At 44.4% G+C, this 72089-nt stretch overlaps 2 protein-coding genes across 9 annotated transcripts; one reads left to right on the top strand and one right to left on the bottom strand.

Annotated features, from left to right (window-relative positions):
• Positions 1-32584: 32584 nt before the first annotated feature.
• Positions 32585-54510, top strand: LOC139418592 (pleckstrin homology-like domain, family B, member 2a). Of its 8 annotated transcripts, none has more exons than XM_071168180.1 (17): positions 32616-32701; positions 35580-35688; positions 36529-37565; positions 38207-38548; positions 42790-42930; positions 43214-43351; positions 43835-43963; positions 46212-46478; positions 46559-46648; positions 46847-46981; positions 47155-47254; positions 47918-48116; positions 49272-49362; positions 49446-49592; positions 51825-52044; positions 52264-52349; positions 52475-54510. In XM_071168180.1, the coding sequence occupies exons 1-17, from the start codon at positions 32684-32686 to the stop codon at positions 52613-52615; spliced, it is 3390 nt and encodes a 1129-aa protein (XP_071024281.1). In that variant the 5' UTR covers positions 32616-32683; the 3' UTR covers positions 52616-54510. The 8 variants fall into 8 exon arrangements, with proteins under 8 accessions (XP_071024286.1, XP_071024281.1, XP_071024283.1 ...); XM_071168182.1 differs by having other exon boundaries at positions 47921-48116; XM_071168181.1 differs by having other exon boundaries at positions 42793-42930.
• Positions 54511-61101: 6591 nt separating this feature from the next.
• Positions 61102-65855, bottom strand: LOC139418594 (uncharacterized). Its single transcript, XM_071168188.1, has one exon. It carries the CDS (start codon positions 65689-65691, stop codon positions 62224-62226), a length of 3468 nt encoding a protein of 1155 aa, XP_071024289.1. The 5' UTR covers positions 65692-65855; the 3' UTR covers positions 61102-62223.
• Between the last annotated feature and the right edge of the window lie 6234 nt (positions 65856-72089).

A 72089-nucleotide genomic window follows, 5' to 3' on the forward strand; every position in this document is an offset into this window, starting at 1 on the left:
CCTATTTCGGATGACGCCAACAAACAAAAAACAATAACCCATACAAAACGACCATGACGCTTAAGTGCTACAAACAAAGACAACCTCCCACACAGAGAGGAGGGAAAAGGGCTACCTAAGTATGGTTCCCAATCAGAGACAACGATAGACAGCTGTCCCTGATTGAGAACCATACCCGGCCAAAACATAGAAATACAAAATCATAGAAAAACAAAAACATGGAACGCCCACCCCAAATCACACCCTGACCAAACCAAATAGAGACATTAAAAGGCTCTAAGGTCAGGGTGTGACATTTTTACTATTTTCTACATTGTAGAATAATAGTGAAGACATCAAAACTATGAAATAACACATATGGAATCATGTAGTAACCAAAAAAGTGTTAAACAAATCAAAATATATTTTATATTGTAGACCAGGGGTTCTTAAACCTTTGCATCCTGGGACCCGAATGAGAAATTCTGTGTTTACTGGGTACATTTCATTGCCCTTATACCTCAAACAAATGCAATATAGACAAATAACAATTAAATGAAATACCCTATTCATATTTATTTTTCCCCATTAAAAACACACATATCTGTCTAGGTTGGAACTGTTGCTGTTAAAATACAATAAACCATTTTGAACTGAACTGGAATAAACTGATTGATCGTCTAACACAGATGTAGACCAGAAAACACATACATGCACACAGTCCTAATGAGAGGTGTGTGACCGGTTGAAATGTTCAACAAGCAGGTCTATTCTGGGCTCAGTTTTTGACAGTGCAATCCTGAAGTCATGCTCAGCATTGAGTTTGTGTCTGTACTTGTTTTTTTTAAGTATGCCAGAGTTGAGAACCCTAACTCACATAGGTATGTGGTGCCAAACTGGATCAGAACATCTACTGCTTTCTCAGACAGGCAGGAGACAGCTTCCTGCTGTAGATGAGCAACCCAGAACTGTGTGAGTGTTTGCCTCAAAAAGCATCTCACTTCAATCAGTTTATTCCAGTTCAGAATAAAACATATTACTTGTATTTTAATTAACAGCAACAGTTCAACAATAATTTCTACAGCAAGATGCACAGTAGACCTGATCATGTTTCATCTTCATATGTACTGTTACTTATGGTTGCACTATCAGTAGCTAGCTAGCTTGCTTTGGCTAATGTTAGCTAGCTGGCTATTAGCTGTGTACAAGGGGATTGTTTGAAAGAGAAACTCACATCGACTACTACAAGAGATAGTAAGAATTAACACTAAACAGAGCAAACTAGAATGGTATTTGGCCTTAAGCAGAGAGTTCACAGTGGCAAAATACCTGACCACTATGACTGACAAAAAACATAAGGAAAGCCTCGACTATGTACAGACTCAGTGAGCATAGCCTTGCTGTTGAGAAAGGCCGCCGAAGGCAGACCTGGCTCTCAAGAGAGGACAGGCTATGTGCACACTGCCCACAAAATGAGGTGGAAACTGAGCTGCACTTCCTAACCTCTTGCCAAATGTATGACCATATTAGAGACACATATTTCCCTCAGATTACACAGATCCACAAAGAATTTGTTTATTTCACTTATGTTTATTATATATTTCACTTGCTTTGGCAATGTAAACATACGTTTCCCATGCCAATAAATCCCCTTAAATTGAATAGTACTCCCTTATTTCTGCTTATGTTATAAAATGACAACAATGCCTTGCTAGCTGACTTACTCTTCCACTGTCGAAGCACTGCTTCCTGAAGCATTCTGCCCTGTTCTGAAAGAACTCTCTGGGTTTACCACCATACTGTGGATGTTTGGTTAGGACATGTCATTTTAATTTGTTCCGTTTTGAGAGGCTCATTACTAAGTACTTCCCCGCACAAAACACATTGTGGTTGCTCCTCGTTATTTAAAAGTTTGTATTAATCCGTTCACCTATTCTTCGCCTCACAAAGACACAGAGGTTGGAACCAAAAATCTAAAATTTGGAATCATCAGACTAAAGGACAGATTTCTACCGGTCTAATGTCCATTGCTTGTGTTTCTTGGCCCAAGCAAGTCTCTTCTTATTAATATGTGTCCTTTGGTATAGTGATTTCTTTGCAGCAATTTGCACATGAAGGTCTGATTCACGTAGTCTCCTCTGAACAGTTGATGTTGAGATGTGTCTGTTACTTGAACTCTGTGAAACATTTATTTGGGCTGCAATTTCTGAAGCTGGTAACTAATGACCATATCCTCTGAAGCAGAGGTAACTCTGGGTCTTTCTTTCCTGTGGCGGTCCTCACTAGCACCAGTTTCATCATAGCTCTTGATGGCTTCTTTAAATTTTCCGTATTGGCTGACCTTCATGTCTTAATTAAAGTAATGAAGATGGTGCCGGAGTGGATGGCTGCCATTGTATGGGTTTTTAATTAATAACACTATTTTGTTTGTTTTTTGTACATAATGTTGCTGCTATCATCTCTTATGACCAAAAAGAGCTTCTGGACATCAGAACAGCGATTACTCACCTCAAACTGGACGAATAATTTTTCTTTAATGAGTCGGACGAGAGGGATTTACTCCAGACACCCGACTAGGCCCTCATCCCCGCCATTTGCAGGAGAAAGAGACAGAGGTATCACAGAAGGAGATCGGGGTGCCTTGTAAGGATATGGCCACGAGTGGCTAATCTGCCTTTGCCATCGGTACTATTGGCCAACGTACAATCACTGGATAATAAAGTGTTCGAACTACAAGCACGTATATTCTACCAACGGGACATTAAAAACTGTAATATCTTATGTTTCACCGAGAAGTGCCTGAACGACGACATGAATAACATACAGCTGTTATACACTGTATCAGTAGGATAGAACAGCAGCCTCTGGTAAGACAAGGGGTGGCGGTCTATGTATATTTGTAAACAACAGCTGGTGCACGATATCTAAGGAAGCCTCACCTGAGGTAGAGTATCTCATGATAAGCTGTAGACCACTCTATCTACCTAAAGAGTTTTCATCTATATTCTTCATAGCTGTCTATTTACCACCACAAACCAATGCTGGCACTAAGACCGCACTCAATGAATGAGCTGTATACGGCCATAAGCAAAGAGAGAAACGCTCATCCAGAGGGGAAAAAACTATAGACCCCCTTCACTCCACACACGGAGATGCGTACAAAGCTCTCCCTCGTCCTCCATTTAGCAAATCTGACCATAATTCTATTCTCCTGATTCCTGCTTACACGCAAAAACTAAAGCAGGAACTGAGTAGAGTTGCCGTATTCAAGAAGAGGGACTCTAACCTGGAAGCTTGTAATAAATCCCGCTATGCCCTCGGATGAACCATCAAACAGGCAAAGCGTCAATACAGGACTACAATTGAATTGCACTACACCGGCTCCAATGCTCGTTGGATGTGGTAGGGCTTGAAAACTATTACAGACTGCAGAGGGAAGCACAGCCGCGAGCTGCTCAGTGACACAAGCCTACTAGATTAGATAAATTACTTCTACGCTTGCCGATGTGAGTAACATCTTTAAACCTGTCAACATTCACAAGGCCGCAGGGCCAGACTGATTACCAGGATGTGTACTCCAAGCATGCGCTGGCCAATTGGCAACTGTCTTCACTGACATTTTCAACCGCTCCCTGTCTGAGTCTGTAATACCAACATGTTTCAAGCAGACCACCATAGTCCCTGTGCCCAAGAACACGAAGGTAACCTGCCTAAATGACTACTGACCCGTAGCACTCATGTCTGTAGTCATGAAGTGTTTGAAGGGCTGGTCACTCCAATTTGCATACCGCCCCAAAAGATCCACAGATGATGCAATCTCTATTGCACTCCACACTGCCATTTCACACCTGGACAAAAGGAACACCTATGTGAGAATGCTATTCATTGACTACATCTCGGCCTCCAACACCATAGTGCCCTCAAAGCTTATCACTAAGCTAAGGACCCTGGGACTAAACACCTCCCTCTGCAACTGGATCCTGGACTTCCTGACGGGCCGCCCCCAGGGGGTAAGGGTGGGTAACAACACATCAGTCATGCTGATCCTCAACACGGGGGCCCCTCAGGCGTGCATGCTCAGTCCCCTCCTGTACTCCCTGTTCACTCATGACTGCAAGCCAGGCACAACTCCAACACCATCATTAAGTTTGCCGATGACACAAGTGGTAGGCCTGAACACCGACAATGATGAGACAGCCTATAGGGAGGAGGTCAGAGACCTGGCCGTGTGGTGCCAGGACAACAACCTCTCCCTCAACGTGGTCAAGACAAATGAGATGATTGTGGACTACAGGAAAAAGAGGACCAGGCACGCCCCCCATTCTCATCGAAGGGGCTGCAGTGGAGCAGGTTGAGAGCTTCAAGTTCCTTGGTGTCCACATCACCAACAAGCTAACAAGGTCCAAGCACACCAAGACAGTCGTGAAGAGGGCACGACAAAACCTATTCCCCCTCAGGAGACTGAAAAGATTTGTCATGGGTCCTCAGATCCTCAAAAGTTTCAGCTGCACCATCGAGAGCATCCTTACTGTTTGCATCACTGCCTGGTATGGCAACTGCTCGGCCTCTGACTGCAACGCCCTACAGAGGATAGTGTGTACAGCCCAGTACATCATTGGGGCCAAGAATCTTGCCATCCAGGACCTCTATACCAGGCAGTGTCAGAGGAAGGCCCTACAAATTGTCAAAGACTCCAGCCACCCTAGTCATAGACTGTTCTCTCTGCTTCTGCACGGTAAGCAGTACCGGAGCGACAAGTCTAGGTCCAAGAGGCTTCTAAACAGCTTCTCCCCTCAAGCCATAAGACTCGCTGACTAATTACCCCCCACACATTGACTCTGTATCGGTACCCCCTGTATATAGCCTCGCTATTGTTATTTTACTGCTGCTCTTTTATTTATTTATTTATTTGTATTTTTCTTAAACTGCATTGTTGGCTTGTAAGTAAGCATTTAACCTGTTATATTTGGAGCATGTTACAAATGGAATTAGATTTGATTTGATTTAATGATGGACTATTGTTTCTCTTTGCTTATTTGAGCTGTTCTTGTCATAATATGGACTTGGTCTATCTTCTGTTCACCACCCCTACATTGTCACAACACAAATGATTAGCTCAAACGCATTAAGAAGGAAAGAAATTCCACAAATTAACTTTTAAGAAGGCACACCTGTTAATTGAAATTTATTCCAGGTGACTACCTCATGAAGCTGGTTGAGAGAATGCCAAGAGTGTGCAAAGTTGTCATCAAGGCAAAGGGTGGCTACTTTGAAGAATCTCAAATATAAAATATATTTGTATTTTTTTTAGCACTTTTTTGGTTTTTACATGATTCCATACGTGTTATTTCATAGTTTTGATGTCTTCACTATTATTCTACAAAGTAGAAAATAGTAAATATAAAGAAAAACCCTTGAATGAGTAAGTGTGTCCAAAATGTTGACTGGTACTGTACATGTAAACAGTTGAGGTCAAAGTTCAGGGTAACACTAGTAAAATCTAGGATGGCAACAAATTTAAGTGGTTAAATCATGTTCTTTATACTAGCTTAATTTATATCTGACTTAATGAAACAGAATTACAAAGGGGAAAGTAGGTTAAATAAGAGCTTGCACCTCATGGATAATTTATAGGCTGTAGACATTTCAAACAAATCTAAAATACAAATCTGTAGACAAATATATTTTTGGGAAGCTCACACACACATTTCCTCTTGAGTCCTGCCACTCCTCACAGAGAGGAGTAGAATAAGATGCAGGCGGCAGAGGACTTGACTGAGGAGGTGGAGATGTCTGACACCTCCTTTTTGCCAAACTTGTACCAGCCCTGTTTGATGGCGTTCTTACAGAAGGCTATGTCGTGACCACCATCCAGACCCTCATTGTAATTAGAGGTTGTACATCTTGAGCCTCTGTTTTGGGCCAATAACATACTGGGTCAGGTCCGAGTTCTCCTGAGTAAAGTCAACATTAGTCTGGAGCTTCTACCCTTGTCCGCCAATGTAGGATCATTCTATTAAGTACACCGCTATGGTTGGAACTTTTCAGATCTCCAATTTCCTCATGGCGTCTCTGCGAGCTTTGCAGTGACTGCAGAACTCCTTGTCGGGATTATCTAGCTTCTCCTCTCTACTGTACAGCTTCAGACAGTTCCACAGGGAGCACTCTTAAATGAAAGAACACATCCGCCACTTCATAACAAGTTATTATGCTGAGTATATGCACTGCTGTAAGATTTGAAAAACATTTAGATGTTTTAACGATTCCTCGTTTTTGTCATTTGAAAGCTTCTGTATTGCCCTCGTATACAGCATATTACAATTTCCAGGGTGCATTTCTCAGTTAGTTTAGCTAGATGGCTATCAAGCCCAGATTAATTTTAGCCTAAATATATTGCTTGTGTCGTAAGTTATAAATCAATTTCACATTAATTTTGGGTTGTAAATATATTATAATGCTTGCAAGAGTGTCGTGCTGAATATATGTTCATATATGTTTGTCACCAATCAACTGCAGTACACAAAAAAATAAATAGACGCTAACTAGAAATGATATAACACAGAGTTACTGTATCTAGTTAGCATGCTAGCTAGCCTGATTGCTACATCCGAAATAATAGTGCTTGCAACAATAATAGCCAAGTGTCATGTAATCATCTTAAACAACAGTCCAAACAATATGTAGGCCTGTTAGAAGAGCAAAATATTTATTATGAAATGTACAGGCAAATCATTACAGAATCCTAGTCTCTCTGCACGTATCATTGGTGCTAACACTAGCAATGCTAGCTGGCTAAGTAGCTAAGACTGCTGCATCTGAAATTTTATTTTACCTTTATTTAACTAGGCAAGTCAGTTAAGAACAAATTCTTATTTTCAATGACGGCCTAGGAACAGTGGGTTAACTGCCTGTTCAGGGGCAGAACGACAGATTTGTACCTTGTCAGCTCGGGGATTTGAACAGTTACTAGTCCAACGCTCTAACCACTAAGTGTTTTCAACGATAACAGACAAAAAAAACACAGCCTCAGCAACTGTCCAAGCAACCATTCAACAACACTGGAGGTATATTGTAACTAATAAAATGTATGAAGATAACAAGTAATGCAATATGAAAATATAGGCTATTTGGAAAGGAATCTGACTTGAAAACGTTGCAGAGACGAAATGTCCAGTTTTGCTCATCATTAAACAGCCATTATACATGAAATCATAGAATTACACAAAAACTGTGTAGGACATCATGGCTCTCTCAGCTGGGTTCTCAGTACGTTGCGCAGACAGGAATAAAGTACTCTCCGGGAAAAAGAAATGCAGAGGTGTAAGTTTTCGTGATTAACGTACAGGAACTCAAATCATTTTGTTCACCCGACCATCACAATCAAATGCAGACCGCATTTCCTCCCGAGACAGAACCTGACATCTTGCTCCCCGTATAAGCTAAACAGCTTCTTTGCCCGCTTCGAGGAAAACACACAGTGCCGCTGATGTAGGCCATCACCGCTCCCGTGGACTATGAGCTCTTGTTCTCCACGAGACATTTAAGTGTATTAAGGGGGGAAAGATACCTAGTCAGTTTTATGACTGAATGCATTCAACTGAACTCAGCCCACTGAATCAGAGAGGTGCGAGGGGTTGCCATATTCGACATCCATGGTGCCTGGTGGGTTAACTGCCTTTCTCATGTGCAGAATGACAGATTTTTAGCTTCTCAGCTCGGGGATTCAATCCAGCAAACTTTCGGTTACTGGCCCAACCACTACTAGGCTACCTGCCGCCCCCTCAGAGCATGCACAGACTAGCTGGCTGGAGTGTTTACGGACATATTCAATCTCTCCATATCCCAGTCTATTGTCCCCACTTGCTTCACAATGTTCACCATTGTTCCTGTACCCAAGAAAGTGAAGGTAACTGAGCTAAATGACTATTGCCCTTCTTTCACCATGAAGTGCTTCAAGAGGCTAGTTAAATATCATAGCACCTTCACCTTACCCGACACCCTAGACCGACTGCAATTTGCATACTGCCCCAATAGATCCACGGATTATGCGATTGCCATCGCACTGTACACTGCCCTAACCCATCTGGACAAAAGGAATACCTATGTAAGAATGCTGTTCATTGACTACAGCTCAGCCTTCAACTCCATAGTACCCTCCAAACTCATCATTAATCTCGGGGCCCTGGGTCTGAACACCGCCCTGTGCAACTGGGTCCTGGACTTCCTGATGGATTGACCCCCCAGGTGGGGAAGTTAGGCAACAACACCTCCACTACGCTGATCCTCAACACATGGGCCACACATGCGTGCTCAGCTCCTTCCTGTACTCACCCATGACTGCGTGGCCACGCATGTCTTCAACTCAATCATCAAGTTTGCAGACGACACAACAGTGGTAGGCCTGATTACCAACAATGACAAGACAGCCTACAGGGAGGAGGTGAGGGCCCTGGTGGAGTGGTGCCAGGAAAATGACCTGTCTATCAACGTCAACGAAATGAAGGAGCTGATCATGGACTTCAGGAGACAGCAGAGGGAGCATGCCCACATCCACATTGACAAAGCCACAGTGGAGAAGGTGAAAAGCTTCACGTTCCTCTGCGTACACATAACTGACCATCTGAAATGGTCCACCCACACAGACAGTGTGGTGAAGAAGGCACAACATCGCCTCTTCAACCTCAGGAGGCTGAAGAAAATTGGCTTGGCCCCTAAGACCCTCACCAACTTTTACAGATGCACCATTGAGAGCAGCCTGTCAGGCTGTATCACTGCCTGGTACGGAAACTTCACCGTCCAAGGCTGTCCGGAGGGTGGTACGGTCTGCCAATGCATTACCAGGGCCACACTGCCTGCCCTCCAGGATACTGTCATGACGTTGGCCTTTCTCCCCTCCCTCTCTTGAATCTACTGAAGGACTCTTGAATAGCCTTTGTTAAACATAGAGAGTTTGGGAACATCAAATGGTGGGGGGAAAGGAACCATATTTCGGTAATCCAACCAGTGGAAAATATGTGTTGGTACTTAATGAATATGATGTCAGTTCAGTTGTCATCTGAGACATTATGACTGATGACAGGACGACATAAACTGTATCTGGGAAAGTCTACACATTCTAGTTATCAGATTCACATGGAATTGTTGTGCAATTTAAATGTTTAAATATGAAACTATTTGAGAAAAGATTAAATGCAATTTTAGCTCCCAAATGAGAGAATTGGGTTTTCATAAGGTTAGAGCTCTGCTCAATCACTGGCCCGCCCCTGTGAAGAGACATGGGTTATAAACTGTGAAACACACCATTCTCTCCCTCCACTATATAAGCCCTTGACCAAAATGTAACCTCCTGTTCAGGTTAAGGTTCAATGTCAGAAGGATTCAGATAATAACTACAGAACGAAGCCAAACTCAGCGTGAGCTTTGGTTGCGAATGGTATGAACTTTGAACTCTTATTCACTACAGAAGGGATACCTCCTAGCCGTTGAGTTAGCAGCGGCCCCTGTAAACGTGGGCTAGGAAAGGACGGATGACGTATCCAGTCTAACACACAACGACGATACTACAACGTATCCAATTTACCACCCGAGACATTCTTCCGAGGCCAGGAAGATCTCTGATGGCCAACACGGCCAGCATCTACGACCAACCTACCGAAGCGCAGCTCAGAGTAAATATGTATTGCATTTTCCTTTTCCAAATGGGCGGTAATTTAGAATGCATAAGATACTGTATTTACGATAGCATGGCTTCTCCCTTTGTTCCTCAGTTTTCCCGCTCTTTCACTCAAACTCAACCCCCTTTCCTTTGTGTAACCAGCATTCATGTTGGCTCCGTCCACCAGGGACGTTTTCTGTATGACATAATTTGCATTCTGTGTATATGTAATTCTGTGTGATTAGTTAGGTATTTAGTAAATAAATAATTAAACCCAAATGTTGTATTGCTGATTCAACTTGTAGCCGGGGTTCGTGAAGAATTTACAACTTTCAGATGAGACTGAAATAAGGTGACGAGTAATATTGACTCCTATTGATGTAAAATATTACTAGGTCTTTAAGAGTTTATTCGGAAGATAACAGCTCTATAAACACTCTTTCGTGGTGCCACGAATTTCTAGTTAATTACATTTACATGATTAGCTCAATCAGGTAATATTAATTACAAAGAAAGGATTTCATAGAATAGCATGTCATATCACTTAATCCGGCATAGCCAAAGACACGACAATACCTACAGCATCCAGTTTCACAGGATGGCCAAAATGATCATCAACGACCTCAGCCACCCGAGCCACGGCCTGTTCACCACACTATCATCCAGAGGGCGAGGTCAGTGCACGTGCATCAAAGCTGGGACCAAGACACTGAAAAACAGCTTCTATCTCAAGGCCATCGGACTGTTAAATAGTCACCACTAGCCTGCCTCATCCCAGTACCCTGCCCTGAACTTTAGTCACTGTCACTAGCCGGCTACCACCCGGTTACTCTATCATGCACCTTAGAAGCTGCTGCCCTATGTACAGTGCCTTGCAAAAGTATTCGGCCCCCTTGAACTTTGCGACCTTTTGCCACATTTCAGGCTTCAAACATAAAGATATAAAACTGTTTTTTTTTTGTGAAGAATCAACAACAAGTGGGACACAATCATGAAGTGGAACGACATTTATTGGATATTTCAAACTTTTTTAACAAATCAAAAACTGAAAAATTGGCCGTGCAAAATTATTCAGCCCCTTTACTTTCAGTGCAGCAAACTCTCTCCAGAAGTTCAGTGAGGATCTCTGAATGATCCAATGTTGACCTAAATGACTAATGATGATAAATACAATCCATCTGTGTGTAATCAAGTCTCCGTATAAATGCACCTGCACTGTGATAGTCTCAGAGGTCCGTTAAAAGCGCAGAGAGCATCATGAAGAACAAGGAACACACCAGGCAGGTCCGAGATACTGTTGTGAAGAGGTTTAAAGCCGGATTTGGATACAAAAAGATTTCCCAAGCTTTAAACATCCCAAGGAGCACTGTGCAAGCGATTAATATTGAAATGGAAGGAGTATCAGACCACTGCAAATCTACCAAGACCTGGCCGTCCCTCTAAACTTTCAGCTCATACAAGGAGAAGACTGATCAGAGATGCAGCCAAGAGGCCCATGATCACTCTGGATGAACTGCAGAGATCTACAGCTGAGGTGGGAGACTCTGTCCATAGGACAACAATCAGTCGTATATTGCACAAATCTGGCCTTTATGGAAGAGTGGCAAGAAGAAAGCCATTTCTTAAAGATATCCATAAAAAGTGTTGTTTAAAGTTTGCCACAAGCCACCTGGGAGACACACCAAACATGTGGAAGAAGGTGCTCTGGTCAGATGAAACCAAAATTGAACTTTTTGGCAACAATGCAAAACGTTATGTTTGGCGTAAAAGCAACACAGCTGAACACACCATCCCCACTGTCAAACATGGTGGTGGCAGCATCATGGTTTGGGCCTGCTTTTCTTCAGCAGGGACAGGGAAGATGGTTAAAATTGATGGGAAGATGGATGGAGCCAAATACAGGACCATTCTGGAAGAAAACCTGATGGAGTCTGCAAAAGACCTAAGACTGGGACGGAGATTTGTCTTCCAACAAGACAATGATCCAAAACATAAAGCAAAATCTACAATGGAATGGTTCAAAAATAAACATATCCAGGTGTTAGAATGGCCAAGTCAAAGTCCAGACCTGAATCCAATCGAGAATCTGTGGAAAGAACTGAAAACTGCTGTTCACAAATGCTCTCCATCCAACCTCACTGAGCTCAAGCTGTTTTGCAAGGAGGAATGGGAAAAAATGTCAGTCTCTCGATGTGCAAAACTGATAGAGACATACCCCAAGCGACTTACAGCTGTAATCGCAGCAAAAGGTGGCGCTACAAAGTATTAACTTAAGGGGGCTGAATAATTTTGCACGCCCAATCTTTCAGTTTTTGATTTGTTAAAAAAGTTTGAAATGTCCAATAAATGTCGTTCCACTTCATGATTGTGTCCCACTTGTTGTTGATTCTTCACAAAAAAATACAGTTTTATATCTTTATATCTTTATGTTTGAAGCCTGAAATGTGGCAAAAGGTCGCAAAGTTCAAGGGGGCCGAATACTTTCGCAAGGCACTGTACATAGTCATGGAACACTGGTCACTTGAATAATGTTTACATACGGTTTACATACGGTTTTACCCACTTCATATGTATATACTGTATTATAGTCAAGGCCTATCCTATTTAACTATTGCTGTACATAAACTATTCTTCAGACATACTACATATTCTATCCATATACTGTTCATATTGTCTATACATCCCATGACATATAAAGTGCATTTGGAAAGTTTTTCAGACCCCTTCCCTTTTGCCACATTTTGTTACATGTTACATGCCAAGTGTCACATCTGGAGGAAACCAGGCACCATCCCTACAGTGAAGCATGGTGGTGGCAGCATCATGCTTAGGGTATGTTTTTCAGTGGCAGGGACTGAAAGACTAGTCAGGTTTGAGGGGAAGATGAATGGAGCAAAGTATAGAGAGATCCTTGATGAAAACCTGCTCCAGAGAGCTCAGGACCTCAGACTGGGGCGAAGGTTCACCTTCCAACAGGACAACGACCCTAAGCACACATTCAAGACAATGCAGGACTGTCTTTGCTACAAGTCTCTGAATGTCCTTGAGTGGCCCAGCCAGGGCCCGGACTTGAACCCGATAAAACATCTATGGAGAGACCCGAAAATAGCTGTTCAGCGACGCTCCCCATCCAACCTGACAAAGCTTGAGAGGATCTACAGAGAAGAATGGGAGAAACTCCCCAAATACAGGTGTGCCAAGCTTGTAGCATCATATCCAAAGAAGACTCAAGGCTGTAATTGATGCCAAGGGTGCTTCAAGAAAATACTGAGTAAAGGGTCTGAATACTTAAAAACTTCTAAAAACCAGTTTTTTCTTTGTCATTATGGGGTATTGTGTGTAGATTGATGAGAGGGGAAAACAAAGACGATACGCTCATGTATCACTGAAAAAGTGTTATGAGTGAGTGCACCACAAACATCTTTCCAGGATGTTGATGCATCCTCTTCCCAATGAAGCCTCTTCCAACACCACGGGTAAGGAAATTGTATTCATCTGCAAAAGTGATGTTTTGCTTTGATGTCAAGTCATATTGTTGCTACCTCAGCAATGCTGTTTAATCAGGCTTTTGAGATGCCACACCTGTCAGGGATGTAAACAAATTTGTGCACAAAATTTGAGAGAAATAAGCTTTTTGTACGTATGGAACATTTCTGCAATTTTTTAATTTTACCACATGAAACATGGGACCAACACTTTACATGTTGCATGTATACTTTTGTTTCTGTTTCTTTATGGTGCCTTTTTTAAATCGGTTGTTTTTTTATAACATTGACTTTAAAATGGGCATATTTCTGGTTGTTTTGACCCACAGATTTGGCTTGGCTAGGTAGCAGCTGGCTAAGTGTTTTTGTTCCAGTGATGCATCTGGACACTAACAGCCTTTTTGTTTCACCTGGCTTCTGGTTCTTATGAAAACATCAATTGAAGAGGTTCTCAATGGTTACTAGTCATGGGACCGTGTTCACCAGAAACAAGTTCTTGTAAACTGTTTGCCACTAGTGGAAATACATATTGTTGCCACAGGTTTGCCACAGATTAATATAGAATGTCGAGAGAATTGTTTGCCAGAAGATAAAACTCTGGCGAACTGTTTGCCACGAGCGACAATAAATATTATTGTTGCCAAAGGTTTGTCGCAAATTCACCGCAAATGGCAAACATTTGAAAACTTCTGGGAACATTTTGTAGCGCACTATTGAGTTTGCAGCTAGTTTCACACAAACTTGTGGGAAGTTTTCAGCAACAAATTCATTGTTGTAAGTGCTGGAATAACTTCTAATATACCGTATGTGGAGGGTGTAATGCTTTACCAATTGCCTCAATCTATAGATCAGGAGCTGACTCTTGAACAATGGACATTATGCTAAATATAGTGATATAGTGACTGTTCTGTCGGTCCCTTCCTGAGCTCATGATGAACTAACAGACATTTAGCCAACTAGAAAGACTCTGGTCCATTCCCGGAGCCTAAACACAGTAAGGGTGTTTCGACCTGCGATAACAGAGCTGAGTGAACACACAATCTGTTTCTGCTTAGGTGGGTTTTTAACAGAGTGGCTAAGGGGTGCATAATCCAAGAGATTTAGTGTCTAAGGGGGAGACATCCTACAAGTCACAGACAGGAATGTAACTTCTTTGCAAATGTTTTCTTTTGTCAACCGCACCACAGACACTGGCCCTGGGCGGCCGTTCCGTCAATGTTATTTACTGACCCAGGGAAACGTCTCTGTTCAGCGTGGTGTCAGCCAGGGTGATCTGGAGATGTTGTATAAAGACCAGGCTCAGCTTTTGGTATAGAGGCCACTATTTTCACACTGTGACAGTGTTGCACATGCCATTCCTCACATGGATGAAAAGGGTCTCGCAATACAGCATCAAGCACCCTAATGACCTGATGTGCTCCCAGGTACAGGAATCACTTTCGTACTGTGATCCACTGTCTGATTGTCGTATTCTAACTTCTCGTAGTTTTCTGATTATCTGTGGACTTAGGTTGTAGTCCCTCCCAAACCGCACTGGAGTTTGTATTCGTATTTACAAAGGATTCCCATTAGCTGCTCTTCCTGGGGTCCAGCAACATTAAGGCAGTTAAACACAATTACAAAGTTATGGAGTAATATGACGGTATAACCAAGGACCTTTCTCTCCTGAAACACTCGCATTCCTTTTTTCCAGCATATTCTCCGTCCGTCCTGACTCTGTTCATCAATGTCTAGCAGAGTCTGTTCATCAATGTCTAGCAGAGTCTGTTCATCAATGTCTAGCAGAGTCTGTTCATCAATGTCTAGCAGAGTCTGTTCATCAATGTCTAGCAGAGTCTGTTCATCAATGTCTAGCAGAGTCTGTTCATCAGTGTCTAGCAGAGTCTGTTCATCAATGTCTAGCAGTGTCTGTTCATCAATGTCTAGCAGCTCCACCCATGTGTGTGTGTTTTTTAAATTTATTTTTTAGAGCTTGGGTCACAGCAGAACTCCAGGACTCTACCTCACTCTCTCTTTCCGAACAGAGGCCATCACTGGACCTGATTGAGACTGGAGGAGACCTGAAGGTGCAGACGACCGCCTCCCATGGCCTTCCTGGGCAGTGGCTGGCTCAGTGTGGCCATCACCCTTATACCCCTAAATTAAGGGATGTCCTATATACACATACACACACAAATAAATAACCCAGATGCATTTACATAAATAAAGGCCAGTTGATATCTAAAGAAGACACACAAAGTTCTGTACACTTCCTCTTACCTCCCCAAGGAATCTACTGAATTGCAAGTGGCCCGGTGTGAGTGTCTCTCTTGGCTGCTACACTCTTAGAAAAAAGGGTTCCTAAAGGGTTCTTCGGCTGTCCCCATAGGATAACCTTTTTTAGTTCCATGTAAAAGCCTCTGTGGAAAGGTACTACATGGAACCCAAAAGGGTTCTACCTGGAAGCAAAAAGGGTTATTCAAAATGGATTGCCATAATATCAGCGCATAGTTTTGTGCCTTTTAAATGTAAAACCAGTGTTATATTTAGACGGCCAAGAACAGTACAGAATCCTACTCTATTTATGAAAGATAATGTGTTACTGTTTCTATAGAATAGAATAGGGTTCTATAGAGATACCACTGCTGTAGCTTTCAAAGACCAGACTTTTCTGTCTATCAACACACACACACACACACACACACACACACACACACACACACACACACACACACACGTTAAGTGGTCCAGATTAAAGCATACAGCAGTAGAAATAGTTTAGGCTGATCTGAACCACTCTGGCCTTGTCTCGGGATATAATCTCCTGTAGTTAGAGGAAGGAAAACAAACTGTGAGAATGAATAGTTTCCTGTCCATGGTTACCCATCAGGCCAGGCTGTTGACATAGGCCCGCCCTATTGTGATTGGGCGAGGCTTTTGGTGGAGTGAGACATCACATACGCTGTGACTCAGACTCTGCCTAGGAGTATTACTGAAGCTGATCATACACCCACTCCTCTATTTCCTCCCCTCCTCTGATCCTTCTCACTGGGATCTCGCTAGCCTGCGTGGGGACAGGTAAATATTTACAGTAGTAGGGGGAGACAGATAGAAATACAGATGGTACAGATAATACAGATAGTAGCGATAGAGATTTCTATGCACGCCGTTCCTAGGCACACAAATATAGTAAGCAGGGTGTCTGCCTGAACTCTTTATGCCTGTATTCGCTCCCCTCCTCCACAGTGCAGTGTATGAAATAACATTCCATACCGACTTGTTCACCACTCAACTACTACTCATCGTCTCTGCGTCATTGGTTGGACAGATAAAAACCAGGTTGGACTGTGTGTTGGATTGTGTTGCACTGGTATGTGTTGATTAAAGCGTTGGTGTGTTCAATACTGTATACTGTCACACACTAATACTGAGTGTGTGCGCCTGTGTGATGCTAATACTGTATGCATTAGTGTGTGTGTGTGAGTGTGTGTGTGTGTGTGTGTGTGTGTGTGTGTGTGTGTGTGTGTGTGTGTGTGTGTGTGTGTGTGTGTGTGTGTGTTGAGAGATTTTTAACAGACTCCAGAGCAGTGTCTGGAAGTAATCAGCTGGTCTGGGCTGTGCTCCAGAGCCCCCTCCACATGATGAAACAGGAGTTGTGAGTGTAATGGAGAGCAAAGCCTGAAGGGTTTCAGTGGGGTGAGACCCCTTCCATCCGCTAGTCTCCAAAACCTGACCGTAGGCAACAGTAGCTACACTGTCAAGCTTTTCCCTGTAAATTCAGAGCTACGAGCTTAATACTGTAACTGTGTGTTACTGTAAAATATACTACAGCATCACTTGGGTACATTTACAGCAGAGGCGTGCCTCTGAGGCGGTGAAACACACAACGGGACAGTTTGGAGAAGAGAGCTCCCAGGAGAGAGAAGTCAGTGCAGCATCAGGTGTTCATCATGGGGCTCTGTAACAATCCTCCTCAGTTCTGATTGGTCAGCTCTTCTCACCCCTAGGACAAGCATAGACAGTTAAAGAGACAAGGGACATATCAAGCTGGTGTGCATGTGTGTGTGTGTGCGTGCATGCGTGCATGCGTACGTACGTGCGAAGCTTTCATTCAGACTCGGTGAGAGCTATGGAAAGAATGGGGCAATGTAGGTATTGAGAACAGCTGGCTTCTTCTAGGCCACCTTGTCATCTGTACACACATATACCCATTATCAACACAACAAAAAAATAAACGTCCTCTCACTGTCAACTGCGTTTATTTTCAGCAAACGTAACATTTAAATATTTAAATGAACATACCTAGATTCAACAACTGAGACATAAACTTAACAAGTTCCACAGACATGTGACTAACAGAAATGGAATAATGTGTCCCTGAATAAAGGGGGAGTAAAAATCCAAAGTAACAGTCTGTATCTGGTGTGGCCACCAGCTGCATTAAGTATTGCAGTGCATCTCCTCCTCATGGACTGCAACAGATTTGCCAGTTCTTGCTGTGAGATGTTACCCCACTCTTCCACTAAGGCACCTGCAAGTTCCCAGATGTTTCTGGGGGGAATGGCCCTAGCCCTCACCCTCCAATCCAACAGGTCCCAGACGTGCTCAATGGGCTTGAGGTCTGAGCTCTTCGCTGGCCATGGCAGAACACTGACATTCCTGTCTTGCAGGAAATCATGCACAGAACGAGCAGTATGGCTGGTGGCATTGTCATGCTGGGGTCTCATGTCAGGATGAGCCTGCGGGAAGGGTACCACATGAGGGAGGAGGATGCCTTCCCTGTAACGAACAGCGTTGAGATTGCCTGCAAGCTCAGTCTTATGATGCTGTGACACACCGCCCCAGACCATGATGGACACTCCACCTCCAAATCAGTCCCGCTCCAGAGTGCATGCCTCGGTGTAACGCTCATTCCCTTGACGATAAACGTAAATCCGACCATCACCCCTGGTCGGATTTCTTTTGCTGTTTTTCAGAGTCCGTAGGAAGGCCTCTTTAGTGTCCTTAGTTTTCATAACTGTGACCTTGATTGCCTACCGTCTGTAAGCTGTTAAGTTTCTTAACGACCGTTCCACAGGTGCATTGTTCATTCATTGTTTATGGTTCTTTGAAAAAGCATGGGAAACAATGTTTAAATCCTTTACAATGAAGAACTGTGAAGTTATTTGGATTACGAATTATCTTTGAAAGACAGGGTCCTGAAAAAGGGCTGTTTCTTTTTTTGCTGAGTTTAGTTTATGATTTGAATTTAGGCATTGAACAAATACAGTGCCATCGGAAGGTATTCAGACTCCTAGACTTTTTCCACATTTTGATGAGTTATAGCCTTATTCTAAAATTGATTTTTTTTAAATTCCTCATTAATCTACACACAATGAATGCACCATAATGACAAAAAAACAAGTGAAATATCACATTTACATAAGTATTCAGACCCTTTACTCAGTACTTTGTTGAAGCACCTTTGACAGCCTCCAGTCTCCTTGGGTATAACGCTACAAGCTTGACACACCTGTATTTGAGAAGTTTCTCCCATTCTTCTCTGCATATCATCTCAAGCTCTGTTAGGTTGGATGGGGGGAGTTGCTGCACAGTTATTTTCAGGTCTCTCTTGATCGGGTTCAAGTCCAGACTCTGGCTGGGCCACACAAGGACATTTGTCCTGAAGCCACTCCTGCGTTGTCTTGGCTGTGTGCTTAGGGTAATTGTCCTGTTGGAAGGTGAACCTTCTCCCCGGTCTGAGATCCTGAGCGCTCTGGAGCAGGTTTTCATCATGGATCTCTCTGTACTTTGCCTTGTTCATATTTGCCTCGATCCTGACTAGTCTCCCAGTCTCTGCCACTGAAGAACGTCCCTATAGCATGATACTGCCACCACCATGCTACACCGTAGCGATGGTGCCAGGTTCCTTCAGACCTTGATGCTTGGCATTTAGGCCAAATAATTAAATCTTGGTTTCATCAGACCAGAGAATCCTGTCTTAGTCTTTAGGTGGCTTTTGGCAAACTCCAAGCTGGCTGTCATGCCTTTTACTTAGGAGTGGCTTCCGTCTGGCTACTCTACCATAAAGGTCTGATTGGTGGAGTGCTGCAGAGATGGTTGTACTTCTGGAAGGTTCTCCCATCTTCACAGAGGAACTCTGGAGCTCTGTCAGAGTTGCCATATGGTTCTTGGCCATATGGTTCTTGGTTCTTGGTCACCTCCTTGACCAAGGCCCTGCTAGAGACATCCCGGATCCAGCCCTCATCACTGACTTCCACCACCGACACCCCGGTCAACCAGGTATGTGCCCAGGTAGGTCGCCAGGTGGCACCCCTAGAGGGGGGCGGGGGGTATTGTCACACCCTGATCTGTTTCACCTGTCCTTGTGATTGTCTCCACCCCCTCCAGGTGTCGCTTATTATCCCCAGTGTATATATCCCTGTGTTTCCTGTCTCTCTATGCCAGTTTGTCTTGTTTGCCAAGTCAACCAGCGTTTTTCCTTGCTCTTATTTTTCCCCCAGTCTCTCTTGGTTCTAGTCCTCCTGGTTCGACCCTTGCCTGTCCTGACTCTGAACCCGCCTGCCTGACCACTCTGCCTGTTCTGTCTTCAAACCTGTCTATCCCCTTGTACTGTTTGGGCTCAGATCTGGTTACTGAACCTCTGCCTGGCCTGACCTCGAGACTGCCCTTCGTCTGGTACTGTTTTGGACTCTGACCCAATTTATGAACTCTCGCCTGTCCCTGACTTACCTTTTGCCTACCCCTTGGATTAATAAATATCAGCGCTCAACCATCTACTTCCTGTGTCTGCATTTGGGTCTCGCCTTGTGTCCTTATATCTACAGTATAAATGCTTTAAAAAACCTTTACTGTATTTGCCTGTGCATTCTGTGTTTTACTGTTACAGAAAAGTTTTAAAGTGTAGGGTCTGGTTTCAATTATGAACTCTTTTGGCAAGGGTATAAGGGAACATTTTTTCCAGGGTGAGTCCTCTTCAGACAGACAACCCTCCTAACAAATCATGAGGCAGACATCCCAGAACGTAACGAATCGAAACCAAAGTTTGCAGGAAAAACCTTTGCAGTGGTTTTAGTGAAATAAAAATAACCTCTGTGATCTCTAGCTACTATTTAGTATTTTTTTCAAACAGATAAGGTAGGGATGTGGGCAGTGGCGTAAGTCCTCTATGCCAAAAGACTCCGTCATTGAAACCTGACCCCTGTCACTGTTGCCCTGGGTCGGGTTTTCAAGACTCGCCTTCCACTGCCTAACTTTCACTTGTACAAATACACCCCAAACACACACACACTATCCTATGGTCCACACTCTGAGAGATGAAAGTCTGTGAATGTGTTAATTTGTCTCTGCATTGGTCAGTTCTCCTTTGTATCAGTTTACAGTTTTTCCCAATTGTTAACACACATTTGCTGAAACTACATCTCAGGTACTCCAAAACAGTTATCCAATTTCCCCAACCCCCACAAACATCTTGCAAAATGAAACACAGCAACCAAAATCATGTACCCCCTGCTCAAAATGAAACTCTGCATACAAATTGGACACACACGTCACATGAATCTAACATAGTGACAACCGAGATCACACTAACGTGTCATATTCAAAACGCTACTATCAGAACCTATTTCAGTGTAAAGACAAAGATGTTTTAAATTACATTGTATACTGTTTGTGTGTACTCAAACAAGAAAGGAACACAAACACAATATGTTTTATTTTATATATTTCAGCATGACTCAATAGATGTCATACTGTAAGCACACATACAGTAAATATATTTTCAATATACAAAGGGAAAAAAATAGGCCTATTTGTACTACTGTACTGTATGTTAGATCAATTTAACAGAATAGATATAGAACCTGTAAAAATACAATCAAATCAAAAACAAATACTCCATTGCGAAAACAAAATCAGCCAGGCGATATTCTCCTTGGCAAGACAGCAGGGGAAATATCTTCTGGCATGACGCATCCACCCCTGACAGGACTCTGCTGGAATGTCACCACAGGCCTCCTCCATTGCCTGGAAGGGCAGTACGTTCAAGGGGTTTGCGATCATAAACCTTCCACCGCTTTGCTGAAAACAACTCCTCAATGGGATTGAGAAATGGGTAATAATGGTGGGAGATAGAACATTGTAAACATGGGATGGTCATGGAACCAGCTGCTGACCTGAGCAGCCCAATAGAAACATTGTCCCGAATTAGAAGATACATTTGCTGCTCAGGATCACCTGGCCCTCTCTGCTCTGGCTGAAAAAGATTGTCTTGTAAGGTGTTCAGGAAATGAACACGATGGGCAGTGTTGTATGGTTTAAGGGTGGACAGTGGATGACCCTATTGTGGCTCATAGCTGCTCATATGGTGACATTTCCCCCGCGCTGACCAGGTACCTCAATTGTGGCGTGTTAACCAATGATATTCCTGGCTCTCCTCCTAGTCTTCGCTAAATTGAAATCCAACCTCATCTATGAATATTTTTTTTATTTCATCTTTATTTAACCAGGTAGGCCAGTTGAGAACAAGTTCTCATTTACAACTGCGACCTGGCCAAGATAGAGCAAAGCAGTGCGACACAAACAACACAGAGTTGTTTACAGAGTTGTTTATACACATGGTATAAACTAAACAAACGTACAGTCAATAACACAATAGAAAAGTATATATACAGTGTGTGCAAATGTAGTAAGATTAGGGAGGTAAGGCAATAAATAGGCCATAGTGGCGAAATAATTACAATTTAGCAATTAAACACTGGAGTGATAGATGTGCAGAAGATTAATGTGCAAGTGGAGATACTGGGGTGCAAAGGAGCAAGAAAATAAATAACAGTATGGGGATGAGGTAGTTGGGTGGGCTATTTACAGATGGGCTGTGTACAGGTATAAAGATCGGTAAGCTGCTCTGACAGCTGATGCTTAATGTTAGTGAGGTAGATATGAGTTTCCAGCTTCAGTGATTTTTGCAATTCGTTCCAGTCATTGATAGCAGAGAACTGGAAGGAAAGGCGGCCAGTCATTTGGCTTTGGGGATGACCAGTGAAATATACCTGCCAGTCAGCTGAGATAGCAAAGACTTCTAGACGACCTGGAGCCAGTGGGTTTTACGATGAATATGTAGCGAGGGCCAGCTAACGAGAGCATAAAGGTCGCAGTGGAGAGTAGTATATGGGGCTTTGGTGACAAAACAGATGGCACTGTGATAGCCTCCAACAAATTGGATGTAGTCTATTTTGTAAATGACATCGCCAAAGATTGGTAGGATAGTCAGTTTTATGAGGGTATGTTTGGCAGTTTGAGTGAAGGACGCTTTGTTGAGAAATACGTAGCCAAATCTAGATTTAATTTTGGATTGGAGTGTCTAACCAGACACTTAGGTATTTGCGGTTGTCCACATATTCTAAGTCAGAACCGTCCAGAGTAGTGATGCTAGACGGGCGGGCGGGTGCGGGCAGCGATCGGTTGAAGAGCAGGCATTTAGTTTTACTAGCATTTAAGAGCAGTTGGAGGCCACAGAAGGAGTGTTGTATAGCATTGAAGCTCGTCTGCAGGTTTGTTAACACATTGTTCAAAAAAGGGCCAAAAGTATACAGAATGGTGTCGTCTGCGCCGAGGTGGATCAGAGAATCACCAGCAGCAAGAGTGACATCATTGATGTATACAGAGAAAAGAGTCGGCCCAAGAATTTAACCCTTGGCACCCCCATAGAGACTGCCAGAGGTCTGGACAACAGGCCCTCCGATTTGACACACTGAACTCTGGGATGGGACTTACATCAAACTCCATGATTCTTTGAAATGACAGTAAATACTGTAATTGCTGTATAGTAAAGTTCACTGGCAACATCAATGAGTCTCTAATGTTTCAAGAGTGTAATACAAGTGCATTACTTGTACATTCGTACTGTTTAATCTTCACTCTTTGGGAATTCCTTTGAAATGGGCAGTGGCAACCCGTCATTCAGGGCAGGTGGGGCAGAGTCAGTCAAAAGTTTGGACACACCTACTCATTCAAGGGTTTTTCTTTATTTGTACTATTTTCTAGATGGTAGAATAATAGTGAAAACATCAAAATCATGAAATAACACATATGGAATCATGTTGTAACCAAAGAATTGTTAACTTCTTATGGCTGGTGGCAGTATTGAGTAGCTTGGATGAATAAGGTGCCCAGAGTAAACTGCCTGCTCCTCAGTCCCAGTTGCTAATACATGCATATTATCAGTATATTTGGATAGAAAACACTGAAGTTTCTAAAACTGTTTAAATTATGTCTGTGAGTATAACAAAACTCATATGGCAGGCAAAAACCTGAGAAAAAAAATCCAACCAGGAAGTGGGAAATCTGAGGTTGGTCGATTTTCAACTCAGTCCCTACTGACGATACAGTGGGATATTGGTCATCTTGCACTTCCTAAGGCTTCCACTAATGTCAACCGTCTTTAGAAACTTGTTTGAGGCTTCTACTGTGAAGGGGGGCCGAATGAGAGAGGAATGAGTCAGAGGTCTGCTAGCAGCCACGAGCTGGTCACGCGCATTCACATGAGAGGTAGCTCCCGTTCCTTTGCTTTTCTGAAGACAAAGGAATTCTCCGGATGGAACATTATTGAATTTCATGTTAAAATCATAAAGATTGATTCTATACATCGTTTGACATGTTTCTACGGACTGTAACGGAACTTTGACATTTTGTCTGCAACTAGTGAACGCGCTTCGTGAGTTTTGATTTGTTTACCAAACGCGCTAACAAAAGTAGCTATATTTGGACATAAATGATGGACATTATCAAACAAATCAAACATTTATTGTGGAACTGGGATTCCTGGGAGTGCGTTCTGATGAAGATCATCAAAGGTAAGTGAATATTTATAATGTTATTTCTGACTTCTGTTGACTGCACAATATGGCGGATATATTTTTTGCTTGTTGGGTCTCTGAGCGCCGTACTCAGATTATTGCATGGTTTGCTTTTTCCATAAAGCTTTTTTGAAATCTGAAACAGCGGTTGCATTAAGGAGAAGTGTATCTATATTTCCATGTATAACACTTGTATTTTCATCAATATTTATAATGAGTATTTCTGTAAATTGATGTGGCTCTCTGCAAAATCACAGAATGTTTCTGGAACTACTGAACATAATGCGCCAATGTATACTGAGATTTTTTTATATAAATATGAACTTTATCGAACAAAACACGTTACACATATATTGTGTAACATGCAGTCCTATGAGTGTCATCTGATGAAGATCATCAAAGGTTAGTGATTAATTCTTCCACTCTTTGGCTGGAAAAATGGCTGTGTTTTTCTGTGATATGGCTCTGACCTAACATAATCGTTTGTGGTGCTTTTGCTGTAAAGCCTATTTGAAATCTGACACTGTGGTGGGATTACCAACAAGATTACCTTTAAAATGGTATAAGATACTTGTATGTTTGAGGAATTCTAATTATGAGATTTCTGTTGTTTTGAATTTGGCGCCCTGCAATTTCACTGGCTGTTGTCATATCGATCCCGTTAACGGGATCTCAGCCCTAAACAAATCAAGATATATTTTAGATTCTCCAAAGCAGCCACCCATTGCCTTGATAACAGCATTGCACACTATTTGAATTTTCTCAACCAGCTTCATGAGGAATGCTTTTCCAACAGTCCTGAAGGATTTCCCACATTTGCTGAGCACCTGTTGGCTGCTTTTCCTTCACTCTGCGGTCCAACTCATCCCAAACCATCTCAATTGGGTTGAGGTCGGGTGATTGCGGAGACCAGTTCATCTGATTCGGCACTCCATTACTCTCCTTGGTCAAATATGCCTTACACAGCCTGGAGGTGTGTTTTGGGTCATTGTCCTGTTGACAAACAAATGATAGTCCCACTAAGCGCAAACCAGATGGGAATGATGTGGTAGCCATGCTGATTAAGTGGGCCTTGAATTCAAAAAGAAAATCACAGACAGTGTCACCAGCAAAGCAACTCCACATCATCACACCTCCTCCTCCATGCTTCATGGTGGGAACCACAAATGCGGAGATCATGCATTCACCTACACTGCGTCTCACAAAGACACGGCAGTTGGAACCAAATATCTCAAATTTGGACTCATCAGACCAAAGGACAGATTTCCACCAGTCTAATGTCCATTGCTCATGTTTCTTGGCCAAAGCAAGTCTTTTTCTTATTGGTGTCCTTTAGTAGTGGTTTCTTTGCAGCAAATCGACCATGAATGCCTGATTCACACAGTCTCCTCTGAACAGTTGATTTTGAGATGTGTCTGTTACTTGAACTCTGTGAAGCATTTATGTGGGCTGCAATTTCTGAGGCTGGTAACTCTAATGAACTTATTCTCTGCAGCAGAGGTAACTCTGGGTCTTCATTTCCTGTGGCGGTCTTTATGAGAGCCAGTTTCATCATAGCGGTTGATGGTTTCTGCAACTGCACTTGAAGAAACTTCTAATGTAACAGCTTATTTGAGCTGTTCTTGCTGTAATATGGACTTGGTCTTTTACCATATATTCTGCATACCACCCCTAATGTACCTTGTCACAACTGATTTGCTCAAATGCATTAAGGTGGAAAGAAATTCCACAAATTAACAAGACACAGCTGTTATTAAAATGCGTCCCAGGTGACTACCTCATGAAGCTGGTTGAGAGAATGCCAAGAGTGTGCAAAGCTGTCTGTCATCAAGGCAAAGGGTGGCTCTTTTGAAGAATCTCAAATATAAAATATATTTTGATTTGTTTAATACTTTTTTGGTTACTACATGATTCCACATGTGTTGTTTCACAGTTTTAATGTCTTCACTATTATTCTACAATGTAAAAAGTAGAAAAAATAAAGAAAAACCCTTGAATGAGTAGGTGTGTCCAAACTTTTGACTGGTACTGTATATATTTGGTTGCCTGCTGTGTGTGGTATTTTGGCATTATTACAGTGCATTCGGAAAGTTTCTGCAGCATTGAAGGTCCCCAAGAACATCATTCTTAAATGCAAGAAGTTTGGAACGACCTAGATCTGGCCGCCCGGCAAAACTGAGCAATCGGGGAAGAAGGTCCTTGGTCAGGGAGGTGACCAAGAACCAGATGGCCACTATGACAGAGTTCCTCTATGGAGATGGGAGAACCTCCCAGAAGGACAACCATCTCTGCAGCACTCCACCAATCAGGCCTTTATGGTAGATTGGCCAGATGGAAGCCACTCCTCAGTAAAAGGCATATGACAGCCCGCTTGGAGTTTGCCAAAAGGCACATAAAGGACTCAGACCATAGCAAACAAGATTCTCTGGTCAGATGAAACCAAGATTGAAATCTTTGGTGAAGCATGGGGGTGGCAGCATCATGTTGTGGGGATGTTTTACCGCGGGAGGGACTGGGAGACTAGTCAGGATTGAGGGAAAGATGAGAGAGAGAGAACAGAGAGATCCTTGATGAAAACCTGCTCCAGAGCGCTCATCACCTCAGACTGGGATGAAGGTTTACCTTCCAACAGGACAATGACCCTAAGCACACAGCCAAGACAACGCAGGAGAGGCTTCGGGACAAGTCTCTGAATGTCCTTGACTGGCCCAGCCAGAGCCTGGACTTGAACCCGATCGAATATCTCTGGAGAAACCTGAAAATAGCTGTGCAGCGACACTCCCTATCCAACCTGACAGAGCTTGAGAGGATCTGCAGAGAAGAATGGGAGAAACTCCCCAATACAGGTGTGCCAGGTATGTTGCGTCATACCCAAGAAGACTCGAGGCTGTAATCGCTGCCAATGGTGCTTCAACAAAGTACTAAGTAAATGTGACATTTCTGTTTTTTATCAATTATAAAACCAGTTTTTGCTTTGTCTTTATGGGGTATTGTGTGTAGATCGATGAGGGGGAATGTATTATTTAACTATTTAATCAGTTTTATAATATGTCTGTGACATAACAAAATGTCGAAAAAGTCAAGGCTTCTGAATACTTTCCGAATGCACTGTACATGTCACATAATGTAAAAATAACTGAGTTAATAAAGCTGCATACAAACATGGTCTCTTTTTTGCTTTCTTGAGTAAAGCAGCCCCAAAATGAAGGTGTTTTAGCCTAGCTCAATGCATTCTGTGGTGATGGGGCAGCCATCGGAAAATATGGAGCGTAGGGTTTGGTAATGTTCTAATTGCGCCGTGATCGGCTCAGTATTCTGTCACTCATGGGGATACCACGTCACCGCAAAATCCACGGGGAGAGGTTTAAAATTCAAGCCCTTGGGTGTTGCCATAGAGTTACATTAGAAATGCCCATCCTAGAAGGCTCAAGGTCATTGGCCACAGATAAAATGACGCCAAATAATGTTATATTTACTGTAGTTTTAATTGGACTGTTCATGTCAACGTCATACTTTCAAAATCTTAGCTAGCAAACTAGCAGTTTTCATCATGAATCACGTCGACAATATACTGGCAAATCCTTTTCAATCCTTGTCATATGAAGACAAATTATTAAGAGATTATTGATAAACCGTATCGGCGCTCATCGGCCATAAACATTCTACAACAAGTTGGAAATCGCAAATTCAACAATGAGTTGTTTGGGAGGAATCAGTGGCTAACTGCAAGCATTGCAAAGCAATCACTAGACCTGCTATTTGGGGGAGTCCGTGTGTGGTCCAAATTTGGTTTAAGGGTCTCCTTTCCTTACTTAAAAGGATAAATATGTCTTCTGCTGCCTACGAAACAACTGGAAAATTGGGACTGGGAAATCTCAGACTTCAGTGAGGTCTGGCAAGTTGGAAATAAACTAGCTCAGACTGGGAAAATAAGTTGAGCGGTCATCTAACTCAGAATTCCAAGTCGGGAACTCTGCCTCTTTCTAGAGCTCCGACCTGAAGATCACTGACATCATGATTCAACCTTGTTTTTTTCCAGAGTTCCCAGTTGTCTTGAAAGGACTATAAATCCAGGGAATGCCAGACTTTGATGACAAAGTTCAATGACAAAATTTGCCACGAAAGACCGCTGCGCCACCTTCCTGTTCAAGTGAGCCCAGCACAACAAGGTGAGTCCAAAACTGTCTTGTTTGCTGCTGCATAAATTATGTAATATGCCAGGGAGTTATGTCTACTGTAGCTAAAATACTTAATACTAAGTATGTTGTGTAGTAAGCTGTTAGTAGCCAATGTGCCTCACCCTAATAATTTGGTCCCTTTTCCCCTCATAACTTAGCCTACTGTTTTGACTTGGCGGTGCACATTTAGCCTATATCCTGTTTTAGAGAAATATCATCATCGAATATTGTAAGAGCTTTCATTGTCTGCTTTATATGCCCCCTTTATTTATCCTACGGTTCTGACTTGGTGTACAGGGAGAATACTGTAAGAAAGGCCCATGTTCTGAATTATGTCGCTGTACATTTCATAAAGTGCTGAGCAAATATGTCACGCCCTGACCATTGAGAGCTGTTTATTCTCTATGTTGGTTGGGGCGTGATAGTGACTAGGGTGGGTCATCTAGGTGATTAATGGTTTATGTTGGCCTGGTATGGTTCCCAATCAGAGACAGCTGTTTATCGTTGTCTCTGATTGGGGATCATATTTAGGTAGCCATTTTCCCCATTGTGATTTGTGGGATCTTGACTATGTATAGTTGCCTAGTAGCACTGTTAGCTTCACGGTTCGTTTGGGCTTTATTGTTTTGTTTGGTGAGTTTCGATTTATTAAAATATGTGGAACTCTATGCACTCTGCACCTTAGTCCAATCATTTCAACGAGCGTGACAAAATAGTTATATTGACTACGTCCGTCCTAGCTTGCTCATTAATGTTTTAATCAAAATTACGGATTGCCTCTTATCCGCTCATCGTCCCCTTATGCCAGTGGTTTCCAAACCTTTTTGCGTTGCAATGTTGGGTTGTATTGGAGAGAGTCTCAGTCATAAATAATTTTCCACACACAGTCTGGAAAACGTGCCTGTATTTAGTTCTCATGCTAGCATGGGCCGAGAATCCACTCTCACATAGGTACGTGGTTGCAAAGGGCATCAGTGTCTTAACAGCGCAATTTGCCAAGGCAGGATACTCTGAGCTGAGCCCAATCCAGAAATCTGACAGTGGCTTCTGATTAAATTAAATTTTCACAGAACCGCTTGTTGCAATTTCGATGACGGTCTCTTGTTCAGATATCGGTAAGTGGACTGGAGGCAGGGCATGAAAAGGATAACGAATCCAGTTGTTTGTGTCATCCATTTCGAGAAAGTACCTGCGTGATGGAAAGACCTGTGTGTTGTCCTTGTTAATGCAAACAGAGAAAAACTTCTTAATCATAGCCTGAAATTTGTCCTGCACATTGAATATAGTTGCGGGGTCCCTGTAATCCTAGATTCAGATCATTCAGGCGAGAAAAAACATCACCCAGATAGGCCAGTCATGTGAGATACTAGTCATCATGCAAGCGGTCAGACAAGTGAAAATTATGGTCAGTAAAGAAAACTTTAAGCTCATCTCTCAATTCAAAAAAACATGTCAATACTTTGCCCCTTGATAACCAGCGCACTTCTGTATGCTGTAAAAGTGTTACATGGTCGCTTCCCATATCATTGCATAGTGCAGAAAATACATGAGAGTTCCAGGACCTTGCTTCAACAAAGTAGTGTCCAAAACATCTTTCAAGCTGTCAGGCATTCTCTTGGCAGCAAGAGCCTCTCGGTGGATGCTGCAGTGTACCCAAGTGGCGTCGGGAACAACTGCTTGCACGCGCGTTACCACTCCACTATGTCTCCCTGTCATGAATTTTGCACCATCAGTACAGATACCAACATGAGCAGCAGCGACGCTTGGCTACATTCGGCTCATTAGTGGAATTCCCGCGAGAGAGAAACGGTTAATGTGATTGGATGTTAATTCTTTGACTAGGCTACCTGTATTTGACATTGTTATTTCGCTGAACACTAGATGGTTACATTTCATTTTTTGGCAGTGATACGAGGCTACTCAGGCGAGAAAAAAACCTCACCCAAATGTATAGCCCCGTTGGAAAATATAACTGGACTGTTTGAAAATGTGAAGGGGGAACAAATGTACAGTTTGGGAATACCTGCCTTATGCCATAGTTTGCACATCTCAATTGTCAGTAGAAAACACATTTGTTTAAGCAAGTCAGATTTTTTTTAAAGCGGTGGTGGAAAACGTACCCAATTGCCATACTTGAGTAAAAGTAAAGATACCTTAATAGAAAATGACTTAATAGAAAGTCACCCAGTAAAATACTACTTGAGTAAAAGTCTAAAAGTATTTGGTTCTAAATATACCTAAGTATCAAAAGTATAAATCACGTAACATTCCTATATTAAAGCAAACCAGATGGGATAATTGTATTATTTTTTTAAGGATAGCCAGGGGTACCTGCCAACACTCAGACATAATTTACAAGTGAAGCATTTGTGTTTAGTGAGTCCGTCTGATCAGAGGCAGTAGGGATGACAAGGGATGTTCTCTTGAGAAGTGCATGAATTGGACCATTTTCCTGTCCTGCTAAGCATTCGAAAAGTATTTTCTTTAGGAATGCAGTGAAGTAAAAGTAAGTTGTCAGAAATGTAAATAGTAAAGTAAAGTGCTGATACCCCAAAAAACAACATAAGTAGAACTTGAAAGTAGTTTTACAACACTGTTTAAAAAGGCAGTAAATGAGGCTGAATGAACTGTTTCGTTGCCAGACAAGGCTCCGCTGATAGCCAGGTGTAGCAGTGGTAAGGTGTTGGGACTGCTGTTGGGACACCTTTATGTGGGCCCTAACAGTTTGTGGGCACCATTATAGTGCAATTCATGTATTGTTTAGTGCTGTGTTGCGGCTTTGCTGGCATGCATTGAAAAAACATATTGCGAGTTTGCCCCACCAAGATTTACATGCTAAAATCGCCATTGCAGATGGGACTGTAGATTTGCTTCATCCGGAGATGTTTCTTAAGGATGCGGGCTATGGTTGATAAACTCACTCTGATGTTATGGAAGATGGCAGGATTTTCAATAATCTGTTGTTGGATTTTCTGCAGTTTAATGGCATTATTTTCAACAACAATTTGCACAAACCTCCTGTTTGTCTGTAAATAGACGTGTTCTACCACCCACATGGTGGTTGTCTTTCAGTTCTACAAAAACAAAATAGCATACAGTACAGTAAACACTACAGTCATACAACATAAACATGTTACAAAGTAGAATAGCTACCAATTTCAAACATACAGTAATACATGAAACATTGACTTTGTTTCCCTTTACAGTATGCATTGGGATCTACAGTCTTTACTGTGCTTTATGTTGTACTGCTGTCAAGTAGTACACGTACTAGAGAGATCCAATGTCTGATTTACATACCTATTCTCATTTTGGTACTTCCGGATGATGGATGCTACGGTGAAGCAGCTCAGATTGGGCTGTACTCTCTGCTCAGCCTCTCTCAAGGTCAAACCATGGCTCAGATTGGGCTGCACTCTTTGCTCAGCCTCTCTCAAGGTCAAACCATGGTTCAGATTGGGCTGCACTCTCTGCCCAGCCTCTCTCAAGGTCAAACCATGGCTCAGATTGGGCTGCACTCTCTGCTCAGCCTCTCTCAAGGACAAACCATGGTTGACCACATGGTCCACCACAGTTGCCCGAATTTCATCAGAGATCACTGTCCTTGTTCTTCCTCTACCTCTTCCTCTTCCTCAACCTCTACCTATCTGTGCAAAGTTTGCTTCCATTGTTTTCCAAACACAGGAGTGGCCATTTTATCCATACCAAAGGTCTGATTGCAAAGTGAACATTTACGCAATTAGTGTTTGCACATGTGAAGAGTGAAAGTGATACATTGAGTTTAGCTCCTTGAACAGTGTTGCTTTTCATTTGCACAAGAGATTTTAGTTGTGAAGATTGTGCCAAAGGTAGAGAATTGTGTGTTGCGTTTTGCCAAATGTTTGTTATAGAATTGCAATCTGATTGTAAAGCAAAACATGTGCCAGTAGTATTGCAGATTTGGTGTCTGGTTCTGCTAAATGAGATACAGGTGTGGGTCATTGTGCCTCATGGGCCAGTTTTAGTGTGTAAACAATTGGGGGAAAAAAGAAAAAAATAGTTAGGCCTATATTATAATGTTGTAAGTAATAGTTGTTAGTGTTTGTAGTTTCAGTTTACTGTTTTCAAGCAGTCGGCTTGGAAGTTGTTTATAACAGGTTGTGGCTCTTGTTCCTATAGTTTTGAATGTCCTAGGGGGAACATACAGTGGAATGAAATTAACGCATGCACTGATTAGAGATCTGCGCAATGTAGTGATGTTTTAGACATTGCTATTGGGACGTGCTTTATCAGCGTGGGTCGATTTGGGTTGCGGTTACAGAACCCCCGTCACCCGGCCCCCTATTTCCCTCTCCACCGTCTCCCTATTTCCCTCTCCCCCATTTAGCGCGTCTGCGACCACCCAAATCAACCAACCAGATTTGCGCAGTCCGCGGGTTTGGGGCTTCGACTGAGAATGGGGAGGAGCGTCAGAGGAATCAGTCAAGGTAGCAGCAGGCATCGTCTCTGTCCCATTGTCATGCTAATCCGAGGTAGGGGAGTGTTGTCCATCACCGGCGCTCAACAGTTTGAATGAGACAGCACACAAAGGTCAGTTGTCGTCTTCTGAACAAAGAAATCTCAGAAGTTATCAAAAGTTTGGAGAAACCTATCGGTTGCTGCAAGAGGCAGAGTAGAGGCGCATCTGTTTCACCCAGCGCCGCGTTCTCTCTTATCTTTCAGGATAATAACCCTTATTTTCTTTTCTTTTTACCAGTCGTTCGGTTCATCTTTCTCGAACTCCGGTTTGTTTCATTGTTCAAATATAGGCATGGTTCCGTTGGGTTACTTGTTTCTGTGAAAGAGTTGCCCGCAAAATAGGCTATATTCTTGTTTTATTTTTTAGAATAAATGTATGGATGTTTTCCAGCTGAATTGCTCGGAAAATCAGAGTGCGCTTTCCTTAAGTACTTTTCATATGGTGGCACCGTTTCCCCGAAGTGGTTTGATAGCCTACTCCTTCGGATTTTTTAAATGTATTGTATGCTAATAGGCCTACTTAATTAGAAGAATATGCCTATCATTTGATCACTTGTGTTTACTGTTTTCTGATATGATTGGGAGATGCATGCAGAGTTTAAAGAGAAGTCGAGCTGGCTGCGCATTGGACCGCTAATTTTGACACCTCTGCTGCCGAGTAACCATGTCATTATGTGGCTAATCAACTAGACAAAAAGGTGTGCTATTCTCAGAAGGGGCTAAGAATCTGTGAGAGGGTGATTCCCTAAGCCTTGGGTGTTTGGTCATATGAGGTACAGTACCACAACACCATCCTCTGTAGTATACATATTTTAATAGAGGACTAAGTTGTTACACAAATGTTGTTTTTTTAGAAAAACGTGTTAGAAGTCTTATCAGTTAGTAATATACAGTGGTGTAAAGAACTTAAGTAAAAAAACTTGCAAGTACTACTTAAGTAGTTTTGGGGATATCTGTACCTTACTTTACTATTTCTATTTTTGACAACTTTTATTTTTACTTCACTACATTCCAAAAGAAAATAATGTACTTTTTACTCCATACATTTTACTTGACACCAAAAGTTCTCGTTACATTTTGAATGCTTAGCGGGACAGGAAAATGGACCAATTCACACACTTATCAAGACAACACATTGTACATTGTCATCCCTTCTGCCTCTAATCTGGTGGACTCACTAAACACACATGCATCTTTTGTAAATTATGTCTGAGTGTTGGAGTGTGCCCATGGCTATCCTTATGTTTAAAAACAAGAAAATTATGCCGTCTGCTTTGCTTAAAAGAAGGAATTTGAAATTGTATACTTTTACTTTTGATACTTAAGTATATTTAGAACCGAATACTTTTACTCAAGTAGTATTTTACTTTTACTTGAGTAACTTTCTATGAAGGTATCTATATTTTTACTCAAGTATGACAATTGGGTACTTTTCCACCACTGGTAATATACAGCCCACTATATTATTACAGAGTAACCCTAGTTCCAGTGTAAGGCTAGTCGTATAACACACGTACGCGCGCACACACACACAAACATTGAGTAGAACCCACATGTGTAGGAGGCATCCTACGTGAAATGAGATTCCCTGAAGAAAGAAATCCTCTCCTGTCTGTTTTTGCTCTGCTCTGCCTTGCTGCCCTGTTGTCTGGTGTTGGTTAAAAGACCCCTACTCCCCGTATGAGGGAAAGATGTTTTAGGTGGCCAGATCAGGGCGAACTCATGATGATGGATTGTGGGTTGTAGCTGATTGTATAAAAGGATCCACAACTTACTGAAGAACGTCCTCCAGCTTGCCAGCCATCAGCCTGGCGGAGCAGGAAACCTTGGATTATCAGACCCAAAGACTCGTGCGTGCGTACAACTGTGTGTGTTTGGGGGAGAGGGGTTGTACATCTCTGTCAGAGCCCCAGTCTCAGAGAGTAAATATAGCTGAAATCATCAAAGTGTGTACCAGACCGCTCAGTTCAATGACATTATATAAAGGGGTCAACAGCATATTGATTCAGGGACAAAGAGCAGCCTTCTCAGCCATCCATTGTTTGCCCACAAAAGTGAGGTGAACTTTGTTTCCTTCTCAGATATCATTAATACTGGAGCCTGAATTCTTTCCCTGGGATCTGTTTTCCTAGCAAGGCTGTCTCGACTCACGTGATCAGAGAGGGAGATCTGACACACTGGTCTGGGCAGGAGGCTGTTGTAAATGCAGTATTCACACAGTTTATTTCTGGCTGAGTTTGATTTGGTTTTCTCAGATGTTTTATTTTCCCCGGGGGTTGAGACCTCACATTGTTTGGATAAGAAAATCCAGCAGTTGTATTGGAAGGGAGGGGGGTGGCAGCGCTCGGGGGGTGGGCTCTGTGTGGCTGTCCAAGTGGGTGTTTGAGTGAGAAGGACACAGGGAAGAACCAACCAGTAAAAAAAGCACAGCCCCCTTTATCAACGCATCGTGCTAACATCATCAAAACAACTTTTCCAGACTCTGAAGTCAGGAGGACTTTGAATTAGGCGTCAGCCAGACTACTGTCCTACTCTGTAAGGTTTTCTCATTTAGCTGCTCAGCTCCAGACTGTGTTGGAGAACAGAGGGTATTTTGTAGTGTGCTCTATATACGGACTGGTCTGAGGTGTCGTGACAGTATCTTATACTGCTCTCTGCATTAAACAATGTGTTTTATTTGGATATTGGTGTAATCGGCGGAAACTCAGTAAAGCTCTGCTCCAAGAAGCATTCTCTTGTGTGTGTGTGTTCACGGGTAGAGGAGTTGATTTGAGTTTGACAATTATTTTAATGGGAAGCTCTGAGAAGGAGTCCATTTTTACATAACCATGTAGTCATTACTGTGTGTGTGTGTGTGTGTGCGGCGGTGTTCAATATATTCTACAAAGTACTCTCCTGAATCTGTGTGTATTTGTGAGAGAGTGCAGTTCTTTGTTTGTTGTTTTCCCAGGGTACACTCTGTCTAGGTGAATCCTACTTCTTCCACCCAGAGGAGGCCAGTCGAATGAAGAGCATGCTGCCCCAAAAGAGTCCTGTCACCACAATGGTCTACGGCTCAGGTAGGTCTCTCTCTCTCTCTCTCAAAGACAACACACAACCATTTCTCCTTTCCTTTCCTTATGCTAGCCTATTACCCCCATTTCTCTACTTCCCCCATACCTACTGCAATTCTCCCCTGTTTATCCCCTTTGTCCCCTTGCATGAGGAACCTCCAGATGTGTCCGTGTGATTGATGTGTGTTTATGGAAGTGGTTCTCAGTCCAGAATGTGCTTGTTCTCTGTCTTTCTGTCCGTCTCTCTGACACTGTAGTTATACTCTTCAGCTCAATGATTATGTACACAGCCAAAGTACTTTGGTCAAACTGCCCATGTAAGGTATAAATAAATGGACGACCACCACATCCTCCGCTATGCAGTGTGAGTTTATCCGCTGAGAAAAACAAATGGCAGCATGTAAGCACAGATAAACAAAGTCTGAGGCCAGCCAGCCCAGTTGACCTTAGAGCATGCAGGGCCCGGGTACTGTGGGAGGAAGGGGTGTGCCGACAGAGGTGCTCAGGGTCCAGGCTGTCCCTCAGTGCTAGAAAGTACAAAGGCATTCTGGCACATCTTTCTCTGACAACATTTTTCCATTTTTAGAAGAAGTTTTCTTTAACCACAGACTCTGTTTGTGTTGGGCCCAGAACTGTCTGAGGGGAGTTCTTCGCTGGTTTTTCCCTCCTTAGTCAGCACATTGCAGGGGCTTGATCACTGTTTGGCTATTAGATCCCACTCAGTCCGATTGCCTCAATCTCGCTCGCTCAGGTGTTAGGCTTGAAGTAGGGTGATTATAAGGGTGCTCCAAGACCGGATCATATATCCACATTAACGAGAGTTCTATTCATCTGATGTTTCCGCAGACTGTGTGAAGACTGAGCACAGCAATGGCGGCTCAGTGGGTGGCACCGTGATGAGAGGCTCCCGTTCGAAGGCGGAGCTGCAGGACTTGATGGAGACTCTGCAGCGCAGGAAGAGTGCTCTGGAGGCTAGCCTCAGGGCCAGCGCAGAATCTACCCGCACCTACCTTAGCCTGCCTCCTCCCAGCCCTGTGTCTCCCACAGCCCATGGGAGCGCGATGCGCCCCCTCTCCTCCAGGGGCCTCCCCTACATGACCAGCAGCAGCATGCCCCCCTCTCCTCGCCAGGGCGAGCGTCCTCTCAGCCCCAACCTGCCATACACACGCTCACGCCACCAATCACAGGACAGCCTGCTTCTCTCTAACTCCTCTGATGGTCGCCGCCCCCCAGTAGCCAGTTCTCTGCTGTCCATGTGGAATGGTTCCTCTTCCTATGGGGAGCCTGCCCCCCGTCCACCTCGGGGCCACAGCGGGGCGGCCAGCATGCCCTCCAGCCCTCGTCTTGGCCGCAGGCTATACGCCCAGGGCCGGAACGTGGACAATGGTATAGACCCTGCACCACGTCAGAGGAAGTACTCTACAGGGTCACTCAATGGCCTGGGCTCTACCCACAGTCGCTCTCTACCCCGCCTCCACCGGTCGGCTGACTCCCCGGCTCTGTCCCTGCCACCACGCCGATCCATGGGCTCCCACCGAGGGGAGAAGGTTTCTGTGTCCTTCTCCTCTAAGTCGAGGCGCAACCTGTTTTCTCTGGAGCGGCCGCCAGACGTGACTGTGCCAGCCACAGCCAGTGTACCGGGTACTCCCCGCCGGGCCAGCCTGGCCTCTCTGGGCTGTGAGCTGGAGGGAGGGGGCCTACAGGGCTCCTCACCCTGCCTGGACCTGGGCCTGGGGGAGAGGAGGCTGTCCTTTGGGAAGGGAGGACTGGGGCCGGGATCGAGGAGGGGCAGCATCAGCTCTCTGAATGGGAAGGAGGAGCTGAGAGACTACCACATGCACCAGAGAGACGAGAGGCTCAGAGAACAGGAGGTGCAGAGACTGGTGAGAGAATCAATTATTTTACTCCTATTCATTATTATTCTGCCATGATAATATCCTGCTTTTATTATTCACTCTAGAGTTTAATCTAGAAGGTTCTGATTGTGTGGCTGAGACACCTGGTTTCATTCTGCCAGTTCATCTGGTCCCCAGTCTCTTCACTAGGGACTGTTATGAAAACATGAAAGTGTTTATGGAGCTTTGATTTCAGGTTCTGTCACTTGAGAAGACTAATTGGATTTTCTGACTAGTTCTCACCATGTTTCACAAGCTCTCTGTTTAATTGACTGAACACACACTCACTCCTGCTGTAAAGAGATGGAAGCCATTCAGACTGGTACGCCATAAAACCAGTTGGTCAGACTGGTTAAAACTCCTTTGAACGTTGCTTTCCTCGGAAAATCACTGGATACAATTTTGCACGTCAGAATCCCTTTAAAAATGTGGTTTCTCTGGTTTTATTGTGTTTTTATGCGCTGTTTTTATAGGTTGTTTGATCGTGCTTATGGGTGAACACATTGTGTTGACGAAAGACTGTAAATAGACGAAACCACCCATCTACGAAATAATTGGATCCCAGTATCACAATCTGAGTGGTATATTGGCTGTATACGTGACTGTGTTGGCCACTGGTCTGTGTGTAGGAGCGCCAACGGCTGGAGACCATCCTGAGCCTGTGTACTGAGCTGGGCCGTGTGGAGCGGGACCAGAGAGGCTTGGCCGTCTCAGACCTGCAGAAGATCAACAAGGAGCTGGAGAAGTTGCAGGTGTCTGATGATGAGTCGGTGTTCTCCGACTCCCCTGGCAGCGTCAGCGGCACTGCCCCGGAGAACGGCTTTGGCACCAGAGCCGAGGGATACCAGTTGGCAGAGGAGCGGCAGGTCCGCGAGCGCCATCACAGCGGGCACAGGGATGCCAGGGCCCAGTCACCTGCTCTCAGCCTGCGCAGCAGTGCCCCCTCACCCTCCCCTCACCATAGAGCCAAGGTAAGGCCTGGTGGACATGCCTTACATTGTCCTGAGACCGGAGATCTTTCCTTTCTAACCCTTTCAACACTCAAACAAGCACTTCAATATAAACATGTGGGGCACACATACTCACACAGTGAAAAGTGTATAGAAAAAGTGTGGGTGTGTGTGGGGTGTGGGGGGGGGTGGGGGGGGTATAAAAAGAAACAAGGAATTCTGGGTATGGGAGTGATTTCAAAGCATCTGCATGACACAGTATTTCCTGACATAGCTGCGTGTGTTCACCTATGACAGAGTGAATGTAGATACACACATACGTTTTTAGTTATTTTAAAGTACACTACATCACGAAAAGTATGTGGACTCCTGCTCGTCGAACATCTCATTGCAAAATCATGGGCATTAATATGGAGTTGGTCCCCCTTTGCTGCTATAACAGCCTCCACTCTTCTGGGAAGATGTTGGAACATTGCTGGGGGCCTTGCTTCCATTCAGCCCTAATAGCATTAGTGAGGTCGGGCTCTGATGTTGGGCGATTAGCCCTGGTTCGTAGTTGGCGTTCCAATTTATCCCAAAGGTGTTCGATGGGATTGAGGTCAAGGCTCTGTGCAGGCCAGTCAAGTACTTCCACACCGATCTCGACAAACCATTTATGTATGGACTTTGTTTGTGCACGGGGGCATTGACAGGCAAACTGTTGCAACAAAGTTAGATTTGTATTTATTGAACCTTTATTTCACTAGGCAAGTCAGTAAAGAACAAATTCTTATTTACAATGACTGCCTGCCCCGGGCAAACTTTAACAACACTGGGCCAATTGTGCACCGCCCGATGGGACACCCAATAACAACGGGTTGTGATACAGCCTGGAATCAAACCAGGGTCTGTAGTGACGCCTCTAGCACAGAGATGCAGTGCCTTAGACGACTGTGCCAATCGGGAGCCCAGAATGTTGGAAGCACAGAATCATCTAGATTGTCATTGTATGCTATAGCATTAAGATTTCCCTTCACTTGAACTAAGGGGCCTAGCCCGAACCATGAAAACAGCCCCGGACCATTATTCCTCCTCCACCAAACATTAGTCGGCATTATGCATTAGGGCAGATAGCTTTTCCTGGCATCCGCCAAACTCAGATCCATCTGTCGGACTACCAGTTGGTGAAGCGTGATTCATCACTCCAGAGAACGCGTTACCACTGCTCCAGAGTCCAATGGCGGCGAGCTTTACACCATGCTGCTTGTGTGCGGCTGCTCAGCCATGGAAACCCATTTAATGAAGCTCCTGACGAACAGTTATTGTGCTGACGCTGCTTCCAGAGGCAGTTTAGATCTCGGTAGTGAGTGTTGCTACGCGCTTCAGCACTCGGCAGTCCCGCTCTGTGGAGGATTTGTGGCATACCACTTCGCGGCTGAGCCGTTGTTGCTCCTAGACATTTACACTTCACAATAACAGCTCTTACCGTTGAACGGGACAACTCTAGCAGGGCAGGAATTTGACACACACACACACACACACAGTGGGGCAAAAAAGTATTTAGTCAGCCACCAACTGTACAAGTTCTCCCACTTAAAAAGATGAGGCCTGTAGTTTTCATCATACTTCAATTATGACAGACAAAATGAGAAAAAAAAATCCAGAAAATCACTGGGATTTTTAATGAATTTATTTGCAAATTATGGTGGAAAATAAGTATTTGGTCACCTACAAACAAGCAAGAATTCTGGTTCTCACAGACCTGTAACTTCTTCTTTAAGAGGCTCCTCTGTCCTCCACTCGTTACCTGTATTAATGGCACCTGTTTGAACTTGTTATCAGTATAAAAGGCACCTGTATACAACCTCAAACAGTCACACTCCAAACTCCACTATGGCCAAGACCAAAGAGCTGTCAAAGGACACCAGAAACAAAATTGTAGACCTGCACCAGGCTGGGAAGACTGAATCTGCAATAGGTAAGCAGCTTGGTTTGAAGAAATGAACTGTGGGAGCAATTATTAGGAAATTGAAGACATACAAGACCACTGATAATCTCCCTCGATCTGGGGCTCCACGCAAGATCTCACCCCGTGGGGTCAAAATGATCACAAGAACGGTGAGCAAAAATCCCAGAACCACACGGGGGGACCTAGTGAATGACCTGCAGAGAGCTGGGACTAAAGTAACAAAGCCTACCATCAGCAAGGGCATTGAAGATGAAACGTGGCTGGGTATTTCAGCATGACAATGATCCCAAACACACTACCCGGACAACGAAGGAGTGGCTTCGTAAGAAGCATTTCAAGGTCCTGGAGTGGCCTAGCCAGTCTCCAGATCTCAACCCCATAGAAAATCTTTGGAGGGAGTTGAAAGTCCGTGTTGCCCAGCAACAGCCCCAAAACATCACTGCTCTAGAGGAGATCTGCATGGAGGAATGGGCCAACATACCGGCAACAGTGTGTGAACCTTGTGAAGATTTACAGAAAACGTTTGACCTCTGTCATTGCCAACAAAGGGTATATAACAAAGTATTGAGAAACTTTTGTTATTGACAAAATACTTATTTTCAACCATAATTTGGAAATAAATTAATTAAAAATCCTACAATGTGATTTTCTGGATTTTTTTTTCTCATTTTGTCTGTCATAGTTGAAGTATACCTATGATGAAAATTACAGGCCTATCATCTTTTTAAGTGGGAGAACTTGCACAATTTGGTGGCTGACTAAATACTTTTTTGCCCCACTGTATGTATATATTTTTTAAATTATTATATATATTTTTTAACTCAAACCACCTATGGGCCGGATTGGACCGGATCGTGGGCCAAACCGGCCTGCAGGCTGTATGTTTGACACCACAGCATTAGAGGGTATGTGAGCACACAAGGTAGTGGAAACTATGTAGCCCTGCGGGGGTTGAGGTATGCAGCAGTGTTGCTGAAGATATAAGGAGTCCTCCTGAAATATTCTATACTTTCCCCGTAGGCCTGTATTTAAACACAAAGTACACCTCCAGTGGTTCCTCCGTCTTTCACCAGGAGCTTATTCGGACTCTGAACCTAACCCCAGTCCCAGTTTGAGTCCCAGTGCAACTATTAGAGTTATATTATCGCTGTAAAACCGTGGCATTTTTCCACTCTAGAGCAGTAACGACTTAATGCTGTGTTTGGTTTTAATGGAGTTCTCTGGGGAATAGTTCAGTTACAGCCCTAAGTCAGTTACAGCCCTATCTGAAAGGAGGGGGAGCAGGAAATGACTTTAACCCCAGTGGAATAACTGTGTATGTGTGTGCGCGCGCATATGGTGTGAGAAAAGTATTTGTCCAGATGTTTTCTTCATATTACAGTACTTACAATACCCAGTACCTGCTTTGTAGCTGATATTAATATTTATACCAAATCATACTATCTTTTTTTTTATTTGGGGGAAAAAAATATTTTGAGGGCCTACTTTATTCCCTGACTACCAGATTAGCATTATATTTCATTGCATGTAGAGAATACATTTCCGATTAACATTTGTTACGGCTGAGGCAGAGACCCATTAAAGACACAAGTTATTGAACCTCCCAATCCACTCTTCTTCCGACTCGCATTCCTAAACCCTGGCAGTGGAACAGTGGAGCAGTTAGTCAAATACCGTCTCTGAAACAGCCCATAAATCGTAGGACTGCGGTCTGCCTGCCACATGAGGTTCAGACCGCTATAGAGCAGCACTACTTTAGGCTCCTATGTGGAGTAGGAATCAGATATTGTAGAGGCTGTGATGGGTCAGAAACAGCATGTGGCTGAATGTGTGTGGATTAGACCTGGGGCTGATGAGAAGGAGCGGTTGTTTGATTCTGTCTGGTGGCAGCAGGCCTCTCTGACTGGTAGAGGAGATGACTAAGGCTTGTACAGTAAAGTCCTTCTGATGTAGCAGAGTATGAGTGACCCAGTCCCTATTCTGCTGAAGGACTTGTCTGTAATGTAGAGGAAACCCGAGGCAGGAGCATTAATCCACCCCACCATCACTCACAGCATTTTGCAGCAGCTCCATCTCATCGACGTACTATGGCAATAAATGAGAAGGAATTACAGGATGTGAAGAAAACATAAAAACACATTTCTTTCCCCCATACCCCTGTGTACAACAGTGGATATCTTTAAACAAGAGGCATGATCCTGGCGTGGGCCTTTATAATAATTTAGAGATGACATCATCACAGTGTTGACGGTAACACACATTGTGAGTAGATGCAGTAGTTTGTGGACTAATGCTGGTTCCGTAATATCACCAGCAGCAGGCTGCGGAGGATGTGCATCTGAAACAGGAAGTGAGCCGTATTGAGGAGGAGAGGATCCAGGTGCTGAACAACATAGAGGAGGTGGAGCAGAAGATCAAAGACCTGGACAACCAGATGGAGGAGTCCATCAGAGAGGTATGCAGCGCACGCCATGGGATTGTGAACGGAGCTGCACGCATGCTGGGTGTTTGATGTTTGTGTCAGTGGGAGTTAATGTTGATGTGTGTGTGTTTATGAGTTGGAATTCTTTGTGGAGTTAGGAAATGAATGTTTACAGTTGTGGCCGGGTAATGATACTAGTGGGGGTTAGCGCTGGTATCTGGCTTTTGGGAGCGAATTATCTAGAGTTATGGATCATTGTAATTTAAAGCTGCGTCGGTCAGTGGGATAATGTTACCTGTGTGTGTGGTGTGTGCAGATGGAGGTGGAGCGGGCTCTGCTGGAGGGAGAGCAGGTCTCTGAGATGGCCCTGCTACAGAGGGAGAAGGAGGTACTGGACCAACTCAATGAGAAGATTGGCAGCACTGACAAGACTGCCCTTGCAGAGAAGTCCCAGGTAAGTGCAGCAGATGTTGTCCAGCCCTGAGTTGGAAGCCATTGCTCTCAGACACAGGGAACGTGAGGGGGAGAGACGGACAGAGAGACAGAGTATGTGGGAGTCGGGATGTCAGTGGTAAGAATCTGACTAGGCTGAATCTACAGTCCACAGTTCTGAATACAGTAGAGCAGTCCAGCCCACAGGTCTGAATACAGTAGAGCAGTCCAACCTACAGGTCTGAATACAGTAGAGCAGTCCTTCCTCTTTTTTTCCCTCCATCCCTCCACTTTGTTTCCTTTCTCCCTTCACTAACACTCTCTTTCCTCTCTCTGTTGTCGTGTGTGTGTGCATGTATGCGTGCGCACTTGCGCATATGTTTTAGTGTGTGTGTGTGTGTGTGTGTGTATGCATGTGTGCGTGCCTTTGTGTCTGTGCGTGTGTGTGTGTGTGTGTGTGTGTGTGTGTGTGTGTGTGTGTGTGTGTGTGTCCATGACTATGCAGGAGAAAGCCCTGCTCGATGCTGAGAGGGTAAAAGTAGAGAGGCTGTCTGAGCTTGTCTCTGAGCAGAAGACCCAGCTGGACAACTGTCCCGAGGCGCTCAAGGAGCAGCTTCAGCAGCAGCTCTCCAGGGTCAGTAAGACACAGCATCAAACTCCTACCTGCTCCCTCGTCCTCCTCGGTTATTATGACTGCCTTTCTCCCTTTTAACATGTTGCTTTCTGCTTCCCTCGTCCTCCTCGGTTATTATGACTGCCTTTCTCCCTTTTAACACGTTGCTTTCTGCTTCCCTCGTCCTCCTCGGTTATTATGACTGCCTTTCTCCCTTTTAACACGTTGCTTTCTGCTTCCCTCGCTCCTCCTCGTAATTCACCCTCCTCTTCCATGTGTTTGCTTTTGTGTTCTATTTCTGTGGCGCACCTAGAATCCTCCTCTTTGGCCATCCGCTCCCTTTTCCCGATGTCCTCGTATCCCACCCTGTCTCATTCGGACAGCTCCTTTTCTAGTTCTTGCTTTCACTTGGTCTCTCCCCTATGATTCAGACCGAGATAGCCAAGTAAGGAAAGTGCAGTGACTTGAATGATGTGCTCAGAGAGTAGATGTATGTTGTTATCCAGCTAATGCATTTAACTGGCACTGCAGGATACATGGAGTTCATTACTGTGGTCTAGTCTGTAAAATGGAAATGTACACTGCTCAAAAAAATAAAGGGAACACTAAAATAACACATCCTAGATCTGACTGAATGAAATATTCTTATTAAATACTTTTTTCTTTACATAGTTGAATGTGCTGACAACAAAATCACACAAATTATCAATGGAAATCAAATTTATCAACCCATGGAGGTCTGGATTTGGAGTCACACTCAAAATTAAAGTGGAAAACCACACTACAGGCTGATGCAACTTTGATGTAATGTCCTTAAAACAAGTCAAAATGAGGCTCAGTAGTGTGTGTGGCCTCCACGTGCCTGTATGACCTCCCTACAATGCCTGGGCATGCTCCTGATGAGGTGGCGGATGGTCTCCTGAGGGATCTCCTCCCAGACCTGGACTAAAGCATCCGCCAACTCCTGTACAGTCTGTGGTGCAACGTGGCGTTGGTGGATGGAGCGAGACATGATGTCCCAGATGTGCTCAATTGGATTCAGGTCTGGGGAACGGGCGGGCCAGTTCATAGCATCAATGCCTTCCTCTTGCAGGAACTGCTGTCACACTCCAGCCACATGAGGTCTAGCATTGTCTTGCATTAGGAGGAACCCAGTGCCAACCGCACCAGCATATGGTCTCACAAGGGGTCTGAGGATCTCATCTCGGTACCTAATGGCAGTCAGGCTACCTCTGGCGAGCACATGGAGGGCTGTGCGCCCCCCCCCCCCCCCAAAGAAATGCCACCCCACACCATGACTGACCCACCGCCAAACCGGTCATGGAGGATGCTGCAGGCAGCAGAACGTTCTCCACGGCATCTCCAGTCTGTGTGAACCTGCTTTCATCTGTGAAGAGCACAGGGTGCCAGTGGTGAATTTGCCAATCTTGGTGTTCTCTGGCAAATGCCAAATGTCCTGCACGGAGTTGGGCTGTAAGCACAACCCCCACCTGTGGACATCGGGCCCTCATACCACCCTCATGGAGTCTGTTTCTGACCGTTTGAGCAGACATGTGCACATTTGTGGCCTGCTGGAGGCCATTTTCCAGGGCTCTGGCAGTGCTCCTCCTTGCACAAAGGCGGAGGTAGCGGTCCTGCTGCTGGGTTGTTGCCCTCCTACGGCCTCCTCCACGTCTCCTGATTTACTGGCCTGTCTCCTGGTAACGCCTCCATGCTCTGGACACTACGCTGACAGACACAGCAAACCTTCTTGCCACAGCTCGCATTGATGTACCATCCTGGATGAGCTGCACTACCTTAGCCACTTGTGTGGGTTGTAGACTCCTTCTCATGCTACCACTAGAGTGAAAGCACCGCAAGCATTCAAAAGTGACCAAAACATCAGCCAGTAAGCATAGGAACTGAGAAGTGGTCTGGTCACCACCTGCAGAACCACTCCTTTATTGGGGGTGTCTTGCTAATTGCCTATAATTTCCACCGGTTGTCTATTCCATTTGCACAACAGCATGTGAAATTTGTCAATCAGTGTTGCTTCCTAAGTGGACAGTTTGATTTCACAGAAGTGTGATTGACTTGGAGTTACATTGTGGTGTTTAAGTGTTCCCTTTATTTTTTTGAGCAGTGTATTTGTATGTCTGTGTTTAAATCCTCCACACACCACTTAAAGCCAGTGCATTCTCTATCTTATGATGTGCGCACTTGTGTGTGTGTGTGTGCGTGTGCGTGTGCGTGCGTGTGTGTGTGTGTGTGTGTGCGCGCTGTCTGTTAGGATGTGGAGGTACTGGAGGCTGAGAGGAAGTGGTTTGAAGACCTGGAGTTCCAGCAGCTGGAGAGAGAGAGTCGTCAGGACGAGGAGAAGGAGGGTCGGAACCATAATTTACTCCGAGAGGTAGCAGATTACCAGCGTAGTACTGTCACACGCAAGGAGAGACTCCTGACCCTGAAGAAGCAGTCCACACAGATTACCCAGCAGTCTCAGCGAGAGAAGGACAGCTTTCTGAAAGAGAAGAACAACCTGCTCCTCATGCTTCAGAGGGTAAGAAGGTTTTTGGTTACTGGTTTTGTTTTGTATTGGACTGACTGCAGCTGTTTAACTGACAGTCTGTGTGTCTCTAGGAGAGGGAGAACCTGGCCTCGCTGGAGAGGAAGTATGCTGAAGTGACTGGAGGGCAGGCCTTCCCTAACAACCCTGTTGCCATGAAAGAGGTATATTGTACAATTCATTCACTACTCAAAGTGCATACCTAATGTCTGACCAGCAGAGGGCAGCTGTGTCTGTACTAGGAGCCCTCCAGTGCATGACTGGATTTCCTAACAACAGAGGAAGTTGCCTTATAAAACCACCACTTTCAATGAATGTAAAGCTTTTATCATTTCCATATGTTTCTGTCCTGGTCTCTTCAGCACTTCCGCTCTCTGGAGGAGAGGAGGCGGGGCAGTAAGGAGAACTCCCACCTCAGTGACAATCTCCGTAAGAGGAGCCAGCAGCCCCTCAGTCACTACAGCAGCTCCACACTGGGCCGCAGCCTGTCCTCTAAGGTGAGCATGGGGGAGCAACCTCCCAATTGCACGTCATTGAAATATTGATAATGACATTGAATGCCAGAGTCCCCTCATCTGATTACTGGAGCTTTGGGTTAGAGAGACACTTACCAGGTCATGATCTCTCGCTCTCTCTCTCTCTCTCTGTTGTCTGTCTGTCTACTCTGCAGTCCCACGTGCCCCTGTCCCAGACCTCCAGCTGTGGTAGTGCCATCCCCCGGGGCCTCTCTGTCTCTCCCCGAGATCTGGAATCTCAACGCCTGCTCAAGGGTGAGACAAAACATTGTTTTGTGAACACGATATCTGTGTCTACTCCAAAGTTTAAACTTAATTTGAGGTTTTCTTATTAAGTAAATGATGCCTCTAATGAAGTACTGTCTAGAAGGAAACTGTTAGTTGAAGGAAAGGAAACTTGTTTTCATCTCGCAAAGCCATCTCTCTGTCTCTCTCTGCCCTTTTCTCTCATCATCCTTGGATTCCCCGCCTCGCTCCCTAACCCTAACCTCTACTGCCTGTTTCTCTCCACGTGCTAGCTACATGCTGCAGGGTTAGACATTTGTATCTTTCCCTTTCTTGCGTGACCTGGTCCACATTACAGGTCAGTCTGTTAGTTAACACGGATGGCCACATCCTTTCCTCCAGTTTCCATCTGAATCGGTCTGAGCAGTAATGACATATTCAGGATCCTCTGCTCTGATGTTTCCAGCAGGAAGGAACAAAACTTTGGAAACAGTTCTGAGAGGGTTGAAATACCACGCCCATTTCAGTGTTATGAGGGAATATACTATTTGTGTACCAGCAATGCCCTTGGACCAACTGCAATCAAGTTGTGACAGTTAACCAGCAACAAACCTTTTTACATCTTCCATCTAATCTGATAAAAGGCTTTAGAAAGTGTGTGTCTGTCTGTGTGTGTGTCTGTCTGTCTCTCAGCAGGCCACAGCCACCTGTACGCGAGTGAGGACCGACAGAGACTGGTTGACCTGTGTAGCAGGACCGTCTCCGAGTCCAACGTCTTCCTGGACTCCTTCCACTACGCAGACAACGGCCATGCCTTCGACACGCTCAGCGTGGACAGCTCTGACAGCATGGAGACCAGCATCTCTGCCTGCTCCCCAGACAACATCTCCAGGTGAGAGAGAGAGCGAACTGTTCACATAGGACCGTGGTTCAAGCAGGACCATCAATGTGACATTAGTTGAAAATAGCATTTTTTTTTGTTGTTTTGTTCTAGACGAGAGCTGGGTGACATGGCCGTAAGAGACATTTTATGAATTCGAGAGATGTGACTCGGCATCATTCCATATGTATGGTTATTTCCTAATTCTGTGGGGGAGGGAGGGGTGTGGCTGAGGCTGGTGCAGGAGTGTCAGGTCACAAACACATCTGTGCTCTCAGTGAATTGGCCCAACCACCTGTTAGCGCATTGTAGGAAAACATCAGTACTGTGTTACTGGGATAGTGCCAGGATGCTGAATCTAATGTGAGTAAAGGGCTTTTTCAGGTTGTCTGTTGTAGAGAGGAGGCCGTGTTTGTTCAAACCTAAAGTACGGTGTTGCATCCTTTTTGGGCGAAAAATTCTGTTTGCGACTTGTGTGTTGATGTTTAATGGCAGTTCTTGTCGGCAGGGAATGAGTTAGATGAAATCAGTTCAACTCTCTGACAAAAGTTGATTATGCTCATTGGTTCCGCTTGACAACAGACACATGGTTCTGCAGAGTGTTTGGGATTTTCCATTTGATACGCTCTTCCAAGCGAAACTATGCGACTCATTCTAACTCTTCAGGATATCTTGTTACACTGGTAAATCTATGTTTATATCTATCGCTGCAGATGTTGTTTGGGTGTATCGTGATTGTACAGGACTATCTGTATGTTATACGTTTTTATCGGTGAGGAGGCTGAACAACGTGGCTTCACCCAGATGTTGTCCAGCTGTCTCACAGCCAGTTTAACAAGCAGAAGAAGTGTGCTCTCTGCATGTTACTAATCCTGTACACTACACAACAGCTCTGAGAGTTACCACTAGTTTAGTGTGTGAATGTGGTCTTGGTCAGTCCATACATTATTTACAGGACAGAAAAACGAGAGAGAATGTAGTGTCTATACTTTGTACGTAATGGGATTTTATGACTGATGCAGAGGTACAGCATTAACTTTATCGTAAAGGCCCTAGTCTGAAATTTCACTCACACTTAAACAGTTCCAGGATGGACAGTGCTTTCCTGGTAAGAGTATGTCCTCTTCCTTTATGTGCGTTTCTGGTTCTCTTTTTTTTCCCCCACAGTGCCAGCACATCCAACGTAGCAAAGATTGAAGAGATGGAACGTTTGTTACGAGAGGCCCAGGCTGATAAGAATCGTCTCCTTGAGCACAGGGTAATGAAGCCTTCATAAGCAACCCTGTGTGTGTGTGTGTGTGTGTGTGTGTGTGTGTAACTATCGTTGTGTGGCGTGTGTAGGAGCGTGAGATGGAGGTGCGCAGGCAGGCCCTGGAGGAGGAGCGGCGGAGGAGGGAGGACCTGGAGAAGAGACTGCAGGAGGAGACCAGCAGGAGGCAGAAGATGATCGAGAGGGAGGTGAAGCTACGCGAGAAACAGAGGGCACAGGTGGGAGATATAGAATCAGATGGGCCAAGAATATCAATAACTTCAGATGCATGGTAATTTAAGACGAGGCACCATAGGCTGCAATGCCATTTTTCAATCTACTTATCAATTTAGACTTTTGTATTTTGGTCCCTTAAAGATGCATTCCGGGATCTTAAGCACAACAAATTTGTAGCATATTGCATGAATTGGATTCGTAGCATATCACACAAATTGCGAAATTCGTAACATAAAACACGAAAATCCCTGAATTTGAACCATACTCAACTGAACATAAATCCATAATTTCGAAGCTCACTACATTAAATCATACATAATTTAAAAGGCCATTTCATAGAGAATGTTACAGACAGGACCATAAGTCACCTTACTTTGAAGAGATCGTGGTTGGGTCTAAATAGGCGATTGGTAGGCAAAATTCATAGTACTTTAACTGCCATTTCCCGAAAAGTCAGACCCTTCCCACAGACCGACACATTTCTCTCAGCTTCAGACGCATCTGCATTCCCCACATTTGGTGTAGTTATCCTTAGATATATTCTCTAGACTTGTAAAAAGGGAAATGTCGATATATCATTTTTTTTAAACGTTATTCTAGATAACATTTTCTTTGGGAAGATGCGGCAAAAAATGTATTTTACAGATAGAAAGAATGAAAAAAGTATTTATCCACAATCTGCTCTGGACATGTCCGGTGCTGGAGTGTCTTAACAAAATGAAAATGAAAAAATGTAGGCTGACTTTATCCTGTGTTCAGAATAACAGATTTGCGCTATATGCAAATATGCGCATATTTAATGTATGTGTGTGTTTATATATATATATATATATATATATATATATCTGTTGCATATTTTTATATTTCAGAAAAGTAGTAATATAGGGTAACCAGCCTGTCCCCAGAAATGTCCCTGTTCTTAAAAAGAGAAGCTCTTTCTCACATAGATGCACATCTTAAATCAGGTTACAGACCAGTTAAGTACTCTAAAAATTAAAGTTCCTGGAGTACCCTTATTGGGTTCTTCAAACTGTGGGGGAACCCCTAGAAGTACTTTGCATAGCCCTTTCAAAAGTGTTATTTGAAGAACCACTTTTAATGGATCCTCCAAGAACCTTTTTGAAGAACCTTTTGGGGTAAAAATGTTCAACCACCTCCTCCCCTTTTATTATTAATAATATGCATAACAATAACACACTATTTTAGTAATGTGTTTTATTATGATTTTAGTGGCAAAGCAGAACAAAAAAAATCACTGAGGTAAACTCCAAGCAGAAGCCCAAGTCCAATGGGTATATCCTCTGGCGTGTTCTCCGTATCCACAGCCAGAATGATTTTGTATGGCAATCGAACAGGTTTCCTGTTATATTCATCAGAGGTGTAGGGAGGGTGAAGTCTGTGAATCCCAAACATAGTAATTATACAGATGATTAACAAAACATGCACACAACAGTATTCATACCATGGTTTTTGTGGTGAATGTGAATGAACAAAAACTGTTTTTGATCATGTTTTTCATACACATACCTTGTCCATAATGTAGAGGCCTATAGGATATTCATTGACGAAGAATGGAGGGAGGATGGTAAATGTGATCTGCAATACATACCAATACCAATTTACATACCTGTTGTATACCTGCAGACAGAGAAAAGTTCAGTCATCTGCACCCAATACAGCTTACAGCTAGCCTTCAACATATTCTTATAGCCGACTCCAACCTCTTTGTTGATTGATATATCCATTGAATTGCGTCCATTTTCTGTTTTAGAAAGATTTGCACAAATATGAAAAGACAGCTGGTGTCATCATAAAACAATATAAATTGAGATCATACAAGGGACAAATCTTACCTTAAATTGAAGAGATCTTTACATTGTTCAGTTAAGTGTCTCCACCTGCTGTCCTTTCAAATTCAAATCTAAACGTTTCAGTTGGGCAGTTAGGTTCCTGCAAGAACCCCCTCTTATGGGGATCCCTTGTTGAACCCCACGTTTTGTTTGTGTAGTTATTGGTTTTGTCTACATTCAACTGGTAAGAGATCATTGTGATATGAGTAGGGGGGGGGGGGGGGGGGGAGAGAGAATATTACCCTGTTAGGTTGTGGTGCCTGGCCTTAAATAGACACGATTCAAGACAACTTGAAATAAAAATGTCTAGCAGATCTTCAACTTGATTGCAGCTTTTAACCGTTGGCTCAACACAGACTAGACACCTGTGACCCTTGTCCCCAGGCCCGGCCAATGACACGCTACCTCCCTCAGAGGAAGGATGACTTTGACCTCCATGGTCACATCGAGGCAGCTGGACACAACCCAGACAACTGCTACCACCTGGCCATCACCGATAAAACCTGCAGAGGGTTCCTGGTCAAGATGGGTGGCAAGATCAAGACCTGGAAGAAACGCTGGTTTGTCTTCGACCGGAACCGCAGGACCCTGGTCTACTACGCAGGTGATTTAGAACTTCTATTCTCTCTCTTTCTCCCTCTTCTCTGTCTGTTGCGGCTGTGATTGGTGGATCAATCAGAGCGCTGAAGGAAAAGCAGCGCCGGTATCGTCGTCAGGCTGTGCTGCTCTGCTCTGGAAATCTAGGAAGTGCTTTGATTTTAATGTCATGCTTTTGTTTCACCGCCCATAAACAGTCATTCCAACGCTATGTGCTCTGTTCCAGACAAACACGAGGCCAAGATGAAAGGGGTCATCTACTTCCAAGCCATAGAAGAGGTTTACTATGATCATTTAAAGAATGCACACAAGGTAAGGTACAAATTATTTACACATTTAAAGTATCTAGTATCCTTGTATTCAAGGTAAGAAGCACCATTTTTCTTAAACTAGACTTGACCTTGTTTTTTTTTTCTCCCTCTCTTGCACCCTCACAGAGCCCAAACCCATCGCTGACGTTCAGCGTGAAGACCCATGACAGGGTGTACTACATGGTGTCTCCCTCCCCTGAGGCCATGCGTATCTGGATGGACGTCATCGTCACCGGGGCTGAAGGATACATGCATTTCATGGTCTGACAAATCAACAGGAAATATCCTCTCTTCCAGTTCCATCGCTGCCTCAAAGACAAAGCAATGTGACTGGTCAGGATTGAGAATCTGTGACCCGAGCACAATACCCTCCTGGTTTTTACCTTTACAGCCACTTTCATTTCAGTCTCACTTCAGTGAGCCCACCTCTCCTCCTCCTCCTCCGGGACTGATGTGATGGTAATCTGATACTTCAGTTTGGCAGTGAATTACTTCCTCTGGAGGATTAGGTGTCCAGTGTTGCTTGTTCATTTGGAAAGGACAATCTAGGAAGATTCGAGTACTTATTGTTTTGTGTGTGAGAAGCCTTTTGGCACAATCACATGGTTTACCCTCATGATATTTTGAGACCGTTAATGACACTGAGTCGCTGTCTAGGGTGTTTTATGCAGTCGGATAGGCTAACAGTGTACTAGAGGTTGCTGTCTGGTCCTTTCCATCATCCAAGTTGAGCCGGCTGTTGATTGGTCAACCAAAGCTCTCCATCTGTTTTCCTTCCAGCTGGACAGTCTCTTTTTTTTTTCCCCTCATGTGCCAAACCTTCCAGGGGACTGTCTAGCATCTGCACAGACTGAGAGGACAATAGCACCCTCCATTGGAAAACCCAAGGTGATGCACATAACTGATATGCGTCTTTTGTACCTTACTGTTGCTCAGGAACGTGGGGTCAACAGGGGAAATCTTAAAACGCCGGAGACTTGAAGGGTTTGAAAAGTACCTCTCTCATCACTATGTACCAAAGACATACTTATTTGTATGTAAATGGAACCTAAAGGCTCTGCAGAGGAATACTTTCAGGGTGTGGAAGGCGTTGACGATCTGTGTGCATGTATATACATTTAGTATGTGCCACACATCTAAATAAGTTGGCAAAAACATTCCAGGGCACTTAAAATACTAGTTCAAAATAAATGTCTTAATCGAACATTGTATATTGTGCCTTTTATGTAAGTCCATCTTATGACAGGTTGTGTAATATCAGGCTATCAGTGGGCAGGGTGCAGCTCCCTACCCAATGAATGGGCTCATTAATTTCGGGAAAGCTTTAGAAGGCCTTGCATTGCTCCTATTGTAAAGCACCATGTGATGTTGGATGTCATTGATGTCCTTAGCGTTGGCCTGTTTTTAGTTTTTACACAGTCGAGACCTGTGTAGCGCTATAATAGTTATTGCTTTTAAAATGACTTTTTTGGGGGGGGGGTCACAAATAATGGAACATGTATTTATATTGGTTTAATTGTATCTGCTCTTCTTTTTTTGTTGTTGACACATGTATAAATATGTGTCAGTAGAATGTGCATGTTGAACATACAAATCAGCCATTTGTGTTCAACCAAAGAGCAAAGCAATCTCCAGTGTTCTGGAATGATTTATATTGAAGTCAAAATGGAAAAGAAAAATGTGATTCTGCTTATTTGACCCAGTTATCTTAGCTGATGTATTTTGAATTACTGTGATCAAAAATGTATTATTCTTTTTAAGATCCAATGATACTGAAATGTCTCCCTCACGGTGAGCTCATAGGTAGCAAGTAGTTGCATGGTCAATGAGGTTACTGGGAGAGTGCACACGAGACCAAAGGGTGTTGAGGTGACGGTTGATTAGCTCATAGGGAATTTTTCACAGTGTTATGAAGGGGACTGACTAGTTCCTTGTGACCAGTTGACATGTCAAGCAGGAACCCTCATGCTCGGCCTGTGTGACTACACAGTATGGGCACACTTCAAGTATTTTCCATATGTGTACCAAGGAAACGATCACTTTTATGCATTTAAAATATATATACATTTGGTATTTTTATATGAACAGTGGTAATTCAGATGTTATTTTTAATCCTGCATGTTTTTTTTATACAAATGTAAGAATAAATCATATATGTTTACTAATTTGTTTCATGTTACTATTTCTATTCCGGTATAGTTTATACTTCAATCCTAAATATATTGTAACCGGGTAAATATTCAACATGTAAGGGCCATATTAATGTTTTGTTGTATAATGTAGATTATACAGTGTAGCCGGTTAGTTATTATGGTGACATAGCAAATGCCACGGTCACGGGTGTTACATTGCTTTTACACTATCTAACTATGCCGTTCAACTCATGCGAACGGGTGACCTAATTTGCACACTCCAACATGGCCAAGAATATCCATCTGGTGCACACTAATTAGCCAATTTCTCTCTGCTTAACCACATACAGATAATACATAAGGAATTAGGGAATGATTGGCTGCTGTTTTTAATGATTTTTTTTTTGTGGGGGGGTGTAGTCTGCAGAATGTACCCAGACAGAGACAACATCCATCAGACAAGACTGACTCAGTTTTTCTTCACTGCACAAACTGGATATCCTTTTTGTTTTACATATTTTGATGTGGTTTTTTAAAATGTGCAGGTACAGTTATGCAATTCATGAGTGAATTTGAGTTGACACATTTGAAATGATAAACTAGGTGGTTTGAGCCCTGAATGCTGATTGGCTGAAAGCTGTGGAATATCAGACCTTATTCCACAGGTATGACAAAACATGTATTTTTACTGATCTTATTGCATTGGTAACCATATTATAGTAGCAATAAGGCACCTCGGGTGTTTGGTATACTGCCAATATACCACGGCTAAAGGCTGTATAAGGTCAGGATGCGTTGCGTCGTGCCACACCCCCTCCGGCTTTATTGCTTAAATATACATCCAAGCATTGTAAGATGCGTAATGTTACAGAAATCATCCTGTCCATGTGTTCATAAATGGGATGAGTGTGCACATTGGGGCCCTTATTCACTCTCCGAGTCCTTTCATTGGTTGACCTAGTAGGGTTGGCATGGAGACACTGTAAATTAAGCACGCTGAATTAGGTTCCAAAGGAGCACATCCTTTCTCTTGAGGCAGAGGCAGACAAACACACACGGAGACGTTACTCTGAATTACCCAAGTGCATTGCGGGGGGTGGTCATTTGTGTCACATATCTGGGGCAGGAGGCGGTTTGGTTTTGCCGAAGCCCATGGCTGCATTGGCTTCAGCTGGTTGAGAATGAAATGATGACTGACGTTTAGAGAAGGCAGCGAGAGTCAGCTTTATGTTCCTGACGGTACAGCCTGATAGAATCCGCATTGTCTTCTACCAGGCTAAAACACATTGCTTATCCTCACAGTGTTCAACATGTCAGCAACGTGAGTGATAATCCGTGTTGAACAATAAGCAAGAAAGGGTATCATTTAAGAGCATTGTTTAAATGTGCAGTGTGCGCTTGCATAGACGTGCCGTATTGTATAAACATAACATGGAGTAGATTGATCTGTTTCCTGTGTAATTCTCTACAGATAATCTCATCTCCAATGTCAGGCTTTACGTCACATACATAATGCAGCTTATCACTGACATTATAAACCATCCCTCACCTTTGGTAATGTCATCCAATCAAATTGTATTTGTCACGTGCGCAGAATACAACAGGTGTATTACCGTGAAATGCTTACTTACAAGCCCTCAATCAACAATGCAGTTTTAAGAAAAATAAGAGTTGAGAAAATATTTACTATACAAACTAAAGTAAAAAAAAAAAAAGAGCAACGATAAAATAACAATAACAAGGCTATATACAGGGGGTACCGGTTCCGAGTCAATGTGTAGGGGTACAGGTTAGTCGAGGTAATTGAGGTAATATGTACATGTAGGTAGGGGTAAGTGACTGCAGAGATAATAAACAGTGGCACCAGCGTAAACAGGGGGGGGTCAATGCAAATAGTTCAGGTAGCCATTTGATTAGCTATTCAGCAGTCTTATGGCTTGCGGGTAGAAGTTGTTACGAAGCATTTTGGACCTAGACGCGGCGCTCCGGTAACGCTTGCCGTGTGGTAGCAGAGAGAACAGTCTATGACTAGGGTGTCTGGAGTGTTTGGCCATTTTTAGGTCCTTCCTCTGACACCGCCTGGTATAGAGGTCCTGGGTGGCAGGAAGCTTGGCCCAAGTGATGTACTGGGCCGGAAGCACTACCCTCTGTAACGCTTTGCGGTTGGAGGCCGAGCAGTTGCCATACCAGACGGTGATGCAACCAGTCAGGATGCTCTCGATGGTGCAGCTGTAGAACTTTTTGAGGATCTGAGGACCTATGCCAAATCTTTTCAGTCTCCTGAGGGGGAATAGGTGTGTTCGTGCCCTCTATATGACTGTCTTGGTGTGTTTGGACCATGATAGTTTGTTGGTGATACGGACACCAAGGTTACTTGAAGCTCTCAACCTGCTCCGCTACAGCCCGGTCAATGAGAACGGGGATGTACTCGGCCCTCCTTTTCCTTTTTTGTGGGGGGGTGTAGTCTGCAGAATGTACCCAGACAGAGACAACATCCATCAGACAAGACTGACTCAGTTTTTCTTCACTGCACAAACTGGATATCCTTTTTGTTTTACATATTTTGATGTGGTTTTTTAAAATGTGCAGGTACAGTTATGCAATTCATGAGTGAATTTGAGTTGACACATTTGAAATGATAAACTAGGTGGTTTGAGCCCTGAATGCTGATTGGCTGAAAGCTGTGGAATATCAGACCTTATTCCACAGGTATGACAAAACATGTATTTTTACTGATCTTATTGCATTGGTAACCATATTATAGTAGCAATAAGGCACCTCGGGTGTTTGGTATACTGCCAATATACCACGGCTAAAGGCTGTATAAGGTCAGGATGCGTTGCGTCGTGCCACACCCCCTCCGGCTTTATTGCTTAAATATACATCCAAGCATTGTAAGATGCGTAATGTTACAGAAATCATCCTGTCCATGTGTTCATAAATGGGATGAGTGTGCACATTGGGGCCCTTATTCACTCTCCGAGTCCTTTCATTGGTTGACCTAGTAGGGTTGGCATGGAGACACTGTAAATTAAGCACGCTGAATTAGGTTCCAAAGGAGCACATCCTTTCTCTTGAGGCAGAGGCAGACAAACACACACGGAGACGTTACTCTGAATTACCCAAGTGCATTGCGGGGGGTGGTCATTTGTGTCACATATCTGGGGCAGGAGGCGGTTTGGTTTTGCCGAAGCCCATGGCTGCATTGGCTTCAGCTGGTTGAGAATGAAATGATGACTGACGTTTAGAGAAGGCAGCGAGAGTCAGCTTTATGTTCCTGACGGTACAGCCTGATAGAATCCGCATTGTCTTCTACCAGGCTAAAACACATTGCTTATCCTCACAGTGTTCAACATGTCAGCAACGTGAGTGATAATCCGTGTTGAACAATAAGCAAGAAAGGGTATCATTTAAGAGCATTGTTTAAATGTGCAGTGTGCGCTTGCATAGACGTGCCGTATTGTATAAACATAACATGGAGTAGATTGATCTGTTTCCTGTGTAATTCTCTACAGATAATCTCATCTCCAATGTCAGGCTTTACGTCACATACATAATGCAGCTTATCACTGACATTATAAACCATCCCTCACCTTTGGTAATGTCATCCAATCAAATTGTATTTGTCACGTGCGCAGAATACAACAGGTGTATTACCGTGAAATGCTTACTTACAAGCCCTCAATCAACAATGCAGTTTTAAGAAAAATAAGAGTTGAGAAAATATTTACTATACAAACTAAAGTAAAAAAAAAAAAAGAGCAACGATAAAATAACAATAACAAGGCTATATACAGGGGGTACCGGTTCCGAGTCAATGTGTAGGGGTACAGGTTAGTCGAGGTAATTGAGGTAATATGTACATGTAGGTAGGGGTAAGTGACTGCAGAGATAATAAACAGTGGCACCAGCGTAAACAGGGGGGGGTCAATGCAAATAGTTCAGGTAGCCATTTGATTAGCTATTCAGCAGTCTTATGGCTTGCGGGTAGAAGTTGTTACGAAGCATTTTGGACCTAGACGCGGCGCTCCGGTAACGCTTGCCGTGTGGTAGCAGAGAGAACAGTCTATGACTAGGGTGTCTGGAGTGTTTGGCCATTTTTAGGTCCTTCCTCTGACACCGCCTGGTATAGAGGTCCTGGGTGGCAGGAAGCTTGGCCCAAGTGATGTACTGGGCCGGAAGCACTACCCTCTGTAACGCTTTGCGGTTGGAGGCCGAGCAGTTGCCATACCAGACGGTGATGCAACCAGTCAGGATGCTCTCGATGGTGCAGCTGTAGAACTTTTTGAGGATCTGAGGACCTATGCCAAATCTTTTCAGTCTCCTGAGGGGGAATAGGTGTGTTCGTGCCCTCTATATGACTGTCTTGGTGTGTTTGGACCATGATAGTTTGTTGGTGATACGGACACCAAGGTTACTTGAAGCTCTCAACCTGCTCCGCTACAGCCCGGTCAATGAGAACGGGGATGTACTCGGCCCTCCTTTTCCTGTAGTCCACGATAATCTCCTTTGTCTTGATCACGTTGAGGGAGAGGTTGTTGTTCTCTGACCTCCTCCCTATAGACCGTCTCATCGTTGTCGGTGATCAGTCCTACCACCGTTGTGTCGTCGGCAAACTTAATAATGGTGTTGAAGTCATGCTTGGCCACGTAATGTCATCCAGCTGTCCTAGTGTCATGTATATATACCTGCTGGAGAAACAGACTGGAGAAACACTACTACAGAGACGCAAAATGTACTGCTCAGTGCTCATTATAATCCTAGATTTTTCATGGCCCATATGATCCACATTTTCACACTTCTCTCCCTGCAGTGAAATCCATGATTATCCCTCAGTAATGCTTCTATTGTCTCTGTGCCTGGCCTCTAACCACCCTGCTCCACATAGCTCTACCACTATTGACTACTCCTTCCTACCCTACACCATCCCTAGTCTATCGCTGCCAGTCTGCCACCGCAGAGGTTCCATGTTCCTATCTATTTTCCTGAACGACTTACAGTTAATCCCCCCCTAGCCTCCACCATGTCCTCCTGCGTGCCTCATAAATATATAGAGCCTGGGGATATTGTTCTTTTAGCAGGGAGAAATGTTTTCACAGTCCTGATGTCTAAATCAGCATCTGATGCGGTGAAGTCCTCGTGTTTTTCCTGCGCAACGACGACTGCGCTCCTCTGCTCAGGGCCTCTGGCTTCACTTAGTGAACAGAGCTGTGTTTGTGCAGCTTGCGTCGTGCTTCATCTATAAATGTCGATTACTTGCTAAACGGCCAGCCCCCCATCACCAGCCCACCCCACTTCCCCGTGACTGAGTTGGATCAAATCAGCCCCCAAACCCTCCCCAAGTGACTCAGGTTGGCTCCTTCACCCTCAGCCTGGTACAGCCTGGTTCCTCTTTTAATTTTACGCCCATGAAAGAGAAGTGCTTATATTATTTAGTATCACAGAGTAATACGCCAGCTATTCTGCAGTGAATCTATTGTACCATAAATCCAATCCGATCCCGTACGTATTGTGGCCCGTTCAACCGTGACGACGTAAACATCACAGCCGAAGATCGTGGTAAAGAACAGTAAGCCCATCCACAAGTGGTGCCGCTGAAATGACAATAGCATTACACCCCTAGAGTGGATTTCACACGGAGTACTATAAACACACAGTATCTAAACCAAAACGATTTTATACAATACATATGGGTGTACACTGTACAATGCCTGTGGTAGGCTATAAACCATATTCTTGATATGACTGTGAGTTTCTGCATGCTCCTGTAGTGTGTTCTCTCACAGCTCATTAGCCAGGCTCTGCTGACATTCGTGCGTTTTTTTCATTCAGGTCAGTTGGTTTGGAGCATAGTAGAATGTTGCTCTACTGAGGACCATCCCAGTCCCAGCCCATGGTCACCATCACAATGCCTACAGTATATTTTGAGGCACCGGCCCGGGGGGTTAGTTAAATGATCGGAAGACAGGAAAACGCCTCTTTCCCATGCTGCCCTCTCTTCTTCCCTCCCCTCCTCTGTTCTAATGGTGTCAGGGCTTACGTAATGCCACTGCAGTAGAGACTGTTCTCGTGTGGAACAGTTTGTCATCACGCCATTGAGCCCTACCCTGACTGCTCATATCGTCTGTCCCACGCACACGTGCGTGAACGTGCGCGCACTATCTATCCTCACGACCCACATTGACTTCCCCTTCCCTGCTTCCTATACATCCAAAGGGATATCAATCAAGTAGGTGAACCCGCACATGAAATGAAGTTACACCATTTTTTTACATCTCTGCTTAAGATAGGGCTAGCAAATCCCTCGGTATGTAATGTGAGAGATAGACACTGTGGGTCGAGGAGTGTGTATGCAAATCCTTATGCCATCTATAGAGATAAAGCTGACACATGTATGTCCATCAGCTGACACTGTGGTGCTGTAATGAGAAACACTGCATCACACTGTACGTGTGTGAGCAAATCCTTATGCCTTCTACTCAGATAAAGCTGATGCAGACATTGGTGTTGTTATAGGAACACTGAATCGTAGTCTCACATAACTGAAAAGAGCAGGTGCGACGTGGCCGTGTAGCATCACACTCAAAGAGAGCTATAGTGTTGTTTTCAGGTGACATACAGTGTACTCACATTATTTTATTGATTAAATAAGAAACAGAACAGCATAGGTCATGTGTACACACAGATATTGTCCTCATCTGAGCATGACTATGTATAAGTGGGATTAGCAAAGGGATTGCACCCCCCCCCCGAAGCTGATGCTCTCGGGATCCACTCAAACTTGACAGGGTCTGTTATACAGGCTTACCCACTGTTCCAACCTTCCACAGGGGCCACCCTATCCATAATGAACTCCATCCAGAGCACAAGTCTTTCCCAAAGTTCACAGTGTGATTGACAGTGTTACTTATGAGCAGGCAGGCAGGTATGATTCCACACAGTGTCAAACAAATGAATGGAGGAAAGTAGAGGAAAGGAGTCCTCTGGCTCATGTTGGCATGCATTCTGCTACATACATCCAGGGATGTTATAGGATGTTGGTGTGGGTTGTTGCATTTTCTTCAGAGGTCTGGACCCTCTCTTGGCATGACGAAGGAAAAAAAAGGACTACAGTATCACTTATCAAAAGGAATTGCAGGAAAATAAGACAGGATTTTTAGACAGTTCTACAAAAAAGAGGGAGTAACAAAAGATAAAAAGTATTGTAGAAAAAGTTGATTTTTTTCACTCTGATAGTCTGTAGGGAAAAAAAAGCACCTTAGAAAGATACTCTTCCATATGCGGTTGTCTCTGACCTTGGTATGCTACCATACCCGTGCATCCTTTAACAAGACATCCCAGAATACCCTTTGTTACGACCGTCCTCCTCAATCACCGTTCTACTCCAGGTTTAGACCTGCACCTTGGTTGAATGCATCTGTCATGTTGGCACAATACAAGGGAGTCACAGTCCTTCCTTTGGTTCCCAGGGGAGATGTGTTGTTGCGCTTGTGTGTTGTTGTGCTTGAGCCTCAGCCTCGATGTCTGTGTTGCTCTGGAGCTGATGGTGGTGTGCTACAGCAGAAAGACGAAAACAATGTGGGATAGAGTGCCATTTGAGAGAATCATGAAGATATTTGTCTCTCCTTGTAAATATACAGTACAAAAAAAGGATGCAAAGGGTGTCCATGTGATCATATTAAAAGAGTGATTTTGGAGGAAACCAGCCATTTCGGTGTTTGTGATTGAAGCAGTCTCTTATCTTTATTTTTTATTTTGAGCGCTTGCAGCTGTGGTGGCTGTGGGTTTATTGCCGGTCCTGCGGACAGGAACCTTGGACAAAGGTATCTTGGAGCGTGGGGGCTCCTTAGCTCCTTGGGGGACAGTGGTGTTGGACTGGACTCCCAGCTTGACAGGGATCTTGGAGTCACGCGGTGTACTGCTGTAGACTGTAGGTTGGCGGAGCTGACGACTCTCCTCTGGGCTATGTTTTACATGACTGGCCTCAACTTCAGCTTCAGCAGAGGAGTTACTAATTGTGTCTTTGCTGACTCCGTGGCGTATGCTGGGGCATGGACTCCCCTCTTCCTGCCCTGGAGTAGGTGGGTCCCAGCTCCCCTCGTCGTCAGTGGACTGGGACTCACGGAGTGGCAGCTTGCCTGCCCTGCCTCCACCGCAGACAGGGATCTTACTGAGCCCCGCTGCCTTCACTGGGGGTGTCTTCTTCTCTGTGGGGGGGCCCTGGGGGTCCATGTGTGTCTCATTCTGTGAAGCGAGGCCTTTCTCTTCTCTCTTGGGTGAATTGCTCCAGGCACCCCGCACATCCATGCCGTTTGGACTCGTCGTGTCCTCTCCTGTATCTAGAGAGGCCTTGCGCTCACCACCCTTCACCTGACCAGAGGCAAGGGGTGTACACTGCACAGGGGCAAGGAAGATAACAGGAGAGGGCATAGAAGGGAATGAGGCAGGGGTAGAGGGAGTCTTAGACATAGGGACTGTAGTTGGGGTAGGGACAGGGGTAGGAAACGGGGGAGTCTTAGACATAGGGACTGTAGTTGGGGTAGGGACAGGGGTAGGAAACGGGGGAGTCTTAGACATTGGGACTGGAGTTGGAGTAGGGACAGGGGTAGGAAACGGGGGAGTCTTAGACATAGGGACTGGAGTTGGAGTAGGGACAGGGGTAGGAAACGGGGGAGTCTTAGACATAGGGACTGGAGTTGGAGTAGGGACAGGGTTAGGAAACGGGTGAGTCTTAGACATAGGGACTGGAGTTGGGGTAGGGACAGGGGTAGGAAACGGGGGAGTCTTAGACATGGGGACTGGAGTTGGAGTAGGGACAGGGGTAGGAAACGGGGGAGTCTTAGACATTGGGCCTGATTTTGGAGTAGGGGCAGAGGGAGCCTTTGAGTCAGCTAGAATTGGAGACAAGGTTTGGACAGGAGCAGGGCTAGTGACTGAGGCTGGCACTGGAACTGGGATATAGGGGATTTTAAATGCTGAGCTCGGGACAGCCGTAGGATAAAAGGATGTTAGGGAGGGAGGTGCGGTAGTGGAATCCAGACATGGGACTGAGATCATTTTGGGGGGTGGGGCAGAGGTGAAAGTGGCTGGTGAAAGAGTGGCAGGGTTGGTTACAGAAGCTGGTTTGGCCACTGGGGCTGGGACAGGAGGTGGGGTAACTACTGGGGAAGGTTTGGATACAGGGGCAGCAGGTGGGGTAACTACTGGGAAAGGTTTGGATACAGGGGCAGGAGGTAGGGTAACTACTGAGGAAGGTTTGGATACAGGGGCAGCAGGTGGGGTAACTACTGGGGATGTTTTGGATACAGGGGCAGGAGGTGGGGTAACTACTGGGGAAGGTTTGGATACAGGGGCAGCATGTGGGGTAACTACTGGGGAAGGTTTGGATACAGGGGCAGCAGGTGGGGTAACTACTGGGGAAGGTTTGGATACAGGGGCAGGAGGTAGGGTAACTACTAGGGAAGGTTTGGATACAGGGGCAGCAGGTGGGGTAACTATTGGGGAAGGTTTGGATACAGGGGGAGGAGGTGGGGTAACTACTGGGGAAGGTTTGGATACAGGGGCAGGAGGTAGGGTAACTACTGGGGAAGGTTTGGATACAGGGGCAGCAGGTGGGGTAACTACTGGGGAAGGTTTGGATACAGGGGCAGGAGGTGGGGTAACTACTGGGGAAGGTTTGTATACAGGGGCAGGAGGTGGGGTAACTACTGGGGAAGGTTTGGATACAGGGGCAGGGCTTGGGGTGGATTTTGTTGTTGGTGGAGGGGAGGGTTTTGTTAAAGGGGTAGGGCTTGATTTAGTGGTAGGGCTAGTTATAGTTGTGGGGATAGTTGAGAATTTGGTTGTCACAATAGGGGAAGGTTCAGGTTTGATCGACCAGCTGGTAGGTTCAGGTTTAGTTGTAGGGGTAAAGGTGGGGGTAGGTTTAGTGGTGGGGGAAGGCGAAAGGGTAGGTTTGGTTGTAGGGGTAAAGGTGGGGGTAGGTTTAGTGATGGGGGAAGAGGAAGGGGTAGGTTTGGATTTAGAAGTAAGTGTTGGGATAGGGGTTGGACTAGATTTAGTAGTAGCAGTAGGAACAGGGGTTGGTGTAGGTGAAGGGGTAGCTTTAGTAATAGCGGTAGGTTTGGAAATAGGGGTAGGTTTAGAAATAGGGGTAGGTATAGAAATAGGGGTAGGTTTAGAAATAGGGGTAGGTTTAGAAATAGGGGTAGGTTTTGCTGAAAGAGTAGTTGATGAGGATTTCTCTCCAGCCACAGCTCCCTTGGTCCCAGGTCCAGTCCCGACAGTAGGGCAGGCTTTGCCCCACTCCGCCTCCACTTCAGCAGAAATGTCTCCACATCCTGTCAACGAGTCGAAGCTTATCAGAGAGGAGATGTCTGCAAGCAGTGAGCTCAGACGGTCCACAGCAGGATCCAAGGGTGGTGGTTCAGTGGTGGGCACAGGCGGCAGTACATCCTCATTAGATTCCGTGACGCTGTCTGTAGTCACTGAGGGAGCCGTCGTCTCTGATGAGCTTGAGGCTGAGCTCTCCTTCACTGTGGGGCTCTTCGATGAAACAGGGGACTCTTGTCCAGGCTCAGGCTCTGGGACATCCTGGCTACGAGGCGCAGGTCTGGGAGTCAAAGTCATGTCTTCCTTGATGATCTCCACGCTGTTTGTACGGGACGACATGAGGAGGGGGCTCGGGGGGGTCTCGGCCTCGTCCCTGGCCTCCTTCTCTCGCTGGTTCCACGCCAGACTGTTGAAGAGACCCTTCAGGCCCTGACGCTGGCGTACCTTTGGCTGGGACTCTGTACGGAACCTCCGGTCTGGTCCTCCTCGACGGCTGCGCCGCAACTTCATCAGGAAGCTGAGGGATTTGGCAGAGGTCATAGAGGAGATGGAGGGACGGCCAGCAGAAGGGATGGAGGGATCTCCAGCATCACCCAGGGGCTCCTCCAGGGCTTCCTCCTCCTCTCTATGACTCACCTCTGGTTCCTCCTCCTTCTCGGTCTCCTTCTCCAGCTCCTGCTCCGTTGCTGCGGACTCCGTTAATCCTTCCACTGTCTTGCTCCTGGCGATAGGTGACTTGTTGTTCCCCTCGCCTTTGCCGCGCATGGAGAAGATGCTGCCTGGCTTGCGCTTCCCAAACAGCTTGAAGGCCTTTCTGATTTTTCCAGCAGGCTGTGGGTCGCACGGAGAGAGTTCGCTACTCTCTGACTGTATATCCATTTTGAATCTCTATACTCTTTTCTGCTGTACTCCGATTTTGTGCCCTATTTTTCTCACCCAGCTATTGCTAACAGAACATGTACCTTTATTCTCTCTTACAATACACCTTCTCCTTTCTGCAGACTGGCTATGCTTCAATTGCTTGCAGTATGTTTCTCGCTCCTCTCGCTCTATCCCTCCCTCTGTCTTTCTCTCCCCACCAGGTCTTTCTCCTCTATTTCTCCCTCACACGCCCCTCCCCTCACCCTCCTTTTCTCTGGCTGCTCCTGCAGGTCTCCATGGCAACTGAGGGGCTAAGCAGCTTTCGTCAGCGATGGCGCGGAGCCAGAAGCTGTCATCATCCCACCCCAGACACAGTTCTCGCCTTTTTTACTCTCTGTTTCTCTTTTGCTGATACCCCCTCCTCTCTCCACATCGCAGTCTATTTCTGATTAGAACTCTCTGTCTCGGCCTCATGTCTCTTGTGTTGTTACATATGCACATTTGCCTGTTTTATGTTGATGTGTTTATATGGGTATGGGTTTTGGTATGTGAATGTGCATGTGCATGTCTTGTGTATGCATTCCTGTCTTGTTAAGCATGTCCATTTGTTTTAAGAGAGCACATCGCATGTGTTTGCCTGTAAATGTGATGTGACCATGAGATACAGTAACCACATTACCATCTCCCTCCAACACTAACCCAACCACTGCCATGACCTCCCCAACAGCTTATCAAAATCAACATCAGAGCGAATGACAAACAAGCCTTTGTATTAATGACAGAAATCCAATTGAATGAAACATGGAGCCATTCCTGTCTCGCATATAGTGTTTGTGTAAATGTGGAGAATTAGGATTTGAGGGGAATTTGAGAAATATGAAAGCTCTAACGTACTTATGTTAAATGTTATTGCTAAATAACACAGAGCTCTGTCTGGGCTGAGCATTGATCCAAGAGGGGATCGCTCCTTCTATATCGTCTGAAAGCAGAGGTCCAATTTTCTCTCACTCTCACGCACACAAACAAATACACACACACATCTACCAATGGAATTCATTATGCCCTCCACTCAGAGCTGGTTGCCATCTTGTCCGACCTATTTTGACAGTGTGAATCCACTCTCTTCCATCTTTATTATCTTACCTCACTTTTGGATCATTCCTCAATTTCTATTTTTAGAACAGCCCCTCCCCTCCTTTCCATCTTTCCAATCTTCTACTTAAAGTCATACTCAACTAGCAGACCGCCATCCGGATCGGGACCCAGAACGGGTTCAATATGGACCCCGGGTCCCGACACACAGGTTTTTAACTTACTGCTGCTGAGAGTTGTAATAGTACAATGTACAAGGTCCAATTTCTAAATTTGGTAGTGCATTGTCAGTTTTCCTCTTCTTATGTCATTCACTGATAGACCGTAGAGAGATCTTTTTTTGTCCAAACAATCTAGTTGATCAACTACAGTCCATCATTACTTTGAGACATGAAGGTCAGTCAATAAGGAACATTTCAAGAACGTTGAAAGTTTCTTCAAGTGCAGTCGCAAAAACCATCAAGCACTATGATGAAACTGGCTCTCATGAGGACCGCCACGGGAAAGGAAGACCCAGAGTTACCTCTGCTGCAGAGGATTATTTCATTAGAGTTACCAGCTTCAGAAATTGCAGCCCAAATAAATGCTTCACAGAGTTCAAGTAACAGACACATCTCAACATCAACTGTTCAGAGGAGACTGCATGAATCAGGCCTTCATGGTCAAATTGCTGCAGAGAAACCACTAATAAAGGACACCAATAAGAAGAAGAGACTTACTTGGGTCAAGCAACACGAGCAATGGACATTAGACCGGTGGAAATCTGTCCTTTGGTCTGATGAGTTCAAATGGGGGATTTTTGGTTCCAACCAATGTCTTTGTGAGACGCAGAACAGGTGAACGAATTATCTCTGCATGTGTGGTTCCCACTGTGAAGCATGGAGGAGGAGGTGTGATGGTTTGATGGTGCTTTGCTGGTGACACTGTCAGTGATTTATTTAGAATTCCAGGCACACTTAACCACAGCATTCTGCAGCGATACGCCATCCCAGCTGGTTTGTACTTAGTGGGACAATCATTTGTTTTTCAACATGACAATGATCCAATACACTTCCAGGCTGTGTAAGGGCTATTTGACCAAGGACAGTGATGGAGTGCTGCATCAGATGACTTGGCTTCCAAGCCTTCATGCTGCAAAGAAACCACTACTAAAGGACACCAATAAGAAACATGAGCAGTGGACATTAGACCGGTGGAAATCTGTTCTTTGTCCTTGTCCAAATGTGAGATATTTGGTTCCAACCGCCGTGTCTTTGTGAGACGCAGAATATGTGAACGGATGATCTCCGCATTTGTGGTTCCCACCATCAAGCATGGAGGAGGAAGTGTGATGGTGCTTTGCTGGTGACACAGATTTATTTAGAATTCAAGGCACGCTTAACCAGCATGGCTACCACAGCAGTCTGCAGTGATAAGCCATCCCATCTGGTTTGCGCTTAGTGGAACTATCATTTGTTTTTCAACAGGACAATGACCCAACACACCTCCTGGCTGTGTAAGGGCTATTTGACCAAGGAGAGTGATGGAGTGCTGCATCAGATGACAGCCTCCAAAAATCACCCGACCTCAACCCAATTGAGATGGTTTGGGATGAGTTGGACTGCAGACTGAAGGAAAAGCAGCCAGCATGTGCTCAGCATATGTGGGAACTCCTTCTAGACTGTTGGAAAAGCATTCCAGGTGAAGCAGGTTGAAAGAATGCCAAGAGTTTGCAAAGCTGTCATCAAGGCAAAGGGTGGCTACTTTGAAGAATCTCAAATATAACATATATTTTGATTTGTTTAACACTTTTTTGGTTACTACATGATTCCATATGTGATATTTCATAGTTTTGATTTTTTTATCTATTATTCTACAATGTAAAAAATAGTAAAAATAAAGAAAAACCCTTGAATGAGTAGGTGTGTCCAAACTTTTGACTAGTACTGTAGTTCTCTATTCGGCAGTGGGCTATACTCGGCCTTGTCTCAGGGTAGTAGGTTGGTGGATGAAGATATCCCTCTAGTGGTGTGGGGGCTGTGCTTTGGAAAAGTGGGTGGGTTTATATCCTGCCTGGTTGGCCCTGTCTGGGGCTATCATCGGACGCAGCCACAGTGTCTCCCGACCCCTCATGTCTCAGCCTCCAGTAATTATGCTGCAATAGTTTGTGTCGGGGGCTAGGGTCCGTCTGTTATATCTGGAGTATTTCTCCTGTCTTATCCGGTGTCCTTGTCCCGGACATGCTGTTTTCGACTCTCTCTCTACCGCACCTGCTGTCTCTAACTCTAAATGATTGGCTATGAAAAGCCAACTGACATTTACTCCTGAGGTGCTGACCTGTTGCACCCTCTACAACTACTGTGATGATTATTATTATTTGACCCTGCTGGTCATCTATGAACGTTTGAACATCTTGGCCATGTACTGTTATAATCTCCACCCGGCACAGCCAGAAGAGGACTGGCCACTCCTCAGTACCTGGTTCCTCTCTAGGTTTCTTCCTAGGTTCCTGCCTTTCTAGGGAGTTTTTCCTAGCCACCGTGCTTCTACGTCTGCATTGCTTGCTGTTTTAGACTGTGTTTCTGTAAAGCACTTTGTGACATCGGCTGATGTAAAAAGAGCTTTATAAATACATTTGATTGATTGATTCTCTCTCCTCTTTTCCGCTTGTAACGATTTTCGTTGGTGGAAGGAGAGGAAGACCAAAGTGCAGCGTGGTACATATCCATAATCCTTTTAATCCAGAATGAATACACGAACAAACCGATAAACGAACAGTTCTGACAGGTGCAACAAACACTAACCAGAAAATAACTACCCACAAATCATAGTGGGAAAACAGGCAATTAAGTATGGTTCTCAATCAGAGACAACGATCGACAGACAAAAAAAAGAAGCATACAGTTACAGAGCACCAGCCATCCACTGATATACAGAGAGATACATACAGTGCGGCAAAAAAGTATTTAGTCAGCCACATATTGTGCAAGTTCTCCCACTTAAAAAGATGAGAGAGGCCTGTAATGTTCATCATAGGTACACTTCAACTATGACAGACAAAATGAGAAAAACAATCCAGAAAATCACATTGTAGGATTTTTAATGAATTTATTTGCAAATTATGGTGGAAAATAAGTATTTGGTAACCTACAAACAAGCAAGATTTCTGGCTCTCACAGACCTGTAACTTCTTCTTTAAGAGGCTCCTCTGTCCTCCACTCGTTACCTGTATTAATGGCACCGGTTTGAACTTGTTATCAGTATAAAAGACACCTGTCCACAACCTCAAACAGTCACACTCCAAACTCCACTATGGCCAAGACCAAAGAGCTGTCAAAGGACACCAGAAACAAAATTGTAGACCTGCACCAGGCTGGGAAGACTGAATCTGCAATAGGTAAGCAGCTTGGTTTGAAGAAATCAACTGTGGGAGCAATTATTAGGAAATGGAAGACATACAAGACCACTGATAATCTCCCTCGATCTGGGGCTCCACGCAAGATCTCACCCCGTGGGGTCCAAATGATCACAAGAACGGTGAGCAAAAATCCCAGAACCACACGGGGGGACCTAGTGAATGACCTGCAGAGAGCTAGGACCAAAGTAACAAAGCCTACCATCAGTAACACACTACGCCGCCAGGGACTCAAATCCTGCAGTGCCAGACGTGTCCCCCTGCTTAAGCCAGTACATGTCCAGGCCCGTCTGAAGTTTGCTAGAGAGCATTTGGATGATCCAGAAGAAGATTGGGAGAATGTCATATGGTCAGATGAAACCAAAATATAACTTTTTGGTAAAAACTCAACTCGTCGTGTTTGGAGGACAAAGAATGCTGAGTTGCATCCAAAGAACACCATACCTACTGTGAAGCATGGGGGTGGAAACATCATGCTTTGGGGCTGTATTTCTGCAAAGGGACCAGGACGACTGATCCGTGTAAAGGAAATAATGAATGGGGCCATGTATCGTGAGATTTTGAGTGAAAACCTCCTTCCATCAGCAAGGGCATTGAAGATGAAACGTGGCTGGGTCTTTCAGCATGACAATGATCCCAAACACACCGCCCGGGCAACGAAGGAGTGGCTTCGTAAGAAGCATTTCAAGGTCCTGGAGTGGCCTAGCCAGTCTCCAGATCTCAACCCCATAGAAAATCTTTGAAGGGAGTTGAAAGTCCGTGTTGCCCAGCAACAGCCCCAAACCATCACTGCTCTAGAGGAGATCTGCATGGAGGAATGGGCCAAAATACCAGCAACAGTGTGTGAAAACCTTGTGAAGACTTACAGAAAATGTTTGACCTCTGTCATTGCCAACAAAGGGTATATAACAAAGTATTGAGATAAACGTTTGTTATTGACCAAATACTTACTTTCCACCTTAATTTGCAAATAAATTCATTAAAAATCCTACAATGTGATATTCTGGATTTTATTTTCTCATTTTGTCTGTCATAGTTGAAGTGTACCTATGATGAAAATTACAGGCTTCTCTCATCTTTTTAAGTGGGAGAACTTGCACAATTGGTGGCTGACTAAATACTTTTTTGCCCCACTGTACATATGATACATATATTGCCCCCAAAGCAGCAGTTACAGTAAATACTTGTTTCAAGCTTGTTTCATTTATACGCCGCCACCCAGAGGGCTAAAGCACATAGTCAGTAATCTGAATACAAGGACCACTTGTGTTTGAAATCGTATTTAGAAAATCTAATTATGGGATGACACTAAGCTCTCTTTGTCTCTGCCTCACCCTTCACCCTTTAGAAACATTATCCCAGAGACAAGGGATGTTGGTTGACACTGGTAGGTCACATTATGGCTCTGGGCAACTTCTGGGAAAGGTGTCAAACACATGTCATGTTGAGGTAATTTATCAGGGCCTAACTCAGTGCAAAATCTAAGTCATGAGTTCTGTCTCACACACTCTTGTTTGTTTGTTTGTTTAAGAGCATGTCTGCTTGTCGTGTGTGTGTGTGTGTGTGTATTCCTGGGTAGGGGAGTTGATTTGAGTTTTACAATTCATTTAATGGGAAGCTCTGGGAAGGAGTCCATTTTTACATAACCATGTAGTCATTACTGTTTGTGCGTGTGTGTGTGTGTGTGTGTGTGTGTGTGTGTGTGTGTGTGTGTGTGTGTGTGTGTGTGTGTGTGTGTGTATTTCAAATCTGATCTGAGGCGTTAGCATAACATGTCTTTGTATCTGCACTCCTTTTTGTACAGGTAGCCTGTTGATCAATTGTGTTGACTTTGTTAATCTGCTATATTCTCATGGTCGCTGGCTGATTTAAATAAGATTTAATTGGGTCATGGAGGCTACTAACTAGTCTGTGGGTGCCTTTGTGTTTT

Source organism: Oncorhynchus clarkii, chromosome 10 (assembly GCF_045791955.1).
Source record: "Oncorhynchus clarkii lewisi isolate Uvic-CL-2024 chromosome 10, UVic_Ocla_1.0, whole genome shotgun sequence".
NCBI classification, from domain to species: domain Eukaryota; kingdom Metazoa; phylum Chordata; class Actinopteri; order Salmoniformes; family Salmonidae; genus Oncorhynchus; species Oncorhynchus clarkii.

What these genes read in the sequence shown, in the direction of transcription:
- LOC139418592 (XM_071168180.1), top strand. An exon ending in ATCGTCTCCTTGAGCACAGG is followed by an intron (nt 49,363 to 49,445) that starts GTAATGAAGCCT and finishes TGGCGTGTGTAG; the next exon opens with GAGCGTGAGATGGAGGTGCG. An exon ending in GCGAGAAACAGAGGGCACAG is followed by an intron (nt 49,593 to 51,824) that starts GTGGGAGATATA and finishes CCTTGTCCCCAG; the next exon opens with GCCCGGCCAATGACACGCTA.
- LOC139418594 (XM_071168188.1), bottom strand. Translation starts at nt 65,691, where the DNA reads ATGGATATACAGTCAGAGAGTAGCGAACTCTCTCCGTGCGACCCACAG.